Here is a 72,089-nt window from a genome sequence, read left to right on the forward strand (position 1 = left end):
CATTGCTAATAGAGAGACATTACATAAAGATAAAAATTACATAAATATTAAACTTATGAAGTTCTAGCCCTATGTTTTATTTTAATTTAGCAAAATTTCCAAGAAGCTACTAATCTTGGTTAGATAAGGCTTTGTAGAACTCCTCCTTTCGGGTGCGGTTCTCCTCATATGTCGGCAAGCCACTCCTCTACCTCCCTTGGAAGGAGAAAAGAGGGCTCGTTTGCATTGGTTTGAGGAGTTTCAACTTCCGCTGGAACTTCTTGTGGGTTTTCTATAGGAGGTTCTGCGGGAAAGTCTCCCCACCCGGTAGGGTTGTTAACACCGAGTGCCAAGTTCCAGTCTTGTTGTGGAAGGACTGGTTCCATAGGGGGTGCTACCAAAATGTTTAACCTTTGGTGCAAAAGGTAAATCTCTTGGAAGCTGCTTTCAAGTCCCATTGTAAGATCGTTAATACGGTCAATGAGGACCTCCTCTACTGACGTCATTTCGTCGAGAGCTTCCCTTAGCGCTATCACGTAGTGCACAAGTGTAGCTTCAACGGAGGGCCTCCTTCCCCTTCGGCTGTTTGAGGAATGAACGGATGATGTTTCGCTGTTTTCACTCGCCATTCTACGAAAAATAAACCAAAAGCAGTTTATATGACGAAACAGTTTCTGGACACGGCCCCGTGCTCATTGAGCACGGCCCCGTGTTCATCTTTCTGCAGAATTTTGGAGCAAGGAATCTTGGGTTTTTAAGTTATTTTCTGAGTTTATGCAAGCTTTTTGACAGTAAATAACTTTAAACAATGTTACATAACATGTTTTTACCAAGATTCTATGATCAAAACTCATTGTTCCCTACCACAAAGATTGAAAATTCAAACTTTTCATGGTAGTTCTTGAAGAAAGATGAAGAAGAAGGAAATGTCTAGAAGAGGAAAGGACAAGATGGGTTGTTGGAAACTTCTTTTAGACTTACCTAGGATTGTTTGAGAGAAGATTCCTTCAAATCTCTGTCCCCAAGTTGGTCCAAATGTGCAGGATTTTTGGCTGCATTTATAGAAAACGACAGCCTGCTGGACACGGCCCCGTGTCCGCTGGACACGGCCCCGTGTGCAGATGAATTTCTGACACAGTTTGTCCGTATTCTGACGTTCTGATCAGAGGGGAATCTTTTGGTGGACACGGGGGCGTGTTTGCCGGGCACGGCCCCGTGTCGGAAAGCTGTCTTATGAAGTTTTGTCTTTACTAAGGAGCTAATCTATATCGGGTGGCTCTTGACTTGTTGGAACAACCCCAAAGTGCCTAAGATACCTTAATTGTCCTATACTAAGGCGAGAACGTAAGAGGTTGTCGGTGAGGGTAATTCCTATTTTCATTCTAGGTGGACAAGTCCAACCCTTTCCCGGGCTCTCGTTAAAGAAGGTGTATGCCGAATCGCTCAGGTCTATGTATGCATCGAACGAAGTCGATGGGGAGTCCTTCACGGCACAATCGGCACAGGGACGACTATCGTCCGCGTCTTTTCTAGGTAAGAAGGTATTTTCGGGAGCAACGAGGTTGTCGGAATGCGGTTCCAACATTTCCTCATGGTCATCATCTTGGGATGGATCTAAAAAATCCTTCCTAAGTTCTTTTGACCAATTGAGAAGTAGTTCTTCTAGTTGAAATAACTCGTCAAGGAGCATTTCTCCTAGAATATCTGGCTGGGTGCATTCGAGGGAGAAATAGTGCTTATTTTTACTTTCGCCCCTCTTAAGGTTACAAGGAATCGGTGGGTCTATATAGTGGGGCCTATAAGTGAGGAAAAAACATTTTAATTCCTCATGTTCGCCTCCACATATTCGACACCACAAACCATAAGAGTGCCGAAAGTAAAAAGAATTACTATCACTCATGTTTGTGTCAGAAATTACCAACCGCCGGGATCTAACGGTTCTGTTTTCAGCAACTGAATCTTGGGCACGGGGGCGTGTTGAGTAGACACGGCCCCGTGTTCAGCCTACTGTCTGACTTAAAACAGGATTGCCAGTTCCAATGATTGAGCACGGGGCGTGTTCAGCGGGCACGGCCCCGTGTTGAGCTCTGCAGAAGCTAAAAATCTAAAAAAAAATCCTAAAAAATTAAAGAAAAATAAAAATATGATTAGGCCGTTGATTCCTAACTTTCTTAAAATCCTTGTGTCCCCGGCAACGGCGCCAAAAACTTGATGCGTGTGTAGTGTAATATATTTTTGATGTATATTTAAGCCCTTTTTACACTTTTAACCAAGTTTTAAATTTATAAAACACGATATTCACTAACACTAAACACACATATGGGCAAGTGCACCCATCGTGGACGTAGTATAGTGTTGGTAAGATACCGAGGTCGTCTAAGGACACAAGAGCTTTTAATACCGGTTTATCCTCAACGTCTAATCAAATCAAAAAGGTTAGAAAAATGTTTTAAACTAAGAAAATAAAAACTAACTAAATGCTGAAAATAAAAATAAAATAAAAACAGATAGACAAGATGAATCACTTGGATCCGACACGTGTATTAGTATAACCTTTGATTATTTTCGCACTTTTGCACTTGTTTAAGAGATTATCTTAGTTATTGTAGTAGGCCCCTCTTTTGAAGGCGACGTTACCCTCAACCCAGTAGTTTGAGTCAGCAAGGATACAATCCTAAAGGGTCGGATTATTGAAAGATAATGAATTAAGTTATTAATGCAAATTGTGGTAGGCCCCGCTTTTGGTGGTGACGTTACCCTCGGCTAAGTAGTCTGAGTCAGCAGGGATACAGTCCTAAATAGCCGGGTTATAGTATTAATAGTAGTTAACTTATGAGGGGGTCAAAGAGTTTGGATCCCCGCCATCCAATACCTATGGGCATTGAAGGAGATCCTACTAAATTTGACCCAGGTCCCAAGCAGGACCTCTAAACGCTGAACAAGGGCAAGACCCTTACCAAACCGTTCCCTTAACCCCCGACCAGGTAGCCAACATACCTCCATATAGACCGTGGAGATATGAATGGTGAAAATCTTTTATTTTATATAGACAGTAAAATAATGCCAAGACACCACGGACAAACGATAAGGAAAGATCACCTTCAACATAAGTAACTAGTTATTAAAGTCATTAATACAAAACCAAATAAAAAGTGCAAAAGATTAAAAATAAAAAGTATTATACTAAACACTTGTCTTCACCAAGTGATGTAAGAGACTTAGGCAAACATGGCCTTGATTGTCAAGAACTCTTACGATCAATCTTGGATCCCAAGACGACTCACACACTCTACGATGGACAATGGATGATGGTGGTGGATGATGGTGTTATGGTGGTGGTGGGTGGTGGATGAAGTGTGAGAGAGGTGGTGTGCCAAGGGATGAGAGAGAATGAAGCCAAGCTCCTCTATTTATAGGCTGAACAGAAGGCTGGACACGGCCCCGTGTCCGCTGGACACGGCCCCGTGCCCGTCTGACATTCTCTCACTTCATTAATTGTAATTGCGAATTACAATTAATGCGCCTGCTGTACTTTCACCACGCCCCCGTGCTCGCTGGACACGGCCCCGTGGTGGGCAATGGAAGCTTCTACTGGTTTGTCTTTTCTGCTGCTTCCTGGGCACGCCCCCGTGTTCGCTGGACACGGGGCGTGTTCAGACTCTGTTTCTTCTCCTTTGCCTTGGGAGGTGCCGTTGAGGGTCCGGGCAGTCCACTTTTGTTCCTTTTTCTTGTATTTATGGCAGAATTAGTTGTCTTTTTGTTTCTTTTGTGATTTTGAGCTCATTTCATCCTGAAAATACAAAAGGAAGACAAAAACACTCTTTTTCCAACATTAGTACTTAAAAAGGGTTAGTTTTATGCCTTAATTGATGTGATTTATATGTTGCATTTTACACACATCAGACCTCAAATATGGTGAGGTTCCACCTTAATTTGCCATGGCAAACTTGTGAAAACCTCCCTAAAGGTCATCCAATTAGTTTAGAAGAAGAAATCATGAAGAAATAAGATGAAAAGTGAGTGAAAACTCACTTAGAATGCTTGGAACTTTCTGCCAAGACTTGAGAAATAAGAGAAGACTATGGAGCTTGAGAGATATTTAGATGAGTGGAAAGTGTTTAGGAGGTGGTAAGGGGTTGTATTTATAGTTAGTATTCGGGTTGGGGTGTTAAATGAGGTGGTTGGGGGTTGAAAGGAGGGAAATGGAGCCAAAATTCGTGTGTTTTAAAAGATTCTGCCTGACCTGGTCATTTTGTGTGGCACCCAACTGACCTCGCAATACTGTTTTTTTTTTTTTACAATTTGGTTTACGTGATGTCTGTGCAGTTATCTGGATGCTTAGTGATTGTGTGTAATGCTTGATTATTATTTGTGATTATTATTTGTGTAGTATTACATATAGTTTAATTAGAGTCTCTATCGCTTCACTCTTCTGTGGTTACTTGTCAAATTTCGGGATGAAATTTCTTTCAAGTTGGGGATGATGTGACAATCCGGATAATTAAGGTTAACATTGCTTGAAATCCCACAACTTTTAGTGTGTATCTGTATGCTATTTGCCTATCTCGTGCATCACTTTATGATTGCGTATGTTTAACGGATTAACTATACGGGAAATTGTTAAACGTTTTGTGTGTCATTCGTCTGAGTTAGAAAACCGAATGAGTTGGGCCGCGCATATTAGGGCCACCTATTCACACTTCATGATCTCGGCCCAATTCACATTTTATGCATTTTAATCTTGATTTTGGCCCACTTGTTAAATGTCATCTCGGCCCAACTCTTGTGAAGATCCTTGATATCGGCCCACTTGTTGATTGATCTGATTTAAATGATAATGAATGAGTGTGTGATGAGCTGCTAGTTATTGTGACTCGAGCATGCAAATAAAAAAAGATAGTTATTGTGACTTGTTTATGTAAGTAATATCATTTAGAGTCTTAGGGTTAGATGGAATATAGTTTGGGGGTAAAAATTAATGAGCTGGGAGTCTTGGGTGTCGGGTGTCGTTTGGGTGAGGTTGAGACCCAATAAGAACCGGCCCACTTCATAACAGGATTATTGTCGGGCCACATTCAGGTTGGGGCTGAGGGAGTGACATTGGGTCGCTTCACACAGTAAGGGAATTAATTAGTTTAGGTCCGCACACCCCTGATGGGTTGGGCCACGCAACTTAAAATATTTCAGGTTTGGGCCTCGAATGAATAGGTAGTGGGTTAAAAGATTAAGTCTTACAATCTGTGTTGGGCTTAACTGCAACAGGGCCGCACAACGTAGGATTTCCGGTATGGGCTGCCAAGTTATGGCGAGCCTTAAACAGCGTTAATACAAGATTTTGTAATCAAATAAATATTGAGTGATATGAATTGTTGCCATTATAAACATATTCAATTGAATGAGGATTGGACTGTTACTATGTGTGATTGTGATATATGATCCTGTAACGTGAAAATACTTATGGCCCGAATGCTCGTTGTAACTTGTGTGATAATACGTGCCATACCTGCTTACCACTTTTGGAACTTGTACAATGAATAAGTGAATTCTATGTAAACGAATCTGACTGTCATTGGAACTACATTAGGGTGTGGGTGTCCAACGATAAACAAGTAAATTAATCTTACCGAGCAAAACTAAGGTGGGTTCATCTCTCTTGGGCATGCGTCCCGGTGGTTGGGACAGTCTTTGGGTATCCCTAGGAGGGATAGGTTTTGGGTAACTTGTTTGGGTATTCCTGAGAGGAATATATCTTGTTGTAAATCGGTAATGTTGGATAATATACTCATCCTATCACCTTTAAAGTCCCTCCGTGTTGTTTGGTTACCTGAGAGGTATCATGGTACTAGTTAGTAGCGCTACTTAGGTTTGGCAACCTCACCCCGTACCTGGGAGGACGGGTGTTGAACTAATGACCTAGTCATGACCAATGCTTTGATAGGAGCATTGGAGAAAGGGCAATGTAAATCAGAAGCCATCTTGTATTCGGGATATTATCAACATTAAATTCAATGGATTAACTAAACACTCGGTAACCAACGTTTTCGTAAAACTATGAACTCACCAGCGTTGTCTGATACACTTGTTACATGCTCGCAGGTCATTAGATATCTTGGATTTGGGAACTTGCTGTCTGGAGTAGCTGGAGTGGTCATGGGTCGACTAGAGAGATTCATGTGATTGAATACTTGACACTATACATTGGTTTTGAAACAATTTAACTTTGGTTTACTATTTGCTTCCACTGAACGTGTTGGTTTTCATGTAAACTTGTTGATGACATTTTCATAATAATTGGGGATTTTAATTATAAACTTGAATGGGTTCCATGTAATTAGTGGCTCGTTGTTGGTTCATCACACGCCTAACAGGGACATTCCCTAGGTGGTATTTTGGGGGTGTGACAGTTTGGTATCAGAGCCACTGGTTATAGTGAACTTGGTTTTAAAACATTTTTATAAAACCAGACTATAACCAAACAGTTCCGAAATCGACCATGACACTCGGCTCCAGATTGCAAGGTTTATTTCTTGTTTACTATTGCATAGCATATCTAGTGTTTACTTATGAATAACACCACACGTGAATACACACTTGGCACTACAGTATGAGTTTCTATGTTACCAACCCATGTTACGTGTTTTAAGAGTGCGACTCTTCTTGAATTTTCATGATCTATGTTGTGGTGTCATCTGTCTTATTGCTCGAATTCGGGGAACCTTTTAGCGAGAATTAAGAGGCACTGAGATAAGCATGCAAATTGCCTTATTATTATGGGTGCACACATAATAATAACGTGAGGTGCATGTGAGTCCCAGTGAGGCTTAACGAGTGTGAAAAGGGTTCCACTCAGCTAATTGGTGTTATGTTAGAACTCAGTAGTCTATGGAGGTCATATTAATACTTGACTCCTACTTGAACTGGCATTTTAAATCTTTCCCTCTTCTGGTATAGAAACATGAGCGGACGAGGCCATGGACGCGGCCACATTGCTATGACTGAGGCTGAATTAACCAACTTGATCAACACTCGTGTAGCTGAAGCCCTAGCGGCTTACCAGGCTGGTACGATATGTGCCAATTTCTTTCTATCCTTGTGTCGTATACTCGAATCTTACTTTTGTGTTGTACGCTCTTTCGTCTTAGGTCAACCTGCGAATCAAAACAATCCACCTGCCTACACGTTTAAGACCTTCATGGATTGTAAGCCACAAACCCTTAGTGGGACTGAAGGAGCTGTGGGACTCTTGCGTTGGTTTGAGAAGGCCGAATCCGTATTTGCTTTGTGTAATTGTCCCGTGGGGGACCGGGTGAAATATGCTTCAGGCACGCTCGAGGATGGTGCCTTGACTTGGTGGAATGTCCAAGTTCAGATGTTGGGTATTGAGATGGCGAATGCCACTACATGGGATGATTTCAAGGAATTGATGCGAGAGGAGTATTGCCCTCGTGATGAGATACAGAAGCTCGAGAATGAGTATTACAACCTAGAGATGGAGGGGTCTGAGATCGAGGCTTACACGAAAGGATCTCATGAGTTAGCAATTTTGTGCCCTAACCTGTCTCGACCTCCACCACGACGAATTGAGTTGTATCTCAAGGGCCTAGCACCAGCCGTAAAGGGATACGTCACTGCCGCAAACCTCAACAATCTGGCTCAGATCATCCATTTGGCACACAAGATCATCGACCAAGAGGTCGAACGTGGCAATTTGCCACCACGTGTTTCTGTTACTACTGCTACTACAGCTACAGATACTGCTCCCACTACTGACAGCAAGTGTATGTGGAATGATGTGGACAAGACGTTCAATTCGGTGCAGTCACAGAAGAAACCAGACATAGGCAACAATCGCAATTTCAGCCAGTCATCTTCTGTTAATCAAAATCAGAGCGATAATTAAAATCAAGGCTCCTACGCGGGAAAGCTACCAAAGTGTAATAAGTGTACGTTCCACCATCACGGGTCGTGCACTCGGGTATGTCACAGGTGCAACAAGGTGGGTCATATGGCTAAAGATTGTAGGGTCTGGCTCCCAAAGCCTCCACAGCAGCCGCAGAAACAGGAGAGGCAGCAGTCTCAACAGAATCAGGGAAATCATACGGGTTGTTTTCAGTGTGGTGATGAGGGCCATTTTAAGCGGGATTGCCCTCAGCTTAATCAGAATGCTGGCAACAACAACAATACTGGGAACAACAACAATGGGAACAATGGTGGGGACGGGGCACGTGGAAGAGTATTTACTATTGGTGCTGGAGGAAGCTCGCAATGATGGAAATGTTGACACCGGTACGTCTTCTTTGAATGATCTTTTTGCTTCTGTTTTATTCGACTCTAGTGTCGTTTGAAGTTATGTGTCTTTGGGGTTCAGTCGTCAGTTAGGACTGACTCCCACCCCTCTTGTAAATAAGCATGTAGTAGAATTAACTGATAGTAAATCGATAGAAGCTTCTCATGTTCTTTTTGGTTGTAAACTTGATCTCATGGGTCAAGTGTTCGACACTGACCTACTCCCGATACTCTTGTAAGTTTTGACGTGGTCGTTGACATGGATTCGGTTATCTAAGCATCAAGCGGAAATTCTCTGTAAAGAGAAAATCGTGCGTATCCCTCTCCCTAGTGGGGAATCTTTGTCAGTTCAAGGTCATCGTAGTGGTGCCATGGTTGGCATCATCTCAGCCATGAAAGCCCAGAAGTGTCTACGAAAGGGCTACCCTGCTATTCTAGCTCTCGTCACCGATTCACAACCTGAAGAAAGGAAGATCGAGTACCTTCCAGTTGTTCGTGAATTTTCTGACGTGTTTTCTGAAGAGTTACCTGGTGTACCTCCACATCGTCAGGTGGAATTTCAGATTGACCTTAGGCAATTTCAAATTCCTTCTGGGATACAGCAATCCCTTGAGTTCGCTGGACACTATCGCAGATTCATCATGGGATTTTCGAAGATTGCGTAACTTCAACCTCCTTAGCACAGCGGGGAGTTGTGAATTCATGGGAAATAAAACAGGGGAACGTCTTTTCAGCTTTTGAAACCCAACCCTGCAACGCACTGAGCATCTCTTCTATTCAAGGGTACCGATAATCTGGCGGTATACCATGATGGTTCGAATCAGAGTCCCAGTTACACATAAATGCAACATGAGAAGGAGATGGCCCACATGGTGGACTTACAGGAAGAACTGCACGAGTCACGACCTGCGGTGGAAGCCATGGTCTTTGGATTTAAGTTGGAGGCATTACTTAGACGGTACCAAATGCACTACTTATACCGATCACAAGGGCCTCCCGTATACCCTTGTTTCGAAGGAGCTAAACATGTAACGACATCGCTGGATGGAGCTTTTGAATGAATACGGCCATGAAACCTAGACGTGCACGAGCTTTACAGCTTGCCATCGACTCTAACATACCTGATCGGACTCGCCTTGCTCAAACTGGAAACCTGAAGGAAGAAAGTTCTTAAGATTAACCCATGCGGGGCATGCGGGAGCAACCTTTGGCAGGTCGGACGATATTTGCGACTTCATGGAATGAATATGAACCTCACTATACAGCAACCTTAGGAAACAGGTGCAACCGAAGCAGACGGGTCTTGATATCCTATTCATCGGAGTTTTGATAGGATGCATTAAAACCTGAAGACCATGTGCGGGTAACCGGGCCTCAAGGCCCACATAGCCACGCATGGGAACGATGTTTGACATGTGGGAAAGTCAAGGTGGGATTTTAGCAACCAGAAATACATATATGGAAATGAGAACAGACTGCCATGGATTTTGTCACTGGCCTACTTACAACTTGAAACGAAAACATTATCACCTGGGTGATCGTTGATGGACTCACGTTACTAGCACACTTTCTTGCAAGCAATGAAATGACGAGTCTTCACAGCTTGTGAATATTCCTCTGAGAGAGGCGGCTTTAGGGCACGAGGTGCCAACTCCTGTCATCTCTAATTTTGATCTATCCTTGATTCATGTCAGGCAATACACAACATCCTTGGCTCACGTCTAGACATGAGCATTGCTTATCACCATAGGATAAATGGACGGAATAAACGAACCCCCCTGACACTCGAAGACATGCTGTGAGCATGTGTGTGACTAGCTTTGGTGCAAATTTGAAGGACTCTTACCTATGGTTGAGTACTACTGCGGCAGCTATCATTCTGGTAACCAGACAGCTCTATTGAGGCAATACATAGACGATAATGTCAACCTTCTTGCCAGACTGTGATGGTTGACAACTTAACTACTGGTCCAGGACTAGTACTCGAAACTCTTGGGAAGGTTGTTTGGATCGGGAGTCAATTGGCGGCAACGCGTAACCGTCAGGAAAGCTGATAAACTTGGGAAACGTTGGAAGATCGCTGTAGGCGATCGTATCGTGTTGAATGTCTCACCATGGGAGGGTGTGGAATGCTTGGGAAGCATGGCGAGCTTAAATGACATCACGACGGACCATTCAACAGTCTGGGATGAATCGGTAGCGTTACCCGGCGAATCGGGTAACGTACGCGATGTCATTTATGTTTCGGATCTAAGGCAGTGGTTGTCTGATGAAACACGTGCAATACCTTTACGGGAGGAACTTATCGAACACATGGACCATGAAGTCAAGGTTCGTTAACTTAGTCAAATTCCAGTCGTAATGTTCATTGGAACTCAAGACGTGGACCGAAGTTCCTGTGAGAACGCAAAGATCAGGTGAAGCTCTGTTATCCCCGATTGTTCAAAGGGTGGGACCAACTTTCGATATCATTGGCGAATTTCGGGACGAAATTTCTTTCAAGTTGGGGATGATGTGGCACCCAACTGACCTCACAATACTGTTTTTTTTTTTACAATTTGGTTTGTGTGGTGTCTGTGCAGTTATCTGGATGCTTAGTGATTGCGTGTAATGCTTGATTATTATTTGTGATTATTATTTGTGTAGTATTACATATAGTTTAATTAGAGTCTCTATCGCTTCACTCTTCTGTGGTTACTTGTCAAATTTCGGGACGAAATTTCTTTCAAGTTGGGGATGATGTGACAATCCGGATAATTAAGGTTAAAATTGCTTGAAATCCCACAACTTTTAGTGTGTATCTCTATGCTATCTGCCTATCTCGTGCATCACTTTATGATTGCGTATGTTTAACTGATTAACTATGCGGGAAATTGTTAAACGTTTTGTGTGTCGTTTGTCTGAGTTAGAAACGGAATGAGTTGGGCCGCGCATATTAGGGCCACCTATTCACACTTCATGATCTCGGCCCAATTCACATTTTATGCATTTTAATCTTGATCTTGGCCCACTTGTTAAATGTCATCTCGGCCCAACTATTGTGAAGATCCTTGATATCGGCCCACTTGTTTTAATTTGGCACTATAACTTAATATACGTAACTTCCTTTCAGGTTTCTCAATCACAACATAACAAACCCAACTGCTTCCATACATATGTGCGACAGGAGACCCCCCCCCCTTCACACTCGAAACCTTTCAATTCCATACCCTTGATTCTGGATAGTATATTAAACCTTTGTTATTAACTTGTTTGTTGTTCTTATTAATGACATGAATATGATCATATGTGATATTGTATGACTTAGTATTATTCATGAACACATGATAATTACCAATTGATTATTATTGATAAATTGTTAATGTAAACAGAATAGTTAGAATAGGTAAATGATTAATAAACGATGTAACAGTTGTAGTAATGGCCCAATAGATTTGCATATAATGGTTTGATAAAGAGGATAACTTTGAATAAGGAAATTGGCGGCCCATGTGTGTGTGTTTGTAGTCTTGACTATACTGACAACACCATTAAGATATGGACATGGTTTTATTATGAACATATATATGCTGTTGACTTAGTAATTAGTGTTTTGAAGTGATGTCTAGTCGATCATGCATGGTTAGATAGTTAGGGTGGGGTAACCTTGTGAATACAAAACTGAAAACAAAGGGGGGTCATGTGGTTAATAACGATTTGGGGTCTTTTGTATACGGGAGTTTGTCGTTAATCACAGGGTTATACAAGCCTATAGATGGTTACATGAATACTTGAATTTAGAATTATAATTCTGCTGAATCTTTGATGATAAATCGGACCATGTAGTAGGTTTTGAGTTTGTTGATTGATCTGATTTAAATGATAATGAATGAGTGTGTGATGAGCTGCTAGTTATTGTGACTCGAGCATGCAAATAAAAAAAAGATAGTTATTGTGACTTGTTTATGTAATTAATATCATTTAGAGTCTTAGGGTTAGATGGAATATAGTTTGGGGGCAAAAATTAATGAGCTAGGAGTCTTGGGTGGCGGGTGTCGTTTGGGTGAGGTTGAGACCCAATAAGAACCGGCCCACTTCACTTAACAGGATTATTGTCGGGCCACATTCAGGTTGGGGCCGAGGGAGTGACATTGGGTCGCTACACACAGTAAGGGAATTAATTAGTTTAGGGCCGCACATCCCTGATGGGTTGGGCCACACAACTTAAAATATTTCAGGTTTGGGCCTCGAAGTGAATAGGTAGTGGGTTAAAAGATTAAGTCCTACAATCTGTGTTGGGCTTAACTGCAACTGGGTCGCACAACGTAGGATTTCCGGTATGGGCTGCCAAGTTATGGCGAGCCTTAAACAGCATTAATACAAGATTTTGTAATCAAATAAATATTGAGTGATATGAATTATTGCCATTGTACGCATGTTCAATTGAATGAGGATTGGACTGTTACTATGTGTGATTGTGATATATGATCCTGTAACGTGAAAATACTTATGGCACGAATGCTCGTTGTAACTTGTGTGATAATACGTGCCATACCTGCTTACCACTTTTGGAATTTGTACAATGAATAAGTGAATTCTATGTAAACGAAACTGACTGTCATTGGAACTATATTAGGGTGTGGGTGTCCAACGATAAACAAGTAAATTAATCTTACCGAAACTAAGGTGAGTTCATCTCTCTTGAGCATGCGTCCCGGTGGTTGGGACAGTCTTTGGGTATCCCTGGGAGGGATAGGTTTTGGGTAACATGTTTGGGTATTCCTGAGAGGAATATATCTTGTTGTAAATCGGTAATGTTGGATAATATACTCATCCTATCACCTTTAAAGTCCCTCCGTGTTGTTTGGTTACCTGAGAGGTAACATGGTATTAGTTAGTAGCGCTACTAAGGTTTGGCAACCTCACCCCGTATCTGGGAGGACGGGTGTTGAACTAATGACCTAGTCATGACCAATGCTTTTATAGGAGCATTGGAGATAGGGCAATGTAAATCAGAAGCCGTCTTGTATTCGGAATATTATCAACATTAAATTCAATGGATTAACTAAACACTCGGTAATAGGGATGGGATTGGTACAGTACCCGTACCTATACCCGTACCAGTACCGAAAATACCGGTACCGAATTTGAACAAAACTAGGTACCAAATACCGTACCTAATATATAGGTACGGTACGGGTACGAGTACGGGTACTGGTACGGGTATTTTCGGTACAGTACCCGCTTGGTACCATTTTGTTTTTATTTACTTTTTGAGCACTTGTACGAGTACTAAATAGGTAAAATTGACATGAGTACCAATATAATACGAGTACCAAATAGGTAAAATTGGTACGAGTACCAATGCGATACGGGTACCATATAGGTAAAATCAATACGAGTACACTATAAATACCATAATATGAAATAAAACATAATACAAAAAAACTTTTAAAGGTATACATAGAATTCGGTACCAGTACTCGTTTTTACCCGTACCGTACCCGTACCAATACCCAAAGTACCGAATACCAAAATCAATAAAACTGGGTACCGATACATGTACCAAATACCTAAAATCGGTACGGGTACAGGTATGGGTACGGGTACGGTACGGGTACGAGTACGGGTACGAGTACGGGTATTTGGGAAAAAAAGCCCATCCCTACTCGGTAACCAACGTTTTCGTAAAACTATGAACTCACCAGCGTTGTCTGATACACTTGTTACATGCTCGCAGGTCGTTAGATATCTTGGATTTGGGGAACTTGCTGTCTGGAGTAGCTGGAGTGGTCATGGGTCGACTAGAGAGATTCATGTGATTGAATACTTGACACTATACATTGGTTTTGAAACAATTTAACTTTGGTTTACTATTTGCTTCCGTTGAACGTGTTGGTTTTCATGTAAACTTGTTGATGAAATTTTTCATAATAATTGGGGATTTTAATTATAAACTTGAATGGGTTCCATGTAATTAGTGGCTCGTTGTTGGTACGTCACACGCCTAACAGGGACATTCCCTAGGTGGTATTTTGCGGGTGTGACATTTTGGACGGCCGTGCGGATCAAGTGCATGGTAGTTTGCGGATCACGGATCGCAGGGTGGTGCATATCAGGTGCGGTCATGCGGATCGCAGTGTGCATGGTCGTGTGCCTCAGTTGCATGGCCGTGCACCACCTGCAGAATTTACCAAACTTTCTAGAATTTGCAGTTTGACCCCCAGAGTTTGATAATTCTATTATTTTATGCTAGAAACTCATAATTGAGTATGTTTTTAGGTATTCCAAGTGTATCAAAGTAGTGTGTGAATATAATGCACGTATAATTGACAATTTCAAGTATTTTAAGTGTCGGTTTTTGCGTATAAACATGTATTCGAGATTATAGCGTATAACACAAGTATGTAACATGTATAAGTATAAGAGTGAATTCCATTATGATCAAAGTCTCTGATTACAAGATTGGAAAGGAAATACGAGTACGATACGATTACATATTTCCAAAAATAGAAATACGAATACACATTCTAAATAAGGAAAGTATAAAGATGCAAAGCATTACATGGACGGTGGTGGTGGTGGATGGTGGACGTGGACGGTGAGTGGTGGTGGTGGACGGTGGTGGGTGGTGGATGGTGGTGATGGATGATGGTGGTAGACGGTGGTGGGTGGTGGACGGTGGTGGTGGGTAGTGGTGTTTAACCCTCTACAAACCTTAGAAGATCTTAAAAGTGGTTAGACCAAGTCTGCACCAAGAAGAGCTCGCGCAGACGTTTTTTAATAAAACGTATTCAGAAAAACAAACAGTCTGCAAATGACAATGTTTGCATGTGGTCTGCGCGGCGCAAACAGAAGAGCCTGCACAGATCTTTCTTAGAAAAAACAAACACCACCTAAGCAATTCTAAATGAAGCTATACATAGTTTATCGCCAAGTAAGGGTAAACATTAAATCCCTTTCAGTTCATGTATTCACTAAATTATGTAATTTACGCTATTTGAGTGTGTCTTAGTGGTGGATCTAGAAAACCCGCATAGGGCTCACGTTTCAAAAAAAGGGTAACGAAATCGGAAAAATGTCAAAGTTTTTCAAAATTTACACTACCGTCGGAACGTCAAGGGGTAACGGGGATTATCCTTGTAACACTATAGCTCCGCCCTTGCCTGTATGACTAGTTTATGAGGTTACGATATGCGGTTAAGTTTAAATAGCCTCATTGGATGAAGGGAGACCTAATATCGATATTTAGTTACTTTATTGTTTATACACGAATGATTTTAGCCAAAGCAAGGTCTATCATAAATCTTAATCAAGTTTTCTATATTATATTCATACTAGTAGGATTAATGCTAGCCAAATGCTATTATGAGACTAAGTGATTCCGTATTAGTTATGCTACTTTTGGGGCTATAATGAATTAAATTTTATTGTGGTGACCCATTAAGTAAACAGGAAGAGATCACCCAAATCCTTAAGAATGTATTCCCATTGGGGAAGTTGGTTAGGAATTCAAACTCCATTGAAGTCATCCAATAAATAAAAAATGATGATTCACTAGGAAGCAAATTTTGGGTCCAAGAAGTGATGTTGATAAGTGGAACTTGTGTACTGTATTATAATTAAGCTTATTATTTACACAATTGTTTAATTACCTTTTTTTAACGGAAAATTTTTTTAGTCTCTGTCGTTTGTGGGACTTGAACCTAAGACCCCCCCCCCCAAATTCAGGTGTTTAAAGACTCTGTTTTTGCTAAGGGACCACGTTGTACCTTAAATTCACATAAATTGATTTAAATCGAGGTATTTGGTAATGTGGTAAACATTACAATATTATTATCCTTTGTTTACGCATTTTTATAAGTAAATACTTAGTTATGAAAGTATTTTATAAAATTGGACTTAATGGACCAAACTACTTTACAATTCAAATAGCATGACACGACTTTGTGAAAACGTTTACCAAGTCATGTCTTTCTTTATCGTGAAAAATAAAGACATCACACAATCATATAGATGAGATTTAGCTGGCAATGTAGATGTATACTTATCAATATTATATTCATAAAATATCTTTAAGTAGGATTTCGATGTGCAATACATACTTTAAGATAATAAGAAGATGAAAGTTAAATATCTATATATACATATATTCTAAAGTTTAGTTATATGTTCTATTTTAAAACCAAAATTTATGGTTGTTTTAAATGAGTTCATTTACATATATCCCCCTCCTAAGATCATTTATTACATATATACCCAACCCATAAAATCAATTACATATTTCCCCCTTTTAAACCATACATATTACATATTTACCCATTTTATTAAAATCACTCCTATTGAATTACTATTTTACCCTTAATGAACTTATTAAATGATTATTACATTTTTCCCCTTTCTAATACCATTACTTACATATTTTATGATTTAATGTGTAATATAATTGTTTACAAATAAGATATTAACCTAATGATATGAATTCATTTTTTTATAAGCCCTGCCTATTTTTTTATAAGCTTCTGCCTCTGTTATGTGAAAATTGAAAGTTTTGCTTATATATAATACGTCATAGCTCTTAAGCATTATTTTTTTAAAGAAAACAATCATGCGACCATGGTTTAAAAATTTACTTTCGCTGTAAAACAGTTTTTTCAATATTATTTTGAATGTTTAAAACATGACAATTAGATGTCTGAAATAGCATTACACAAAAAAATGGAAATTTAGCTCCTGCTTCAAAACAATTAAAATGTTGATGATCGAACTAAGATTTAGGCTAAAGAAAAATTGATTACGACTTGAAAAAAACAAACGTATATTGTATAACAATATGTTTTTTTATATAAGATATTTTAGATAATCAATATTTTAACGTAAATTGTTAGTGTGGTTAACTAAAATTTAAATGTATAATGGGTCGGTTGTAAAAAATATATAAACTTAAACTTAACCAGTAACTAGATATGTAAAAAGGTCACTTGTTTTATAAAAAGGGTATGACAGTTTTTTTTTTCAAAGAAATATTTTAAAGATTTTATCACAACATATAGAGTATTGACTAGATTGATTTTGAAGTTAAGAGATAAGAAATTAAGAAAAAGGGTAAAAGGGTAATTTCATAAAGAAAGGGGGAAATATGTAATTGATTTTAAAGATCGGACAAATATGTAATAAGGGCTTTTAATAAGAGGATATATGTAAAAATTCCTTTTAAATGCACCAGCCTATAAGAATCCTATTAATTTCATTTAATTTACTTAATAATCACAAGTTACATTACTTTAATCATTTGGGTCAAAAACAATTCCAGTTTAATAATCACAAGTTACATTACTTTAATCATTTGTGTCAAAAATAATTCCACCAAAATAATTCCACAAACCCTAGATCATCTGATAATAACAATAAGAAGAAAGCTTCGGCCGCACACAAATCTCCGGTATTCGACTGCGATTGCTTCGATTATTACACGAACTATTGGTTCCGGTGGGACACGTCTGTTATCCGAGAGCTAATTCATCAAGTAATTGAAGCTATTGAAGAAACTTTACCAGTAGTGAACAGGTTAACTGTCGCGGCCGTAAACCTAACCAGAAGAAAGAGAAGGCGAGTCATCGGAGGTTCGCCGGAAAAGCTTTAAATCCTCCGCCAGAGGTTTCGGTTTCGCCTCCGTACGACATCTCATTAGTTTCGCCTCCGTACGACATCTCATTAGTTGCATCGTTTTGATTTTTCCCAGGAATTGTTTTGTTTCGATCTAAGTTTTTTGAGTTCGTTTCGGTAAGATCTTTTACGTTTTTTGTTTCGTTTTCAGTTTTTTTTAGTTTTGTGTAAATTTAGTTTCCTTTCCGGTTAGATTCGCTTTATTTGTTTTTTGTTCAGGTTCGGTTTTCATTTCAGCAACATTATTTGTCTCAGCTTATTTGTTTCGGTAAAATTATTCAGTTTGTATAGGTTCATTTCGGTCTGGTTTGTTTTTTGGTTCGTTTAGGTTTGGTTTCAGTTTCCTTGGTTTTCGCTTTTAGTTGGGTTCCATTTTTTATTTAGTCCCCGGTTCGCTTTCTATTGGCTCAAAACTATTTATGCGGATCAAGTTAAAAACATATATTCACATACACACACACGCGCGTGGTTAAGGTACGTTGCATAATCTATACATCTTGCTTTAAACAGAAGTAGGTGCAACCCGTAAACGAATTGGAGGTTCAATATTATGTTCGTTTATTTTCGTTCATTTATGTTCGATGATTGACTTTCGTTTATGTCTGTCCTCTCTCTTATTTGCGTTCGTTTGTAACCATTCTTTATTTTCATTTGAATGTTCGTTTAAATTTATACATTACTAATATTCATTTGAAATAGTTTTCATATTATCAAACCATTTGTTTACTTTTAAAAATTTGGATGTAATGATAGTGGTAGAATATTGACTTCCACCATGCTGGTAAAATTAACACAGTTTTACAACCCACCAACCCGATTACTACTCGCCTGCCTATTTAAATAAATGGGTTAAATAAGTAATGAACCGCATTCAGGTTACATGGATTTAAGCGTGACGGAGTTAGACTTGCATGGAGTTTTCCTACATATTTTGATAGGTCTGTTTGAATTTGCATATAAAAAATAATTATCTGAATATGATTTATTTCAACTTCAACTTTCAGTAAACAATTTCTAAGTTTAGCTATATCTTATATTTAAAATCAAAATTTATGGTTGCTTTAAATGCATTACAATTAACTTTAATTAAATAGTACCAGCCTTTATGACCATGTTTAATCAATGAGCCTCTTCCTTTTCTCCATATATTAATGTTTAAGTTAGGGTTTATAGACTTTTCATAACAATTCACCTTAAAGGATTGATTGGTTATTAGATAACTAATACTTAATATTACAATTAACTTTAATGAAATAGTACGAGCCTTTATGACCATGTTTAATCAATGCGGCTCTTCCTTTTCTCCATATATTAATTGAAATAGCTCTAGCACGGGATTTCTGGACTCTGAGATACACTACCAGTTTAGCAAATGGTAGTCTTGAGGTAAGTTTATTGTACCATTGACGGTTCACCATTATCTTTAGAAATTTACTTCTAATGTATATGTTGCTTCTTTAAATAACTGATAAATAGAGGCGAAACGAGTTGGTTAACGGGTATTAAAACAACATCACATGACTATAAGCACAATGACAATTGTCACAAATAGAGGACTACATTGTACCTATGCGTCAACTAAAAATAAAATTTAATTAAATGGACTAAACAACTACATTAAGTTTGAGACCAGGGTAAAAATCTAAAACATCATTTTTGTTTATTTTTTTACTTTTATAACCAGATGTGTTGCAGGCATCTGAAAATGTTACCCTGGAGTCGGTACACAAGATTGGCAAGCTGGAGTGACATACGTGTCCAGATAACACTTTTTAAGTCCTGCATACCCTATTTATTAAGTATTGGGTTAATTGTAATAAATTTTAGTAAATAAATATATAGATTATATAACTAAACACTTGAAGAACTGTTAGGATTTGTTAATTTTATTGGTTTATAAACTGCTTTCTGATCTATAAAAGGGAACAAAACCTGCAATTTGACTTTTAGATGTTAAAACTAAATTTATATGTGTATGTGTATGTAGTATAATATGTATATATATATATATATATATATAACATCTATTTTACACCATTTAAAACACAATGAAAAAGAAAAAATAAAAAAATTGAAAACTGTGACGTCTTTTGAAGAGGATTGAGAAACCACACGTCCATAGATTTGAAGTTTTGTGAGACCACATGTGGTGGGGCGCAAACCTCTCTCAAAGCGTCTTAAAAACGTGGGGGAACACTGTACCCTCGGGTGTTTTGGGCCTTTTTTGACTGGTGGTGCTACCACAAAGCGCCGAATGAGGAGTGGGCTTTGGTCAAAATAACCATGGTCAAACGGCTAACTTTAAAAAAAAACCCGGTTTTTGTTTTAAAAATCTATACTATATTCGCACTTTCGTACCGTGTCACGCACTATTTATATCAGTCGTCGTTCCAGGAAAAAACAATAACTATTATGCATGTCGTGCATCGCACGGGTATTCCCCTTAGTATGAATTAAAAGTGAAGAAAGCTGCAAAAATACAAGAATATAATGACAAAAAATCCTCAAATTATATTTTGTAAACATCATAATGGTATTTAGATCGTATATTAACGATCTTAGCAAAGTGATGTACATTCTGATAGATAGATAGATAGATAAAAAGTGCTTAAATATCATATTTTGAAGCGTTCTATTTTAAATATTAGAAAATTGTGCGTCACATCTTTTAAGTACTCTTTCTTCAAATCTTGTGGTTCTACAACTTCCAAACAAGATTACAGGTTTATCATGTCCTATCTTTTCCAATTGGCAATTTAAGTAACGAGAGTGAGGTTTCCTTTGCAAGAAGATAAGGGTAGATGAGAATTTTGGTGCTATAAATAGCTATTAATCTAATTTTAAGAATGGTAATTTAGATGTTTTATGTGTTTGGGGTTTTATGTTTTATATGATCTATCATCGTATAGGACTATAGGTTTGTTTGTTAATCGGATCTCGATTAAAGCAGTTTTAAACCCGAATCCGTCATAAAAATAATTTAAAAATTAAAAACATATACCGCTAATTTAAAACATGACACAAAATTACTTTATTTTCGTATGGATATGTGTAATGTTAAAAATTAAAAAGCTAGAAATTAATAATTAATAAATTGGTTAACAAAGCTTTGAAAGGAAAAAAAAAGCAAAAATAAACTTGAAAATTTGGTTCATTCACTAATCCTGTATGCCATTTCAACTGGTCCGCAACAAAACCGGCCAACCAAAAAAAGTTGGTTTAAGAGTAAACTTAAAAAATTATTTAGGCTGGGGGATGTGATATAAAGCCCCTAGAGGTTTTATCACGTCATATTAGCGTCATGTTACATAGGGGGCTTTAAAGCCTCTCTTTTTAACTTGCATGTAATGGTTTAAAGCCCACTATTAAACAAAATACAAAAAAAAAATAAAGAGCAAAAAATTTGATTGGTTGAAAAGAATAGGCCCCACCTGCACCCCTCTTTAGCGCTCGTTACTGCAATGAAACCCTCTCCATGCCCCCCCTCCCCTCCCCACCATTGGCGCCCAGGTGGTGGCTATGTGGAGGGAGCTAAAAATTGTGATTTGGCCAGGGGCGCTATACCACACCCTCTGGCCTTATAAAGTTCAATCTTTTTTAGAATCGGATCAAAATGGAATCCGTCTACATGCTATCCACGCTCTTTTCCATTCCAGTCCGATTCTAAGAGCATCATTAATGCAATGGGTCATCGGATGGACCCATGCCACATTAGGCTACCCAAGCTCCTTCTCCAAAAACCATTGATTTCTTTTTCCAAAAGTCAAAATCACTCCACAACCCTCTCCTCCCCTCTCACATTTTTTTTTAAACGACCAACAAAACACATTTTATTACAAATAGACCAACCAGCAAGACACTAAAAGCTTCGGTCCTTGGCCAAGGATCAAACACTCATTCATGTCTTCCACATATTCCCTATACAACATCTTCTTATCTCTCTTTCACATATACGGTTCTTGGCTTTACAAACCTTAGTTACCGATGCTTCAAGAACAATGGGTTTTTTAATGTTTAATTTTAAACAATTTTATATTATTTTCATATTGTTGTGAATATTTATATGTGTTTGCATATAAACCTCGAATAAAACAATTATTTTGTATTAAACCCATAACATAATGTCATGGTCTTTTTTTGTAATATTTAATACTAAGTATTATTACTATTATTAGTATTAGTACTATTGATTAAAAATGAAGTGAAGTAACGATGACTTGCATAATGCAAGTGAATTTGTTGGTCTATCATCACTAGTGTCGGCGGTAAGACTGCGGTAGAACCCACCACCAACGTGAAAGTCCGTTCGGTATTATTGTCATGTTTTTCATTTAAGTTGGTCTTTATTTTCATTTTTTTCTTAATTTTGATTATTAAATAATCAATACTTATCAAACTAAACCAAGTATACTTGCTAAGAAAAACTTTCTCCGACTCATGATACTAAGATTTCAAAAAGTTATGATATGTATTGGCAAAAGTGTTAAGAAAAAGTGAATAACTAAATCACAATCGAAATAACCGAAAAATCAAACCGATATAACCATACTTATTAACAAACTGATGGTTCGGTATGATATTTGATAACTGGTTTCTATTGTTTGGTTTTTATCATACATCCGAAATAATCGAACCGACATTAAAACCATTTAAGGTTTTTCATTTTATTTTTATAAATATATATGTCGAAAATATATCGTTATTATTTTTTTAAACCAACTTACTCTTAAATATATACATAGGGAGAGGTTCAACTAAGAATTTAATCTTCCCTAAGTTTCCTAAGAAGCAATCTTGAGCTTATATGTGGCAATCTCATTAATTTAGATGGAAGGGTAATATTGGAAAATGCAAATTTCAAACAGATCTGTACTTAGTTTTAATCACACGATTTTCATTCCTTCTTTCATATTTTTCATTCATTCATTCATTGAGCTTCATCATCTGACCAATTTCATCGAGATCGTTTTCATCTAAATCAATCGCAAATCTCAATCTCAATCCTGCTGAATCGTTGATCGTTTTCATCGATTTGCCGGTACCTGCGAGATTGAGATCAATCCTGCTGAATCGTTCATCGTTTTCATCGATTTGCTGGAACCCTAGCTCCTCTGTTCATTCATTGATTTGCTGATTTATCCTCCTCTATTTTAATGATGTCTACTACTGTCGATGGTAAAATACCTTCTAGTTTTAATTTCATCTACTTTTTAGGTTTTTAGTTTTGATCTAAGTTGTGCTGGTTTTTATTTAAAAGTGTAGTTCTGAAGTTGTGCTGGTTTTTTGAAGTTGTGCTGGTTTTTATATTACATCATATTTTAAAGTGTAGGTTTGTAAAGTTGTGCTGATATCTTTATTTTGTGCTAGTTTGTCTGGTAAAGTTGTGCTTGTTTTTTGTGCTGGTTTATTGTAAAGTTTGTGCTGATATCTTTTATTTGTTCTGGTTTTTTGATTTGTTCAGGAGTTCGTATCTGTCCAACTAGTGGTAATCAGTATTATACTCCTATTGTTCCAGATTCTTCCAAACCTGTAGTTGGTATGCATTTCCAGTCAATTGATTCTGCCTTTAATTTCTATAAGAAGTATGCTAAGTTATCTGGGTTTGAGGGTCGAAAGCATACTCAATCTTCAAAAAATGGTGTTGTGATTAGAAAGTACTTTGTTGGTGCGAAAGAGGGTTCAGCGACATCCTGTGTTGTTGACACGGTAAATGATAGTGTTGGTGCTGATAAAAAGTTAAATGACCGAAGGAGGAGACCTTCTAAACGTACCGGATGTAAGGCACACATCCGTATGTCTTTAACTCCAAAAAATACTTATAGAATTTCTCATGTATTTGAGGAGCATAATCATTCTTTTGTTGATGAAGAGGATTATCCTCTTTTAGCTTCGTCTAGAAAGTTGACATTCACTGAAGAGCAACTGCTTTCTGATTTTTCTGGGATGAATATTGGTCCAGTTAGGGCATTCAACCTTATGAGAAAGATTCGTGGTGGATTTGATAAGGTTGGAGTGACGTCTACTGATTGTAAAAATTTTAAAAGAGATATTAATTTGTTCATTGGAGAGTTTGATGTGGACATGGCTGTCCAACGTCTTATGAAGAAGAAGCTGTATTTGCCGAATTTTTCTTGTGAATTTTATTGTGATGAAAAAGGTGCTCTTGCTGGATTATTTTGGGCTGATGAAGAAATAAAACTGAATTATGAGGTCTTTTGGGATGTTATGTCTTTTGATGCTACGTTCCGTACGAACAGGTATTTTATTCACTTTTTGTAGATCATTTATTCATATTTTTATTAAACTAGCACAATTCAGCAAGCAGTTGTAATATAATCAATTCAATTTTTAGGTATGACTTGGTATTTGTTCCGTTCACTGGAATCGATAATCATCATCACAATGTCACGTTTGCTGGTTCTTTGTTAGCATCTGAAACTGCTGAATCATATAAATGGCTTCTTCAAAGTTTTTTGAAGGCTTTTGGTGTTGCACCTAAGGTGGTTGTGACTGATCAGGACGCTGCAATGAAAATTGCCATCCGAGATGTTTTCCCAGATACCAGACATCGTTTGTGTATGTGGCATATAATGATCAAAGTTTCTGAAAAGGTAACTTTCTTAAACCAGCACACTTTTAGCATATAAACCAGCACACTTTAAACAATCCATTTAAACCAGCACACTTTAGCATATAAACCAGCACACTTTAAACAATCCATTTGAACCAGCACACTTTAGCATATAAACCAACACACTTTTAAACCAGCACACTTTGGCATATAACTCAGCACACTTTTAAACCAGCACACTTTCTTTAAACCATCACAGTTTAAGCATCATAGTTTAAGTTTATACATCAACTAGCACACTTTAACATATAAACCAGCACATTTTAGGATTTGTTTGCTGTTTTAATATACTAATTATTTTTTTTGTTATAGGTTGGTACTGAGCTATCACAAGATGAGGTTTTTAAAGATGATATATGTGCTGTTGTATGGACTGATGCTCTTGAACCAACACAGTTTGAGACACAATGGTGTGATTTAATGATTAAGTACAACCTTACTAGTAACAGCTGGCTGTCTGATATGTACAACCTCAGATCAGATTGGATTCCTGCATACTATCGTCATGAACATATGTCCGGTCTTATGCGTACAACATCTAGGTCTGAGAGTGAAAATCATTTTTTTGGTCAATTAACCAACACAAAATTGTCATTAGTTGAGTTTTTGAGCCATTTTGATACTGCAATGGAATCTCAGAGGTTTAAGCGCAGCAAACGTGATCATGATACCAGATACACACAACCTGCCATGAAAACCAATTATGAATTGGAACTGGAAGCTGTAAAGATTTATACTCGGGGGATATTTTTTGATGTTCAAGAAGAAATTCGACTTGCTTGCAAGAATTGTATGTGTAGGCGTGAAGAAGAAGTTGGTGATTCAATTAAGTTTTATATTCTACAGGTCAATCTTCCCGGCCTTCATGAGGTATTTATTTATACCTTTTAGTAGCACAAACATGTTCTGCTTTTTACAATACATTTTAAGTAGCACAGTGATTTATATTTACAATTAGAATTTTACATATATAAACCAGCACACTTTGTTATAAACTAGCACAATATAAGCATTTGTTATTTGTGTAGGTTCTTTTTACTCCTAAGGATATGGTAATTAAATGCAGCTGCAACCGATATGAGCAGTATGGTTTGCTATGTAGGCATGCCTTTTGTGTTCTTCGTCTTTGTGGTATAAAGGAGTTCCCTAAAAAATATGTTATGGGGCGTTGGACAAGAGATGTTGTTCCAAAAAAGACAAAAGTTTCGAGTTTTGATCAAAATGCTGCTGGTAATCAAGTTGAACGTGCTTCCAGCATTGTGCGTGAGATAATGACTGCAACTGAACATATTGTTAACCGTCTTGTTACAAATATGGACCTGTTATCGTTGTATAGAGACCAAGTGATCGAGTCGAAGTTGAAGGTTGATTCTGCTGACCTTCCTGCAGAATCACTTGACAAGAATGCAAGATTAGCTAATATTCTTCATGCTGATCAGCCATGTTCATCGTCTTCTGCTACCATTCTTCCACCTAGTGGTATTAGAAACAAGGGGTGTGGTTCAAACAAACGCTTAAAGTCTTTTCGTGAGGTATCATCTTCAAGAATATCAAAGAAAACTAAAACTAGAGGTTGTTTGATATGTGGAGGTCATGGACATAATAGTCGGACTTGTAAGATGAAGACTACTGTTGCTGATTCCCAGAAGAGCAGTTAGTCGTGTGTCTTGGAAATCATGATATTTGGATTTGTTATTTTTTTCATTTCAGTTTGGATTTCTTGTATTCTTATTATGTTTACAACATTCAACCAGCACATTATTAGTTTTTGTTGATTTGTAAATGCAATTGTCAAGAATTTGATTTTTCAACATTCAATATACTGTTTAAAACCAGCACAATTTTAAACTTTGTTCTTTAAAACCAGCACAATTATAAAACCAACACAATTTTAAACTTTCTTCTATGAAACCATCACATATTGTCATAGTGAAACCAGCACAATATTAATTGTATGAAACCAGCACAATTTTAAACTTCTTCTATGAAACCATCACATATTGTCATAGTGAAACCAGCACAATTTTAAACTTCTTCTATGAAACCATCACATATTGTCATAGTGAAACCAGCACAATTATAAAACCAGCACAATTTTAAACTTCTTCTATGAAACCATCACATATTGTCATAGTGAAACCAGCACAATATTAATTGTAAAACCAGCATAAAATTAACTTTCCTAATATAACTGTTAAAGCAGTACAATGTAATTGTTAAACCAGCAGCATATTAATTGTTAAACCAGCACAAAATATTACAGACAACTACCAAACTAATGTTATATTGTTCAACCAACACAATCAATATTTCTTGTTCAATCTGTCATTGATTTTCTTTTCCGCATTTTTCTTGCATTCCTCTTTCTTTTCAGGCTCCATCTTCTCATACTTCTCTAACAGTTCCATCATTTCACCTTTCGCTAAGTTGATGTCGGATAAAAGTATTTTGCTTAAATACTTGTATCTCAGTTCAACCAACTCTTTGTCTTGTTCCGGTGACTCTTTCGACAGCCCACTATCCCATTCCTTCTTGCTCACATGCTTCCCTGTGTATGTCTCCATGTGTCTCATTGCAAAGACACCACAATCTACAAAGTTCTTTTCCGTTTGCCACGACATTTTCATTATTTCTGGTTCCAAGGGCGACATCTTTGGGTGCATTGTTGGGTATTCAACTTCAAGGTAATCACATACAATTTCTTTCTGTAATTTGAAAATTTTCAAAATCAAAATCCCTAAGCATCACAAATATAATTAAAATAAACAGCACAGAATTAATGGGCATCAATATATTACCACTCTTTTAGCACGTGCCATTTTTTGTGCTTTTGCTTTCCCTTTCATGTTGTCTATAATCTTGATGGCTTCTCCCTTGAAATCAAAACATACAATGTAGTAGTGCTTGTTTTGTAGTATTGGAATGAACAACATGTCCACTTTCCTAATAGTTCCAAACTCGGTAGTCATCAATGTCGCGGCAATGTTTTCTCTGAAATTTTGTGTGCAGGTCTTTTTGTCCAGTTTTGGTTTGAAATTGTTTTCTCCCTGCACAGAAACCAGCACAATGTGTTATAAACCAGCACCAGCACGATGTGTTATGAACCAGCACAATAATAGCATTTCATATATTAGACTAACCAGCTATTAATAAAACATTAATATTTCAAAACCAGCACAATGTGTAATAATCCAGCACATTTTGTTAAATGTGCTTTTTCTAATCTGTTATTAAAACCAGCACATATTAGAAAACATACCAGCATGTTGCATGGGCAGAAAACTCTTGCCGGTGAACCTTTGCTTCTGTAGACCTCTTCACTGTTTAGTACCAATGACCAAGCTGTTAGGACTTGGACATGTATGTATAAGTTCGGGTGAAGCGACTCCAGAAATACCCTTGAAAGGTTTGTGCTAAATGCTGTCTCAAATATAAACACCCTGCATTATTGTAATACACATTAGTTTAAATACTTATTTTTATCCAATTAAGATTTTGTTGGTTTTTATACTTACCAGGGGTCGTCAACTGTCGAGAACATCCATTCGGCTATCCTTACTTCAATTTTTTCAGTTTTTGTTTTTATTTGTACAACTCGCTGCATATATGGTGAACATAAAGGTTCGGCAGGGTGAGTTGTACGTTTGCTTTTCTTCTGGTCTCCGGCGTTTAGGTCTTCACCTATGAATTCTTGTTTTTCACTGTCTTTTTTGGTTTCCTTTTCTGGTGTTTTAAAAACCTCTCCTTGCTGTGCTGGTTGACCAGCAGCCTCATTTCCTTCTTTCTTTGCTGGTTGACCAGCAGTGTCACTTTCTCCCTTTGGTGGTTCATTAGCATCTTCACCTCCTTTCTTTGTTGTTTCCCCATCAGGTTTACCATCTTTAGCCTTTTCTCCACCTGCATCCTTTTCTTCTTCACCACCAACTCCATGATCAGCACCATCTTTTTTGCTGCTTGCTACTTGTTCTGCCTTTTCTATTTCTTTTATAACCTCTGGCCACATTGAACTGGTGATTCTGAAAGGAGTTGAATCAAATTGTGAGACCACCATTTTTTTTTTGTGATTGGGTAAGTTTAACTTCATTCCCTTCTTCCTTTTCATTCCCTCCTTCTGTCTTCTCTCCACTTCCTCCTTTTTTCTTTTCTTCATTCCCTGCTTCTGATTCTTGCTTCTCGAAATTGTACTTTTCACCATATACTACCAATCTTTTTCTCCACTCATCCACAGCATCCACAACCTCATCACCTCTGTACTTTGTTAAACATTTTGTAATCATTTCGTGTGTTTCTTTGACATGCATGTCCAGCTCTTTTGTTTTGGATTTTATCAGACAAATCCATTCCTGAAAAGATAACCAGCACATTCTTTTTATAAAGTAGCACAAATTGTAAAAGTAGCACATTTCAAACTAGCACAGTTTTACAATCCATTTAAACCAGCACACTTTAGCATATAAATCAGCACAATTTCACATTCCAAATTCTAACATTAAACTAGCACAATTTAACATTCCAAACACTAAATGTCATAAAAGTAGCACATTTTTCAACAAATGTCATAAAAGTAGCACATTTTTTCAATAACCATCTAAACCAGCACTTTTTTCAGTAATACTACAGATAAACACAATAAAATAGAATTTACCACTCCACTTGTTGGATTTGTAGGTGGAATTTGTGAGAGTTTTTCCTGGGATTGTGGAATGTCCAAACTTTGTGTAATGTCTAGAGATTCTGGGAAGTCAATAAAGTAATGATTTCTAGCTTCATCAGTTTCCTTTGAGATTTTTTGATATGTGGATAGAGGTTGTTCAGCTGGTGCTTTTTTCTTCATCTTCAGTTTTACCTTCAAATTCTTTCGTTTTTCATTTTCTTCTGTTTCACCAGTTGTTGCTGCTTTCAAACTTGTTTTCTTCTTACTCTTCACCACCTTTTGAGTAGGTGTTTGTGTTGTCAAGGTGAGTTTCTGTGCTGGTTTCCCATCTTTTTTACTTCTCTTTCTTTTATTGCTTTCCACCACCGGACCAAGCTTTTTAATTGTATCATTTTTATGATACATTACAGCTGGTATCATCTTCTGTGTTGGATTTGTTCTTTGGTATGTATCATGAGCATAAACCAACTGATTGATTTACAAGTTAGTTTTTGTTATTATGTTTGATAAAAAACAATAAATATAGATCATTTTTAGATAACTACAACATACCACTAGAAATGTTATCGGTCCGATGTAATGTGCTGCTTTAGATTGGAACCAACTTGTTGTCTTTCTGTTCAAGCAGTCGATCACGTAGCTGCACCAGTCAACATCCTTAATATCTACATCAGGTTGCAATGTTGTAAGGAATTTCATGTTGACGCTGCCACCGTGTGTGAGCTCTGCCATTATTGAGTTGAACATTACAAGAAAGTTCAGTTGAAATAGCCTTCCACTCTCCTTCTGTTCTTTCACAACATGAATAATATGATGCATTTTTGGCAGTTCATCATCAATTTCAAATTGATTTCTAAACTCTGCAACAACTGGATCACTCATTGATGGTTTACTCAACTCCTTAACCTTCACTTTACCCATTGGTATGCCAAGAACTTCTTGTACTAGGTTAGGTGTTATCACTACATTATGTGTACCTAGATTCAGTGTGTTGATTGTAGGTTCATAATTGTTAGTGAGCCAGTATCCCAGATCAGTTGGTATATTTGTTATATCAAAGTTCTTCATGCTTTCAAATCCCATGTTATCTACTTCTGCTTTCTGTTCGTCAGATAACACTTGCATGAATTGAGCAAGGTTTTTTGGGCTGTTCCTGATTCTAATTCTTTTTTTCTTATCAAATTCCTTGAAAAGTGTTGATCGTATAGGTTCAACGTTTGTGGCAACAGCTTTTAGTGCTGTTTTTTGTTTCTTTTCCGGTTGTTCGAAGTCACTGTCTGATGAGCCTGCAAGTAATTTCAGAAGAAACATAGTAACCAGCACAAGTTATAAAGTGTACTATATATTAAAAAAACAATAACCAGTACCATTTTGATCATTTAATACATAATAAACCATGATTTTTATAATTCAAAACATCATTGTTACATAAGGTTCAGAAAAACATGATCATAATACATAACAGCATTGATAACATTAGAAAACTAAAACAAACAACATAAACATGATGATCATAGCAGGAGCTGGCTAGATTGCTACTTCCTTCCAAAATTCTTGACTGAGATTATAGGTTTTTCCTCATCTTCTTCATGTTTAGGTTGTAGGATGGGGATCTTTTGTTTTTCATCATCTTCTTCTTTTTTGGGTTGTACAACTGAGATTTCAGGTTTCTCATCAATCTCTTCTTTTATGGGATCTGAAGGTTCACCGCCAGAAGTAGGATGATTGGTATAGCTTGGCGCCCAGATTGCTACTTCATTCCAAAATTTCGGACTCATATAATATTCCTTTTTTGTTGGTCTTACAACTTTTAGTGGAATGGGATGCAAAGGTTCATTATCAAAAGTAGGGATTGGTTCTCCTGGTTGTACAATTTGTAGTGGTTTGGGATTGTACAGCTCTGTTTTCACACACAAAAAAGCAACTGAAACTTATATTACTTATCTCCTGAATTTAAAAGTAGCACAGTCGGTAAACCAGCACAGATTTGGAACCCAAAAAACCACTTGTGCTAGTTTCTTCTAAAACACTAAAGTAGCACAGACGGTAAACCAACTAGAATTTGTGCTAGTTTACTAGAAAACACTAAACCCTTTGTGCTAGTTTCTTCTAAAGCAATAAACTAGCACAGACGGTAAACCAACTAGAACTTTGTGCTAGTTTCTTAAAAAACACTAAACTAGCACGGAAGTTAAACCAGCACCGATTTCAAAACCAGAAAACCAACCACAACTTTGTGCTAGATATTTCTAAAACACTAAACTAGCACATAGGTTAAACCAGCACAAAAAATAAACCAGCACAAAAAATAAACCAGCACTATTTCATTAAAACACAACGATCGATCTGTTTTATAAAATGCAGAACATGAATCAGTTTAGACATATTAAAACCCTAGAAATCTGTTCGTTTACAGATCCTTAACAAACCTTCGAAATCATCATCAGGTTTTGTTTCTTTATGCTTCTGGCTTCTTGTAGATCTCTTAGAACCTGTGTAATCGATTTGATTTCGAAGAAACTTAGAAAAACCGTACAAAATTGAAACGAATACACCAAAATGCAAAAAAAAATGGAACGTACTCTCTGAATCCATCGTTGATGCTGTTTTTGTTGTTGTTTGTTCGATTTTCGTCTCTCTGATTGTCGATTTTAGGGGACGTTTGTTAGCGATTGGGAAGTTTTGAGAGAGAGTGAAGAACTGTTTTTGAATCGTCAATAACTGCTTTCCTTTTTGTCTAGTACTATTTTTTTGTTTATGGCGAAAATACCCCCGCGCGTTTTATTTGTTTACTTATCTAGTTTAATATTAGGGATTTTAATCTGGTCCATTGGTTGTTTAAAAACATGGTGTAGATTGCTTCTTAGGCAACTTAGGCAAAATAGACTTCTTAGGGGAACCGCCCCCTATATACATATAATAAAAGAAACCATGTTAGGAACACATGGCGTTTTATGAGGCAGTCTTAATTATTTGTCTAAATATTTATTATGGAAAGTCAATTATTGATAATATTGAATTTAAAATTTTAGAAGAGATTTTAATGATAAAGACAAAGATAACTGATAATAATATATTAATTATTATAATCACATATTAATTATTAAAATCTAAAAAAATATATTAGCGTTTTAAACATTTATAAAGATAAATATTTTATTTAATTGGTAGTTTTAATTGTTTTTATATTTTGATGATAAGGACAAGAATAACTGATAATCACATATTAAAATAAAAATATTTATTTTAATCAACTGTTTCGTTAAAAGGATTTATTCAATACATGTAGACAATATATATTTTTTATACATGGTATATTTAGAATCCTATTTCTAATAAAGGATCTCATTATCCCGTTTTACACTCCAGTGAAATAATAATACTAAATCATAATATCCAGCTTATTTCTTATATATTTAATATTTTTTACTAAAATATTTCTTTTCTTTTTTTCTGCTGATTATCCAACATCAGGTCTATGTAGGTTTCTAACCTAATAATAAATAAAAAACAAAGTAAAATGTTATAAACCATGTAATACACAACTCTCTAACCTAATAAAAAATAAAGTGAGATGTTACAATAAGTAAATAGTACCTCAAAGTTCCTTTTGTTACAAAACACATCTTGATGACTAAATGTTTTAACTGATTACATTATTCGTGTAAGACATGTGTTTGTTCAAATCGTGCAATACACGAGTTTTTAAAAGATGTAACTATTTTATTACTTAGTATATAAAATTATATTTATTCAACCCGTGTAATACACGGGGTTCTAACCCAGTATTTATATACAAGCAATTTACAGGATTTGAATCTTTTACTTCTAAGGGGCTGTTTGGCAACATCTGAATGGTTAAGTGTTGAACCAGTAAGAGGTGTGAATCATTAAGGTGCTGTTTGTTTTTTCAGAGGTAAAAGGTCTGCAGTCTGCGTACCACATCTGCAGGCATCTGCAGGAGAAGAGCTGGACCAAATGTCTGCAGTCTGCAAAAAGAAGAGGGTTTGTTTTTTTTTTCTACAAAAACCACTTCACACACACAAAACACACAACATGCACAAGAGAGAGAAGCAGCAGAAGCAAATTAAAAAGAGGGAGCTCAAATACTGATATGAAGATTAAAAGGTTTGTGAATTGGGTCTCTCTTTAAGATCTTTAATTAATACTTCATGACTTCAAATCTGAAGCAATTCACAAAACCCAGAAAAAAGCTCTCATCTTTTGGCTCAAAAGGCAAAGATTTCTTGAAACTTGTTCTTCTTATGAAACCCAGAAAATATTATCATGCTGGTGGTGGAGGTGGTGGCTGAGAACAAATCAAATCTATTATAATAGGTCACACATTTATGCTGGTAACTTCAAGAACAAATCAGATCTTGATAATAAATTCAGATCTTGATACCTTTAGATTGGAGGATGAGTGGAGATACAAGGGGAACGACTGCGGTGGTGCTCGGCTCGGTGGTGCTCAGCGGTGGTGCGTGAGGTGGAGGAGCAGGGGAGGAGGTCGGCGTGAGGTGGAGGAGCAGGGGAGGAGGTCGGCGGCGTGAGGTGGAGGAGCAGGGGAGGAGGTCGTGAATGGAGAAGGGATAGGGTTTGAGAGTTGTGTGTTTGGAAGAGGATGAACAGACATGTGAAGAGGTAAATCAACATCTGCCCGAGGAAGAGTTTCTGAAGTGGTTTTTTAATGAATTGTCTTCAGAAAAACAAACAAGCTTCAAAGCCCAATGTCTGCGTGTGGTCTGCTTGGTGAAGACAAAAGAGGTCCTGAAGCTCTTTTGTAAAAAAACAAACAGAACCTAAATGCTGAACCAGTAAGAGGTCTGAATCATTAAGAGCCTATATAATGTTTAACCATTCAGATGCAAATGTCTGAATCATTCAGACATCTGCTTGTGAAACAAACAATCTGAATCATTAAGTGCTGAGCCAGTAAGAGGTCTGAACCATTAAGAGACTCATTAAGAGGTAAACAAACAGGCTGTCACGGCCCCCGACCCGGTTTGACCCGTTTCAGGAGCCGCGGGACAGAAATCCCGTGATATTTATTTAATTGAGTTTAACAGCGGAAGTTTATCATCAGGATCGTTGTAAAGCTAAAAACTTTTCCCGATTATTTTATTTCACAATGCGGGATAAAATCCCGGTAATTTACAATAACATGATTTTACTGATAAATCTTTATTTTTAGAAAACATATTTCTCTATTTTATAATGAGCCACTTTCTTAAGCTTGAAATGCTCCCCAACACTTTTCCTGAATTACAATAGATCACCTGAAACATGTTTGAAAAAGGTTTTGTCAGTGGGAAATACTGAGTGAATCATTCAGTTTACTAAAATGACTCGTTTATTATAATTTACAGTATTAAGAGTTTTTACATATGTTTCTGATATCTACCAACTACCCACAGTATTTGTCACTCGACCGGATCTGTGACTGTGGTCATATCACCATTGGCTGCCCCAATGAATGACGTATATCACTTAATTTTAGGTTCGCCCACCTAATGTGATTAAAACAGTAGTAATGTGCACAATACCCCAGATACTGGCTGTAATTTGGTGATTACATAAACTTAATCACTGTACTTATAACTCTGAAAATAATTTGGAGTATTGTAAAACAGTTGATAAAAAGAGAATGACTCACATTGCAGATTTAACACGGACAGAATATGGATTAGCCTTGTTAACCTAATTTAATAATAATGCACACAAAACCGGGTTAGTGATCAATACAGCAGTTACGATAACTCACGAGATCAAATTCTCACAACGAACGACAAAGTGCAATACTTAAACATCCATCGATTTAACGACGAACGACAAAGTATAACCCTATGTGGGCGGCACTTAAACATCCATTGGATATATTGATTAGTCGGAAAATGAATCGTAATAGCGATCGAGTGATTACCCTGTTTTGCGGCAGCAATTCGATATTAGTGTGTGTTTTGAGACTGTTTCTGCTTATAACGTACTCTACACAACGAATTTCTTCGTCGAATTAACAACAGAAAGCAAGTCCCAATGTCTGCTATTTATACGGATTTTTGGACAGGCTTACGGATCGTATGGCATTTCCCCTTACGGTCCGTAAGGGGTGCAGTCTAATTACATAGGCTAGCTGGGTACGGGACTAGCTTGCATGACTCATCTTAAAATCGAATTTCAATCTGTACAACAAATTTTAAAGATAATTATCACTAGGGTTTGCCCCCCTTGAGTTTTAGGGGCCCTGATCCTAATTCCGATTGTTCTGAAAATTTTAGGGTTAGTGCAGAATTACTTGGGTGTCTCAATTAGGGTTTTCTTATTGACTAATTATCATCCTAATTATGGATTTTAATGAGAGTTGTTACATCCTCCCCACCTTAAGAAAAATCTCGTCCTCGAGATTCACTGAAATAGATGAGGGTATTTCCGCTTCATTTCTGACTCCAGTTCCCAAGTATATTCTGGTCCCCTCTTTGAATTCCATTTGACTTTTACGAGTACTAGTCGCTTGTGTTTGAGAAACTTGACCTTTCGGTCTTCTATTTGTAAAGGTTTTTCTATGAATTTCAGCTTTTCATTTACCTCCACATCTTGAAGAGGTACTACCAGGGATTCGTCTGATAGACATTTCTTGAGATTGGATACATGAAATACATCATGTACTCCAGCTAGTTCTTCTGGTAGTTGTAAGCGATAGGCTACTGGTCCTATTCGTTGGATCACTGGGAATGGTCCAACATATCTTGGACTCAGTTTTCCTTTCTTACCAAATCGTACTACTCCTTTCCAAGGAGATACTTTCAAAAGTACTTTATCTCCTATCTGGAATTCTAGTGGCTTGCGGCGATTATCTGCATAGCTTTTCTGACGATCTCTGGTTGTCTTCAATCTTTCCTTGATTTGAGTTATCTTGTCAGTGGTTTCTTGTACGATTTCTGGACCTGATAATTGACTTTCTCCTATTTCTGCCCAACATACGGGAGTTCTGCACTTGCGTCCATATAGTGCTTCGAATGGAGCTGCTTCGATGCTTGAGTGATAACTATTGTTATAGGAGAATTCGATTAATGGTAAATGGTTATCCCAATTACCACCAAAGTCAATTACACATGCTCGGAGCATGTCTTCTAGAGTTTGGACCGTCCTTTCACTTTGTCCGTCTGTTTGTGGATGATATGCAGTGCTTAGATTGAGTCGGGTTCCCATTGCTTCTCGGAAGCTTGTCCAGAAACGGGAAGTGAAACGACTATCTCTATCCGATACGATGGAGAGTGGGACTCCATGTAAGGATACTACTTCATCCACATACAACTTGGCTAACCTTTCCATGCTAAAGGTTTCTTTCATAGGTAGAAAATGAGCAGATTTGGTTAATCGATCCACAATTACCCAAATAGCATCATTACCTTTTCTGGTTTTGGGTAACTTAGTAACAAAGTCCATTGTTATGAGTTCCCATTTCCATACAGGCATTTCTAACTGTTGTAGTAGTCCTGAAGGTTTCTGATGTTCGGCTTTAACTTGTGAACAAGTTAGACACTTAGATACGTATTCGGCTATATCCTTTTTCATTCCTATCCACCAGAAATTCTTTCTTAAATCTTGGTACATCTTATTGTTTCCTGGATGTACAGTATACCTAGATTTATGAGCTTCTTCTAAAATCTTCGATCTTAAATTTCCCTGTTCAGGTACCCAAATTCTGTTTTTGTGGAATTTCCAAATTCCATCATTTCCTTGTCCTAATTCTTTTAGGTAACCTTTCATTCCTTCACCATCATCCTTGATTGTTGTTTCCTGAATTTCCTTCAATTGTTCCATTAAATCTACTTGTAGATTTATTCTAAGAGCACGGACTCGCCTTTGCTTCTCATGATACTTACGACTTAAGGTATCTGCGACTACGTTTGCCTTTCCTTCGTGATATTGAATATCACAGTCGTAATCACTCAGGATTTCCATCCATCTTCTTTGCCTCATATTTAACTCTTTTTGCCCAAATATATACCTTAAACTTTTATGGTCTGTATAAACAGTAAACTTACTTCCATACAGATAATGTCTCCATATCTTAAGGGCAAAAACTATAGCTACTAATTCTAAATCATGAGTCGTATAGTTTTCCTCGTGCTTTTTCAATTGTCTGGAAGCATACGCAATTACCTTCTTGCGTTGCATTAACACACATCCAAATCCTAATTTTGAAGCATCACAATATACTTCAAAATCTTCTGTTCCTTCTGGTAAGGCTAAGATTGGAGCATTGGTTAATTTCTGCTTCAAGATTTTAAAGGCTTCTTCTTGTTTAGGTCCCCATTCAAACTTAATGGCTTTACAGGTTAGCTTAGTTAATGGTACAGCTATCTTGGAAAAATCCTTAATAAACCGTCTATAATATCCGGCTAAACCTATAAAACTTCTAATTTCCATTGCGGTTTGTGGAACCTTCCAATTGGTAATTGCTTCTATCTTAGCAGGATCTACGTGAATACCTTCATAATTCACCATGTGTCCTAAGAATTGCACTTCTTGTAGCCAAAATTCACACTTCGAAAATTTGGCGTACAATTTTTCTTTTCTTAACAAAGTTAAGAGTGTATGCAAGTGCTGACAATGTTCGTCCTGACTTTTTGAATAAATAAGTATATCGTCTATGAAAACAATTACAAATTTATCCAAATATGGTTTACAGATTCTGTTCATCATGTCCATGAATGCTGCAGGTGCATTAGTTAACCCAAAGGGCATGACTGTAAACTCATAATGTCCATACCTAGTTCTAAAAGCAGTTTTAGGTATGTCTTTTTCTTGAACCTTTAATTGATGATATCCGGAGCGCAAGTCTATCTTAGAAAAGTACCTAGCGCCTTGTAATTGATCGAAAAGATCATCAATCCTAGGTAATGGGTATCGATTCTTAATTGTAACCTTATTTAGCTCTCTATAATCGATACACATTCTCATTGATCCATCTTTCTTTTTCACAAACAACACTGGTGCACCCCAAGGGGATGAACTAGGTTGTATAAATCCTTTGCTTAGTAATTCATCTAATTGCTTCTTTAATTCTAGCATTTCGGTAGGAGCTAATCGATAGGGTGCCTTGGCTATCGGTGTAGTTCCTGGAATTAGATGAATCCTAAATTCTACCTCCCTATCTGGTGGTAACCCAGGTAGATCTTCCGGGAATATATCTGGGTATTCTGAGACTACAGGAATTTCCTTAAGTTCTTTACCTTTAGTACTAATGATTACTGAAATCATATATACTATTCCTTGTTTTCGTTCATAATTAGCAACTTTCATTACTGATATGAACTTCAGTGGCTTTCGAGGTTTATCTCCTGTAATCATGATTACTTCTCCAGTAGGTGCTTGAATTTCTATGGAGTTTTTATCACAAATGATTTGAGCATGGTTGGCTATTAACCAATCCATTCCTAACACAACATCAAATTCAGCTAATTTCATAGGTAATAGGTTTGCATCAAATTTATGACCTGAAAGTTCTAATTCTACTTTTTGCAAAAACCTGATTAATTTTTACTGAATTCCCATCTGCGGTTTCGACTGTAAAAATCTGCCTAATGGTAGTTAAGGGTAACTTAAGAGCTTGGAAGAATGAAGTATTTATAAAACTTTGGTTTGCTCCAGAGTCAAACAATACTTTTGCATAAACATCGTGAACTAAAAACGTACCGGCTATCACATCCGGGATGAGCTCTGCTTCTTAAGTGGTTAACTGGAATGCTCTGGCATTCTTCTTAGTAGCTCCTTCGGTCGCCTTGGTTTTGTTGTCTACTGGTTTGACTAACTTAGGACATTCTGTTTTGAAATGTCCGGCTTCTCCACAATTGTAACAAATTATGGATTTCTTTCTGCAGTTTTCTTCACCATGTCCTATCGTTTTGCAAAAATTGCAAATTTTATTACATTTTCCAAAATGTTTCTTTTTGCAAATTTTGCAGAATGGCAAAGTTGAAGATTGCCCTGCACCTCTTTTCTTGAAACTACTATTATAACCCACCCTAAATCCTTGGGTAATTTTCTGAGCTAGTTCCTTCTTCCTGTCTTCATCTCTTGTGCGTATCAATTCATCAGTCAGAGTGTTAGCTAATTCTACAGCATCGTCAATAGTGCGAGGTCTTGCAGCCTTAACGATATTGCGAATTTCACTAATTAATCCCCAAATATAGCGAGAAATGAGTACCGGTTCTGGCGAAGCCAGTGTTGGTACCACTCTAGCATATTCAAAGAATGTCGAAGTATAACCACGACAATCCACACCTATCATCCGATGATTTAGGAACTTATTTGCCATTTGTTCCTTTTCATACTCAGGACAGAATTTTCTTTCTACAAGATTCTTAAATTCTTCCCAAGTCATAGCATAAGCCCTATTTCTTCCTTTAGCTTGTAACACAGTGTTCCACCATTCGAGTGCTCCTTCTTTAAATAGATTTGATGCGTACATGACCTGATCATCTTTGGCACACTTACTTATTGCAATTACTGCTTCGGTTTTCTCTAACCAACGCAGTGATGCAGTTGCCCCTTCATTGCCTGCAAATTCAGTGGGTTTACAAGCAAGGAATTCTTTGAAAGTGCAACCAGGTGTTGCAGCTTTCAGTTTCTTAGGGAGTGGCGTGTGTTGGGATTCATTATCATGATTAACATGATTATTGCCCCCGTTTATACTGTTACTGAAGTTATCTTCAGAAGTACGTTTACTAGGAACGATATGTTGCGGTTTGATTGGACTTTTTACAGCAGCAACGAATGCTGGAATAGCATTGGCTATCCCTTGAGCAACAATATTTTCAATATCTTGTCTAGTCATATATTGATCCCCTGGATGTTGCTCCGACTGATTAACCTCATTTACCGGTTCATTACCACTATTTGCCATCTGATAATATATATATAATTTTTATTAGTATCTGATAAATAGCAATTACACACAAACAATCAAACAATAATACATGTATAGTCAAAACTATCGATTTCTCGATTTCATTTTATATCGGTTATAGTATGCATCAATACACACCAATATTTTACAAAGTTTTATTCGTAGTTATGTTACAGACTGATTTCACTATTTCTTTTACTATTACACAACTATAGTTTTACCACCCTCCTATCTCTCGCCACTTGTCGTTCTAAAAACGCAGTTCCCTTTCATCATATTTCCAGGCAATTTGTCCCCCTATCTCCCTGATTCTATTTCCTGCATCCATCAATTCTTCACCGTAATGGCGAAGTTCAGCCATATTTTCGTTACTCATTGGTGGATTAGGTAGGGGTTCTGGATCGAATTGTGGAAGAAAGGAACAAGGGTCGTTGACAATATTTTGAAATTGCCAATCGTTCGTCCACCATTCGTCCATTTCTACAAGTTGAGAGTGGACTATTGGTTCTGGGATTGCTGGTTCAAAATTCATAGGGAGTGGATTTTCAATAGGATAGGTAAAAACATTAGTATTGACAGGCTGAATAGTCTCACAGCTTGCCAATAGGAAATCTATTTCCTCCTGAAAAGTTATTCCCTGGTTTTGGTTTGAGCTCTCTCCAATTTCTATCTGAGTTGGTCTAGAACCTTGTCCTACTTCCATTTCTATATCTTTAGAATATTCCTCAAACTGTTTTTCCATTTGCCTAGAATCTTTCTTGACTTCAGTTTCCATCTCTTGCTGTTTAGTACTTTCTTTGATTACAATTTCTTTTCCTTTTTCTAAAGGGTTGTTTATTTTAGGAAGTTTTGTGGCTGGCTTTTTCCTACGGATACGACTACCCCATACATAATTCTTTCTTTTCTTTCGTTTTGGCTTTGTCAAAGGTGGAGCATTGAATTCTACAGGTTGTTCCACATCAGCAAAGTATCCAGTGAAATCTTTGGAAACTTCTACATTCACCGGGTAAAGATCGAGGTTCTGAAAGGCTTCAGATATCTCATTCATGCTGTGTAGCATATATGCAAAATGCACAAAAATACTAAGTTAAAACTTTGGAACAAAGTTTAACAAATAAACATTGAAGTTTTATTGCACACTATTTGTACAAAATAGCAGGAAAGAACACACTCGGATTTATTTATTTATTTACTGGGAAGTGCTATTATTAGACTTAGGGTTTTTAAAGATCTGCATGTTCTGCTACTGTAGCTAGCATATACAAATTTGCCCATTTCTCATCTAGCTTGTCTTCCCAAGGTGATTTATTGATTAATTCCTGGGTTTCCCTTTTTATCCTCTTTTCTCGGATTTGCTCTTTACTTTTCTTAATAATCATACTCCTTTTTCTAGGAGAAAGCGGTTTCTCATATTGTGCTTTTCGCACAAATATTCCTTCTTTAGGAATTGTAGGGAGTTTTGAAGATTTGGTTTGGGATGAACTTCCCTCTTCGTAGACTGGCCTATCTAATTTAAGATAGATATCTTGCAGCTTTTGCTTACCCATACTGTAACTAACAAATAATCAGTTTATAAAACACATAATCACATAATAGTAATCAGGAAAAATTAAGTATCTCTAAATACTTAATTAGCTTAACTCAGTGGCTCTGATACCACCTCATTTCTTTCACGGCCCCCGACCCGGTTTGACCCATTTCAGGAGCCGCGGGACAGAAATCCCGTGATATTTATTTAATTGAGTTTAACAGCAGAAGTTTATCATCAGGATCGTTGTAAAGCTAAAAACTTTTCCCGATTATTTTATTTCACAATGCGGGATAAAATCCCGGTAATTTACAATAACATGATTTTACTGATAAATCTTTATTTTTAGAAAACATATTTCTCTATTTTATAATGAGCCACTTTCTTAAGCTTGAAATGCTCCCCAACACTTTTCCTGAATTACAATAGATCACCTGAAACATGTTTGAAAAAAGTTTTGTCAGCGGGAAATACTGAGTGAATCATTCAGTTTACTAAAATGACTCGTTTATTATAATTTACAGTATTAAGAGTTTTTACATATGTTTCTGATATCTACCAACTACCCACAGTATTTGTCACTCGACCGGATCTGTGACTGTGGTCATATCACCATTGGCTGCCCCAATGAATGACGTATATCACTTAATTTTAGGTTCGCCCACCTAATGTGATTAAAACAGTAGTAATGTGCACAATACCCCAGATACTGGCTGTAATTTGGTGATTACATAAACTTAATCACTGTACTTATAACTCTGAAAATAATTTGGAGTATTGTAAAACAGTTGATAAAAAGAGAATGACTCACATTGCAGATTTAACACGGACAGAATATGGATTAGCCTTGTTAACCTAATTTAATAATAATGCACACAAAACCGGGTTAGTGATCAATACAGCAGTTACGATAACTCACGAGATCAAATTCTCACAACGAACGACAAAGTGCAATACTTAAACATCCATCGATTTAACGACGAACGACAAAGTATAACCCTATGTGGGCGGCACTTAAACATCCATTGGATATATTGATCAGTCGGAAAATGAATCGTAATAGCGATCGAGTGATTACCCTGTTTTGCGGCAGCAATTCGATATTAGTGTGTGTTTTGAGACTGTTTCTGCTTATAACGTACTCTACACAACGAATTTCTTCGTCGAATTAACAACAGAAAGCAAGTCCCAATGTCTGCTATTTATAAGGATTTTTGGACAGGCTTACGAACCGTATGGCATTTCCCCTTACGGTCCGTAAGGGGTGCAGTCTAATTACATAGGCTAGCTGGGTACGGGACTAGCTTGCATGACTCATCTTAAAATCGAATTTCAATCTGTACAACAAATTTTAAAGATAATTATCACTAGGGTTTGCCCCCCTTGAGTTTTAGGGGCCCTGATCCTAATTCCGAGTGTTCTGAAAATTTTAGGGTTAGTGCAGAATTACTTGGGTGTCTCAATTAGGGTTTTCTTATGACTAATTATCATCCTAATTATGGATTTTAATGAGAGTTGTTACACAGACCCTAAGATATAAAGAATACACACCTTATATTTATCACAACACAATAACATGTTTTTCAGATTACAAATGGTAATAAATGTTTATCAACATGGTGAGATTGTCCAATGATAAGGATGCGTGGATATAGAATGATGACAGTCAGGAAGGTTTCTCGGTGAATAAAGTGAAAAAGGCGTTAATCAAGGACAGGAGAAATAGCCATCTCCCTAACTTCGATTGGTGCAAATGAGTGCCTCGCAAATGTAATATAATGGCGTGGAGAGGTAACTTGGATAGGCTTGCTACTAGAGATAATTTGAGAAGAAGGAATGTGGATATTACTTCGGTCATGTGCCATTTCTGTGATGAGTACGAGGAAACGGTGGATCATTTATTAACTGCATGTTCGGTGGCTATTAGGGTGTGGGAGACTGTTAGTGCGTGGTGCAACATTCCTCCGATCTTCGCTTTCGAGTTCAAAGATTTAATGGATTCTCATAACTCTATACAGGTTGGGAAGAAAGCGAAAAAGATTATCCTGTGGCTGGCTATAATTTCGTGTTGGTATATTTGGAAAGGTAGGAACGAGTTGGTCTTCAATCAGATGAGGAGAAGTCCGCAAGAAATTATGGTAGAGATTAAGTTGAGAGGTTTTGGGTGGGTTAAAAATAGACCATCATGTAAATATATTAGTTGGAAGGATTGGTGTAAATATCCTATGTATATGTTGTAAGTTTTGGTCCTTTGCCCGTTTGAGTCAGGGGTGTTATTTTGTTTGGCCTTTTTACCCGTTTGGATTGGAGGTTGTTTTCATGAAGTTTTATTTAAAAAAAAAGTTATGTTTATTGCACTGAAAATTGAATTAGATTTATTACTTCATATTGACTTGAATCTATCAAGATCGAAAACCGACGATTAACCAATAGTCAAACTAAAAGTCTTTTTACATTAAATCAAATCATTTATCACAGACTATGAATCATTTATCACCGTATATAAATCTAATATGTGAGAAACATATTTCTTTTTAACGGTAACTTTTTTGTATTTTGGTAACTGCACTTCTTAAATTGGAGTCTCGTTGACCACTCTGGCCAGACTATGTTGTTTTAATCGGGCTCACGCTGACTTCAGAGTTTGGTTTGGCCGTTTCCTCGGGAAACTATACCGCCGACTGCCACTTGACGGTCGTTGTGCCACCACAAGAGCAGAACTCTCTGGCGTAACATACGATGGGACGAAAATCCAGGTGGGCTCGGGATTCGAACTGCAACCTCGCACAAACTTAAGTCAAATCCTTAATTGCTTTAGTTCACCAAAAGTGACACAAATAAGGATCGAATTTGGGTCTCCAGTGAAGACTCGAAACCTCCTGTGATTAGGCCACAAGGGGTGAATTGTTCGGTGAAACGTATAATCGAAAGAGCACGCTCACCATATATAGGTGGCCAAACCTATTGAAAGATTTAAAGGGCGTTGCTAAGTTTCCAACATGTGGTTACCGCGAGCAAAGTATTTTATTGTCATTGATTGATGTGAAAGTGGCTGTCACATGCCCATTGGTTTTGTACAACAAATGTTTTGTCACATTGCATTTATTACAACTTCTATTGTATAAAGCGAGTTTTGTTTTAAAAATATGATTTTACTATACTATATGCCGTATACATCCGGGAACGTCTACGGGGTGATGAGTGGATGAACGAGAAACACCATGTCGCCTCCCTTATTCCGCTACTTCCAACGAAGAAAGGCATGAGATAAAATAGTGATTGCGAGGCTCTAACCTTATACCAACTTAAAGTGGTCATAAACAACCAGAATAACGGACGTCATAATATTTCTCGATTCTGAAATAACCTCCGCAAGATGTACTTGAAAACATTCTAGAGGTCGAATCAAACAACGCATCAGTGGTCGAAAAGGACAATGCTCCGGCAGTCGAACCACACAACGCTTCAGTTGTAGAACCAGGCAATGCTCCATATGATGATCAAGTCTATGAAAACGAGATACATGATTCTGAGTTACCAGATATAGATTGTTTCGTAAGATATCATAGTGAAGCTGATATAGATGGTATAATTAGAAAATGAGACCATCTGCGCTTTTAAACGAGTATGATGCAGATTCAAATTGGTCTAACGGCGATTGCCGCTAAAAGTCATCAACCCGTTTATTTTTTTATTTTCTATGTTAGTTTATGTACTTTTTCAAGTATTAGTAAGCTATTTTATTAATGAAAAATTTTATTTAAATTAAATATATCCATTTATAAACTGCCATTTTGGTCCCTGTGGTTTGGTCAATTTTGCCACTTTAGTCCAAAACTCAAACTTTTTGCATCTGGGTCCCTGTGGTTTCAGTTTTATTGCCATTTTGGTCCAAAAATGAAATCAGGTCATATTTGTCTTATAAAATCCTGTTATTTTGTCATTTTCCGCAGGGGCAAAATGATCATTTCGTTTTTATAAATAAATACCATATTTCATAAGACAAATATGACCTGATTTGCCCCTGAGGAAAATGACAAAATTGTAGGATTTTATAAGACAAGTATGAACTGATTTCATTTTTGGACCAAAATGGCAATAAAACTGAAACCACAGGGACCCAGATGCAAAAGGTTTGAAGTGGCAAAAGTAACCAAACCTCAGGGACCAAAATGGCAGTTTACTCATTTGTTTATTAAGAAAGTTTAAAGTAATATAAAAAAGAGAGGACTAATGATAAGTATAACATAGGTCCAGAGATTGAGGTGAGAGACACGAAAGATTTAAAAAGAGGATAACACGTAGCTTTAGTTTAAGAACTAAAATGGAAGAAGCTAGAAACATTATGCAAACAAAATTCATTACAAGACTACACATTTCACTCGAAAGACCATATTACTTCTGAGATATGGGTGACGGTTGTCCATCTCTTATCAAACCAGTCGGACATTCAAACCCTCGACGGTTAAATCGCCGACGCTCAAAACCACCACCTTCATACCCTTAAGTGGCAAAACATTTTCCTCCAGCAGTCTGTCGTGCTCCACCTTCAAATCCTCATTCGGTGGCAATCCCTCTAGGTGATACTCAAACTCCTTTGACGGATGAATAGTTGAACTGAGTGTATGATTATACCTTAATCAACAACAAACTGATGGACTTGGGAGGAGCAACATGCTCCACTAGCAAACCCTCCTATAGTGCTAAACCACACTCATATAGCAAACCTTCATCCTACACAATAAGTCTCATGTTGGACTGATGGGTACGAAACCGACCCTAGGCAGAATACGTACCACACTCAGATTAAAAAATGGTTTGTGAATTTGGACGCAACTTTGACGATGACTGGTTGAATCGCAATGATAGTGACGGTGACTGCTCCTTTTATAATTCCCTCTAGGATTATTAAAAATGTTTTACGTGGTTGAGGTGATGTTTCAATTTTAATTTATGTAATGTTTTATTACAGGTTGTTTATGTGGTATATGTAAGATAATGTACACGTACATCATGTCTCTTTATTTTTTCTTGTCTTGTATATGAGTCGATTGGGAAATGATAGTCCATCTTTTCTTTAACACTCAAATACAGACATTCATCGTCATCATGGCATGAAAGATTTTTCATCGGCGTGGCCCACTCCAGATAAGTACCGTCATCAAGACAATACATGTACTTGTAATAGACACCATTTGCATAAAATGACAAGCCTATCTATGACGTCGTCAAACAGATTCGATGATTGTAAAACAACGATATCATTGTTTGATACCAAACAAGACATGCCAAATCCAGAGATCTTGTGGCGTGACAACTTGAAGTATTATGCTTGGACCTTCGTGATCACCTTGATGGTGTTGGCCTTTCCAAGCAGTTAGATAGGTTGCCATACCCAATGCGTGCAATTAAATCTACTGAGCATCCTAAGAAAACCGTGTATTCCTTACGGGCCTCGTATATTTTTTTGGATGTCACTTAAGGTCAGACTCCTCAAATCTTTTCATAGAGATCAACAACATCTAATAATGATGATAATGATGATGATGATGATGATGATGACGACGATGGCAATGAAGATAATACACTGGCAGAAAATTTCAAAACTTTCTCGACACACTCTTTCTAACATTCTTAAATACTCATTCCATGCTTCGGATGACATGTCATATGCTAGTTGAGAATTGCGGCCCTACACTTTTGCAAAGTAGAGTATCCAAGTTTACGTCTTGCATCCTCTTTTTGTTTCAAATACCTAAACTCGTGTTCTAAATTGCTGACAATTCCCAAAAAAAAAAAAAAAAGTCGGCGACTCATGTCACACCCTCAATTTCCATATGCGGAGTTTTACCGCAAGGTGTGTGACTGACTAGAATCTAGTCACTAATCATGTTGAACCAAACATTTGAAATTTTTAAAGTATCACTAACAACATGATAAGTGATAACGTTTTAGTTTTTCCAAATCACAGTTTATGTTGCAGCAGAAAGTAAAGTTAAAACCCAACAAGAACTTAAAGAAAAACCATAAGTTTAATAAGTGTTTCAAAACATAAAGTTTTAACGAACCACACCACTCCAGCAGCTTGCAACGCCTGTCCACAGCTGTACCTACTGACCTGCAAAGCATGCAATGACGCGTCAACAATAAAGTTGGCAAATTCACAAATTTGAGTTTAGCAAAAGTAAATTTCATAATGTTTTTGATTTATGTATGACTCAGGTAGCTAACCCTCATCACACGACTAAACTGTGTACGGAATGCTGACGTTTCGTTTTTGCCCTCATTAATTTCTATCAACATTATATAAGAGTGAAGGTTAGAAGTTCACGCCCGGCCTCCAGCACAGTGTGAGGTTTGTCAAACCTAATAGCGCTATCAACTAATACCCCACGTATGCCCACCCGGCAATCTAATCGGTAAAATATAGGGACTTTTAAGATAGAGTTTTATTTTAGTCCCAGTGTACTATTCCACCTCCAGTGGATAGTATGTTTCAGTGGCTCACACAAGGAATGCGCGTGTAGCCTCAAAAAGGGCTACCATAAAAAGAGTTGTTCCAACTAGGAACGTGTGCTTTTGGAAAATGACTGTGAACTCACCTTAATTTGCTCGGTAGTAAACTTGAAAATTCATCAAGATTGTCAATCTCGTCCAAGTTATACGATTGCGAGGAGTCGCTAGGAACTTGAAACTGATGAGTTAGCGTTCTTGGGTTGCTTTACATCCACAAAGAAAGAGGGAGAGGGATCGCAGGTTTCAAGATAGGGTTTGTGTGGAGTTGGAATTTGTTAACAAAATAACATGCAGATACGTAATATATATTTAGGATTAAGTTGGGGGCGGTTTGGGATAAAAAAAAGAGGTTGTCAAATGGCTTGTTGGGCCCTAAAAAAAACTAAATAATACAGCCCAAGCTGCTAGGCCTTAGGGAGTTAGGGTTGGCTTCAAGTGGGCCAAAAAGTTGTTGACCGACGGCCCTAAAGTTAGAGCCTGTGGAGTTATTACGTTATCATCACATTTTCCATGTATATAAATTCAATTAAATATAACATAATAAATAAACGTAGGATGGTAAAATTATATTAGGATTTGAAATATAAAAGGTGTAAAAATATTTATATACATGAGATAAAAGGTGTGAAACCTAAAGGGTTCAGGATGTATTTGGCCAAGGAAAATTAATGAGGGGGGGAGTGGATCGTAACATTTATAAAAATATGCACCACAATATACCTATATATACATTATTCGGATGTTTATTAAATCTATAATGGGTTACCATATCGCGTGATATAAAGAACATAAGTAAAAACGAGCAACAAAAGATTAGCGGTTTAACCTCAAAAATGCAGATTGTCACAACTCATCTGAAAACGACATCGAAAATGAGCATCATCATACAACATGATCTCAGAAAAATAATCATTCACCAAGCACTCATGAGCATCCTCCCAACCCCGTTTAAATGCAGGTTGTCTAGTACTTTGTTGTAAGGTTTCAGCTTCATAGACTAAAAGTTGGATCGTTGTCTGAACTGCAATAATTGTCATCTCTCATCAATCAAGCCCGAATTAGATGAAGAGTCAGTGTCCAGTTTTTTTTTTTAAATATAGAGAGAATTTTTGAGAATTGGAAATGAATTAAAGTTTTATTTGATGAAATGTGTGTGTATTGATTTTGGACCGTTGTATAACGGCTAATCAAGCGCCCCCCTCCATTTTCTCCTTTCACTCCTGTTAAGAGCTTAATAATAATAATAAAAACAACAACAACAACAACAACAAGGGTTGTTGGATTTTATCACTCCCAACTTTGGGGTATTGGCCGTTGCCACTCCCAACAATCACTTTGACTCCCATCATTCCCATCTTAACATTTTATGTGTTGTGTCACTCCGGAGTTAACCAACCACTAACTACGCTAGTTTTTTTTATTATCCTACATGGCTATTTTATCCAACGTGGCAAGATAGTGTGGATTTGGAGCAATTATAACCCATTTAAGTTCGGATATAACCCCTTTATTTTCCCACCAAACCAATTATAAACCCTAAATCTTCCCCAAATCATTCAATTGAATCCTCTGAGCAAAAGTGTTTAAAACCCTTTCTGGACCCATATTACCCGCTAATCCACCCCCATCTCAGAGTGAACCAAAACCCCTAAAATAGCCCCTGCTGTGGCGCAATCATTCTGCACGGGAATGGGAACCTGTTGCTGCTCACTCGCTACAACTTCCACCATGTTTGGATCAGAGTCATCTCCAAAACACCCCTATGATAGAACATCAGCAGGGTTTTAGGGTTGTCAGTCGAAAAAACACCATAATTATCACAAGAGGAGCGACGATTTTGACATCAAGCATGATTTTTTTAACGAACTTTTTAACACAAATAGAGCTAGCGAGAGCAATAACATCAGCACCAGAGCTTTGACCCGGGTTGTAAAGTTCCGTATTTTCCAATTCTTTTTCTAATATTGTAATTCATATTTCAATTCTAGTCCTTGTAATTCCTAGACTTGATCATAACGAAATCATATTTTGTATTATTTTTGTTTAATAATACTTGCACAATATGTATAAACAATAACGAAATACGCGTTTTTAATTAAAAACTAAGCCATACATCGAGATTATATTTTTCTTTGGATTGTTATTCATATGTGTTACATTATTATACATGCTTGCATACAGCTAAATGCCCAAAAACATGCTTAATTACGAGTTTCTAGCTTAAAATAATGAAATTATCAAACTCTAGGGGTCAAATTGCAAATTCTGGAAAGTCTGGTAAATTCTGCAGGTGTCGCATGGCCATGCAACTGATGTGCATGACCATGTGTGTCATGATCCGCACAACCGTGCACCTGATGTGCATGACCATGTGTGCCGTGATCCGCACGACCATGCACCTGATCCGCACGACCGTGCAAAATCACCAGGTTTGGCAGAATGTTTCAAAATTCGTGAATTTTGGTTCCATTTCCCTCATTTGAACCCCCAACCACCTCATTTAACACCCAAACCCTAATCCCATACAACCCCTTACCAACTCGTAAACACATTCCACACTCTCTAATCACTCTCAAACACTCCAAATCTTCAAGGTTTTGCAAATTTGGGCAAAAAAGTTCTAAGTGCAAAAGTGAGTTTTTAACTCACTTACTTCATCTTTTCTTCATGTTTTCTTGTTTATCCTTCCTTGGATAAGCTCTAGAAGTGTTACCACATATTTTTCAAGGTAAACAAAGATGGTATATCACCATTTTGAGGTCCAATTGGGTGTCTTTCTTAAAACTTTCATACTTGTTCATCTTGTACTTTGTTTCTTGGATTTCTTTGCACCAAACCAAGTTACCAACAAGTTCTATTGTTGGAAGACTTGTCTTGAAGTATGAATTCAGAAACTTTAAGGTCATATACCTCCATTTTAATACAATCTATGTCACCAAGTAACTTTCAAGTGAACAAACTACACAAAGTCTCCAACCAAAATCATGTTTAAAATGCACTCGTCTGCTTGAACTCACTTGGTCACATGGTGAATTAGAAGAGTTTTCTTATGTTGTTCATATTATTCATGACCATCTGAATCATCCTTATGGTGATTTTGTGCAATGGTGAACATCATGAGGTTAGTGGATTACCCTACCTCTAATACATGACCTATACATGACTATAATATACTTATTAATACCCTTTATATAGCTTAAACAACAAGTTAGAGGGGTTGAAAATGCCAAAAAGTTGATAATACAAGTCCAGTGGCCAAAACTATCAAAAAGTAAAATTATTTTTGTCTCAAGGCCTTGTGGACCGTAAGACATAAATCCTTGCGGTCTGTAAGACATGCCCAGAAGCAAAATTTTTGCTTGATCACCAAGTATGCCGCCACCTTTCTTCATCTTTTGACACCTTGCACAAATTTTTGCCACCTTAATTCTGGTTAAGACACGTGTTGGGGCACTAATCAACATCTAAACACATTTGATAACACTTGGCATCACCTCCCTGATCTCCAATTAGTATAAATAGGTCCATGTTCTGGAGATTTCATTCACATCTTTCATTCTTCACTTTTTAAATCTCTCTTGGAGCTTGCTCTAGCCATTGGAGCCTCCTCTTCTAAGTTCAAGCATTCTTCCCTTCACTAGTAAGTGTTCTTTCATGTCTATTTCAATTTCGTTGTTAGTATTCACCCGAAAGTCAAGCAAATTAACTTTTGATTTGACTTTCAGTTCCAACCATTTCGGTCAAGTCAAAGTTCAAAATGAACTTTGTTACGTGATCATAATAACGAAGGTGTTAATCCCTTGCAATTACACCCTCTGAACATCATGTATAGTAGGTGAAATGACGAGTCAAACTTTTACGAAATAAAAGTAAAAAATATAAAAATATGCATTTTACTACAAATGAGCTTTTAAGTATTAAAATTAAACATTTTGACACCAAATCAGTTTTAATAATATTAACTCATCATTTCTAGTTTAGTGCTCTATTCTTAGTCGAAAATCAAGCAGTTTGATTTCTGCTTTGACTTTCGAATCTGACCCGTTTGGTCAATCTTAGGACCCAACAAAGCCCAATAATATTACCATAGTAATATATGGAATAACCCCCTGAGGTTATACCTTATGGTCATATCATTTGATAGGTCAAATGACGAGTCAACTATTATACTTTTAAAATGTCAAAAATACTTTTTTCAAATAAAATGGTTTAAAACTTATATAAGCTATATTTTTACACCAAGACTGATCATATAACACAAATAAACTTGTTTTGACATTTTGGACTCATCATAAGACCCATTCGACCATTCGGACCCGTGTTCACGCATACGGCTAGTTAATTAGCGTAAACTAGCCGTAACGGGTCAAAACACTTCAAAACACTTTCCAATCATAATGTTAGGTTTAACCAACCATGTTACATGAGATCCCTGCTCATATGGTTGTAAACCACATTCTATTCATTCTTCCGTCAAATCCGTATTATACGCATTCAAATCCTTGTTTGGACAGATTCTGTGTTGTTATTTTAACCAAGCATAATTTGCTCAAAACTTAACCAAACAAAGTAAAACCTTACATTTTGATTGATTTTATTGAAACACATTTTTAACGATGTATGGTACATCAACAAACACCTGTGTTTTGACCCTCAAATGTCTAAAATCAAACAGAATGTCAAAATTGGACAGTTTGTAAAGATCAATAGTTTTGACCACTTTCGGGGTTCCAAACAGAAAAACTTTCTAAACAAAAGTTGTAGAACACACTTTGAAGTAATAAGCTGGAAACTTTTATTATTTTTCGACAACGTTTGCTATTTTTAAAGTATTTTACAAAAACGATACAAAAGGCTGCCAGAACTCCTATCTTCTAAAACATCTAAACTTTTTAAAAGTTATGATGTTTCCATAACCTAAATTCATCCATAAACATTACCACAACAAAAATTTGACGAACGAATCCTTATTTTCAGGAAAACACTTGAGCTTTGTGAGCACATGTAGGAACATCGTCTAAGCAACCAGTGAGTACATAGTTCTCCACTTTTCCGTTTTCAAAATGTTTTGGGGTAATTCATATGTGCTAAGCATTTTCTCAAATAACAGGTATGGCATATGTGTATACTAAGTGCTCTTTGTGTGTACAACTTATGTGACGAAACAAAGTACAAGCGGTTATGTGTTAAGTTGTGTGGTGTTATAACATGGAATCTAGAGTGATTTAGATAACGAGACGAGTGTAATGCAATAAGGGAATGGTGGATACACCGCTGGTACTTCCTATATATGAGTGCTCTTATCGAATTACCCATCGTAACGTTATTCAAATCAGTTTATGATTCTATGTTATGATAAAACAAGGTGTAGTGTGTTTATGTGCAACATATGTAGTGAAACAAAGTATAAATCTCAAATCCTCATTGATCTATCTATGCAATAGTTAGATCCTTGTTGGGTACTCAAAGTACTATTCTAAATCCTTGATTGGATTTCTAAGAGTACTTTCACAAGTTTTTGGTCGGTTTCTATGCAATGTGTTTATGTGCAATATATGTGGTGAAACAAAGTTCAAGTGGTTATATGTTGTGTGGTGTTATAACATAGAATCTAGAGTGAACTACGATAATGAGGCGAGCATAATACGATAAGGGCATGGTGGATATGCCACTGGTACTTCCTACATATAAGTGCTCTTATCGTATTACCCATCGTAGCGTTATCCAAAATCACTTGATGATTATATGTTATAATTAGACAGAGTACAAGTGAAACAAAGATAATGTACAATTTTTGTTAACATAAAATTACTTGGTTTTATACATATTGTCATTTACAAAACATTTTTGACACAAACTTTTACTATAAAGAACGACGTGTTGCAATACTAAAATTTTTGCCATATATTGGTTACGAAAATCTATTTTCACTCATCAACTCGCGTAGTTGAACAATGTGTTGCAACAACAAAACTTTTGCCAATAATTTGGCCAACAAAACCTATGACACTCACCAACGTTATTGTTGACCGTCTATTTTCACATATGTTTCAGGTATCGACATTCAAGCTTGCTACACATAGGCACACACTCGGGCCTTAGATTGCCTTCAAATTTAAAAATAAATGCTTGTACTCCTTTGTGCTTGTAAAACAATGTAAGCAATATAATGAAACTTTAGTACCATGTGTTGTGAACAATTTGTAACATGACTTCCCAACGATTCCGCCGCGAGTTGTTATACGCGGTCATGGTGTTACAATCGGTTGGGGTGTGACACGGGTTCCCACGTTGAGCCTTCATATTCGGGTATTGAACCCGTATTTGCATTAGGGGAGGCTGAATCACTGATGTTCTTCCTTGAAGAAGAAACTGAGCCATCTTGAGGCAGCGATACAGTAGCCGAATGCTCTAAATTGGGAGGCGATATATGTCCATTCTCTTCACTCGATTTTTGTAAAAGTGAAGTTAGGTTAGGATTTGGTGGGATAGGTGGATTTGGAAGAGAAAAGTGAGGGATTTCACCCTCAATTGAATAAATTTCGAACATAAAGGAGGATAGTTGCTAGAGAATGTTTGATTTTGCTCAGAGGATTCAATTGAATGACTTGGGGATGATTTAGGGTTTATAATTTGGTGGGTGGATAAAGAACGGGTTATATTCGGACTAAAATGGGTTATAAGTGCTCCAGATCCACGTCATCTTGCCATGTTGGATAAAATAGCCACGTAGAATAAAAAACTAACGTAGTTATTGGCTGGTTAACTTCGGAGTTACACAACACACAAAGTGTTAAGTTGGGAGTGGTGAGAGTCAAAATGATTGTTGGGAGTGGCAACGGCCAATACCCAATAGTTGGGAAATACAAAGGAACTTTCGACGCGGCATTTTGGTTGATAATGCATAGGAGATTACGTTTTTGGTCGAAAATGCACAGGCTCATGTAGCTACTCCTTAGAAAATTGCCTAAGAAAAAGTTTTCTATGAGGTATTTTTCCACCAATTTTATCATCTCAAATGTGTTGGAAAGTGTTCTACGTATTTCTGATAAAAATATGTGTGTTTTTTAAATCTTTATTTTTTCTAGTAGTGACTTTGACAAAAATGATTAAGCCAGTGAGCTCCCTAAAAAAACTTGCTTTTGTTCACACCTATTAATGAACTGCTAGTTTTAACTTTTAAGTTACATGAATAATATATATTTTTATAACTTGCGAAACATATAATTTGAATCACTGCTAAAAGCTTAGTTACACGATTTCATGACTTACTCCTACAAAATCTGTAATCACCTATCTTAGAAAATCTGTAATCACCTAACCTGAAGTTGTTCTGTTATCACCTAACCTAAAGTTGCTCTTTTATAGATTGTTTTTTTTTTCCTTTTATTTTCTCCGCAATAAGTGAAATAATGTCCCGTCGACAAGCAACAGAAGAAACTCAACTAGCCGTACCATATTCAGAAATAGATTGATTAATGAGTAATATCAAATTAACTCATTATTAAATAATTGTATAAAACATAAAGGTAAAACGCAAGAAGACAACTTGATACTCTTGCACACTTATCATTGAGCTTAGTTAGTATGCACAATTATTCGCCTTAGCTAATAGTTGATTGATTGCTTATAATAAATGTTGATAAATAATTCCTTGTAAATTATTTCACATAATTAATCTAGAGCCAAAAAGAGCTTTTCTTAAAAATATATATTATTTATATTACAAGTTCTTTCCATGTAGTTTTATAAAATACAAAATTTTATACATGTTAAGTCATTTTAGTACAACTAGATTTACTTAAGACTAACGTGAAAGTGTAATATATCGTTACAAGTTAGTATGTATGCACTACACATTTATTCGAGAGGTCTTAGGTTCGATTCATACTAAGTACAAATTATGTAATATGGGTGAGCACCACTCGGAGGGATTCGAACTTGGGGTGAGGATTTAAACAGCATATGTTGAGCCTTTTAAGTAAGCTGAAAATCCAGTTGAGTTGCCATTAAAAAAAATTTATTCCAGACTATAATAATTCTAGGCACCAACGAGCCTACGGGTTCATGAGGGAATTACCCCATTGGCGGGAGTTAGGGGTAGCACCCTTTGTAGGGTCCAAGGGGAGTCTCTTGTAGAAAAAAAAAAAAAAACTTTTGACACATAGTTGAGAAGGTTTTTTTTTTTTTTGAACGACAACAACACTTTATATATATATAGGGAGCCGCTAGAATGAGAACCACCTCGAGTTGTAAGAACCGCGAGAACTACACCCCACGGAGGGGCGTTCGCCGCGATTTTTTTTTTACAAGTAGATGTGTGCATTATAAACACGACCGTAAAAAATCACGGCGAACGCCCCTCCGTGGGGTGTAGTTTTTTACACCTCAAGTTTGGTGAAAAAAAAAAGAAAAAAGAAAAAAAAATTAAAAAACACCAAACTTGAGGTGTAAAAAACTACACCCCACGGAGGGGCGTTCGCCGTGATTTTTTACGGCCGTGTTTATAATGCACACATCTACTTGTAAAAAAAAATCGCGGCGAACGCCCCTCCGTGGGGTGTAGTTCTCGCGGTTCTTACAACTCGAGGTGGTTCTCATTCTAGCGGTCCCCTATATATATATATATATATATATATATATATAAGGAGCCAGCAAGAGCCAGCAAGAGACTGGAAAACATACAAAAATCCGCAAAAAGGAAAACAATCAGCAGAAAAGCAACATTACAACAGATTAACAATGTTGAAATCAGCCCACTCAACCATGACAGATTCTTAAGCTTGGTCCGATTGTTAATCCAAAAGAAAGTGTCCTCTTTGATCAACTCTACCGTCTCTCTAACCGGAACAAAAGAGTCTTCAAAAATTTTCAAATTTCTCGCACTCCATATTCTCCAAACAGTCGCCAAGCTGACCGTATACACCAATCGTTTCCACGTCTTGCTGCCCGGACAATCCTTGAGAAAGTCAATAAAATCCTTCAATCTACTACAGTTTGAAGGGAAGCTTATTCGCATCCAAGTAACCACTTGCCACCAAATACTTTTGGCCCACAAACAACCAAGGAATATGTGATCCAGGTTCTCGGACTGAAACCCACACCGAGGACAAAGCGAGTCCGACAAAGGCACTCCCCGCCTGATCAGACCCTCTTTTGAAGCGATATTCCCCCCGATAGCTCTCCACAGAAGAAAGTTACATTTGGGAGGGGCCCATGAATTCCAAAAAAAGTCCCTGAACTCTCCTGTAACATCGATTTGGGCCTTCTGAATATCAAGACGCACCTGTTTTGTAGAAAAACCATCACCGGAACCGGTTTTCCACCTCCACTCGTCCCTGACGTTGGTCAACTTAACATTACCCAACCTGCTCATAAGGCCGCCGATTTGCTGCCATTCATCCAGGGAAATCAGATCTCTCAGCCAATCCCACCTCCATTGAACGGTGTTCTCGCCAAGAGACGCATACTCCGCAACCCGAGCATTCTTATACTTGGCTAAACTAAAGATATCCGGAAAGACATCTTTAATCGGTTGCGAAAACAGCCAAACATCCTTCCAAAATCGGATAGAAGACCCATTCCCAACATTAGCGACCAAATTATCTTGAATCCGAATACCACTCTTCAAAAGCTTCACCTCCATGTTTCCAATATCTTTCCAAACTCCCGAAGTAGATCTTTTCAAAGGAATCAAACTACTCTCAATTTTGGACTTATGAATAGCGGTAATTACCTTAGCCCAAAGGTGATTAGGCTCCGATTTGAGACGCCGCCACCACTTGCACAACATAGCTTGATTAAACTCCTCAATACCCCCCAAACCCAATCCGCCATCTTTCCTAGGGAAAACTAACAAACCCCATTTCACCCATCTAATTTTGTGACCCGTACTAGTTTTACCCCAAAGAAAATCTTTACGAATCTTCTCAAGCTTGTTAATAATCACCTTAGGGTCTGAAAAAATGGAGAGAAAGTATGAAGGGAGGCTACCCAAAACCGACTTAGCCAATGTCATCCTCCCCGCGAACGACAAATGATTCGCTTTCCATCTCGACAACTTCCTATTAAATTTATCAACAATTGGTTGCCAAAAACGGGCCTTCTTCATATTAACACCAATCGGGATACCCAAATAGTTGAAAGGGAACGAACCATTCTCACAATTTAGGACCCGAGCAAGCCGAGTCACTTCCGCGTCATTTACACCAACACCGAATAACTTGCTTTTACTAGGATTAACTTTTAAGCCCGTTACTAAATTTAGCCATCTTAAAAGGCGGTTTAGACTTAGCACATTAAGATCCGACCACTCCCCGATAAATATAACGTCATCCGCATAACAAAGGTGTGATAAAAACGGACCCTCGTTCGGAAGTTTAATCCCCTTGAATAAACCCAGTTCACACATTCTCTTCATAAACATATTGATAATTTCCAACGCGATTATAAAAAGAAAGGGAGAAATGGGATCACCTTGTCTAAGGCCACGTTTAAATTTGAATTCTTTTGTCGGGGATCCATTGACAAGAATCGAGCCCTTGCCTGACACAAGGCAACCTTTAACCCAGGAAATCCATTTATCCAGGAAAGGTATGTCGTGCATAATTTGAAGCAAAAACTTCCAATTAATTGAATCATACGCCTTCTCGAAGTCAACTTTGAAGATCAACATCTTGGTCTTACTCTTTTTTGCCCAGGCAACCGTCTCACTAACTATTAAAGGGCTATCAAGAATATTTCTTCCTCCAACAAACGCCGACTGACTCGGCGAAATCACATCACTTAAAACAGACTTCAATCTGTTAGCGAGAACTTTGGTGATGATCTTGTAAATTGACCCCACCAACGAGATTGGCCGAAAATTAGACAGAACCTGCGGGTCTTTGATTTTTGGAATAAGAGCCACGAAAGAGGAATTACAACCATCACTAATAATCCCTCTGCAATGGAATTCTCCCATAACATCCATAATAAGCGGGCTCAAACGGTCCCAAAAAACTTTAAAAAATTTCAAAGAAAACCCGTCTGGGCCCGGGGCTTTACTTCCACCACAACCTTTAATAGCTTATTTAACCTCGTTCACCGTAAAAGGGGCATACAAAAGCTATCCATTCTGCTCAGAGATCCTAGGCAGCCCGGTATCCGCGAACTTCGGACGTCTACGAATAGGCTCCGAGAATTGTTTTTTGAACCAAATTCTGATTTCCGATTTCAAATCCACGAGTCCCGAAAACAAAGCCCATTGATTCTGTTATTAGCAATGTTAACATTAATCACCCTATGGAAGAAAGAGGAATTCTCATTCCCAAACCGGATCCAGTTGACTCGAGCTTTTTGTTGCAGGTTCCTCCCTTTAATATTCTCTAATTTTTTTAACTTCAATCTAAGCTCAACCCTTGTACTTTTTTCGGACTGAGATAACGAAGACGACTCCGCTTTTTTCTCAATTTCACCTATCAAATCAACCATATCCTGAACTTCTTTTTTTCAGCCGCTAAAACTTCTTGTCTCCATTTTTTTATTTCCTTTTTTATATTTCTCAAAGAGTTCGCAAGAAAAACATCACTCGATAACCCATCATTAGCAACCGCTAGATTTGACTCGACAATTTTAGCCAATCTTTCTTCTCCAATCCAGGAGTTGAAAAATTTAAACGGAATGGGTCCGAAATCTTGAGGAATGCAAGAAAGGACTAAAGGGCAATGATCAGACAAACCCCGAGAAAGGACCTCCAAATTGGCACACGGTCACAGATGCATAAACTCCGCATTCACCAAGAATTTGTCTAACTTGCTCATTTTGACCTCAAAATTATCGGAAACGAAAGTAAAATTACCTCCAGACATATGATATTCACGTTCTCCGACATGCGACCCTTCGATCTCAAACAACTGAAATCCGGTGACTTGCCAAACTCCGATGAAGCTTCAGGGGCTGAGACTTCCGATACATCGTCGCTGAGAAAACCCGGGCACCACTGGCCGGCAATCTCCTCAACCCAAACCTTGATCAGCTGGTCTTTCCAGGTTAGCTTCATCTCCAAAGAAATTCTTTTGCCTGAGTTTACGAGGATAGCCATCCTCTCTTCCCCCATATTTCCATCCTCCGCAGAAGCTTCGGACTTAACGAGCAATCTACCACACCTTTCCCTGATCCGATTGAAGACGTGCCGATCCCACAGGGAGATCGGGACCCCAATAACTTTAATCCACGCCACTCGTTCAAACACCGGGGGGAGGCCATCCCAAACATATAGCCTAGAAAACCAGTTGGACCATTCTTCACCCCTAATCCTCAGAAATTCGTCTGCTTCTTCAACATTTGAAAATGACACTAAAACCTTTAAACCTCCTAGATATTTCAACAACAAACCGTCTTCCACAAGACCCTCCAGATGAAATTTCAGATTATTCAAAGTTTCCATGTCCTTAACTTCTCCCACCAAGTATTTGAATTCCCACATCTTCTTAGTTTCTGTGTTCATTGGAGGTAATTCGATAGTCACCCTTGGGTCTTTAACATTCTGGCCAGAAACAACATTCCTATATGACCGACCATCCACGTTGCTAGAAATCTTGTCTACCACGTTCTGATTCTAATTAACTGGAATCCCATAATTGAGCCTTGAGAACACCGACACCATATCCCCGGACAACGGCATCTCCGACTTTGAACCATCCTTATTAAACTTGGCCAGGTTTACTCCAATAACAGCACCATCAATCTTGACATCCTTCAGTTTACTCAACCAACTTTCTACATCCTTAACATGAGCTAATTTGATAAAGCCAAATCTGTTGCCAGCTCTATCCGATTTCCGTGGAACATAAACATCTTCCAGATTTTCCAAAAAGCCAAAAGCCTGCCATAATGAATCCCTAGTGCATCCTTCGGGCAGATTGGAGATGAAAAAGGATGTTGTATTACGGAGCCGATGTTCCCTTTGCAGAAAACTTTTCTCCTTCCTAGCTTCTTTTTTGCTGAGAACCGTGTTCCACCCATCATCCTTAGAACCGTGTTCCACCCATCATCCTTAGAATGCCTCCTGTTCCCCCCCCCCCCCACCAAAAAAAAAACCTAAAAAAACCTAACACCCCCCCCCCCAAAAAAAAAAAAAAACCTAAAAAAAATCTAAAAAAAAAAACTAAACACCCACCCCCACCACCACCCAAAAACCTAAACCCCCACCCCCTCGGCAAAAAAAAAATTTTTTTTTTTTTTGGGTGGGTGATGTGGGGGGGGGGGGGTTAGGTTTTTGGTGGTGGTGTATGTTTAAGGTTTTTTTTTGTAGTGGGGTTTTTTTGTGTAGTGGGTTTTTTTAGGTTATTGGACACTTGTCACTCTATAAATCCTTCTTACACTTCTTACAATATCCTTTGTATTTGATCCTAATCCCATAATCAATAACTAGTTACCAATGATGAGTTATCATTAATAACAAGAAGTAACTGATTAGCAACAACTTGATCCATCACGAGCAATAGTTTATTAGTAGTAAATTATAGATGATCAGTAGCAACTTGGTCGTCAGTGGTGTGGTATCAGACGTTTGTAGCATCTTGGTCTAGAACGGTAAAAGGTCACCACTAGCAAGTTGTGTGCACTTGTTGGTTTAATAGAGTGTTCATGTGTTATGCATTGTCAAGTCTAGTAAGAGAAACGAGTCATTATATCCCATTCATGAACCGATAATTACCCACTTTTTTTCTATTTATTTTCTTCTCGAATTTGAGTTATACTTGTATCATAACCATTGTAGCTATTCTCTCCCTTGACACATACAACATTTTAACTTTGCATTTTAATTCAAGTAATGATTAATATCTTTAAACAAACCTCATACTTCAAAGAACTACAAACCATAAACTACAGAGATCCATCAAAGTGATGACTCAGAAACAAACAAATAACTAAAATCCCTAACTCACGTTTAAATGAATTTCAACACACACTTCACCTATGTATATAACTAGTCGATGCCCCGCCCGCGTTGTGGGTGAGGGCCGAATAATTCTCAATTAATCTAAAACGATGATAAGACCATATTTTTCGGCGCAGGGCAAAAGTGTAATTTTTCAGAACTAATGAGCAAGTGTTAGGCATCTCCTTCACACGGGAAAAAATTAAATCGAGTCAACCAATTAAAAAAACTTTTATACTTTTGCCCGTAAATTAAATGGACCAGTGAGGGAGTGCCAGGAATCTGCCGGCATGACTGTAATTTTACACTGGGGGCAAAATTGTAATTTACACAAGGAAAGAAAAAAGAACAATAGAGAAAATGTAAATATAAGTTGAGGGCAAAATCGCAACTTGGCTGTGAGGAAAAAAAACTAATGGCAAAACTATAAATTTATACCGGGCAAAATCTTAATTTTGAACCAAGGGCAAAATCAAAATTTTTAGCTGGGAGCAAAGGCATAAATTTAGTTTTAAGTGGGGGAGAAAACATAATTTTGATCTGATGGCAAAATCCTAATTGTAATGGGAAAAAAACTAATGGCAAAACTGTAAATTGAAACGGGGCAAAGACGTAATTTTGAACCGGGGGTAAAATCGAAATATTTAGCTGGGAGCAAAAGCGCAAATTTATTTTTAAGTGGGGGTAAAAATATAATTTTGAACTGATGGCAAAATCGTAGTTTTAAAGCGGGATAAAATCGTAAATTTGTTGGGCCAATAAGAGAGTGTCAGGCAGCTGCCTGGCACTATTGAAGTTGCCGCCCATTTAATCCAATAAAAGGCAGGCACTATTGCCGCCGACACTAAAGATTGTAGTAGTTGAAGATGAAGCTATAGGCCTGGTCGTTAAGCCCGTCGAACAAAGCCCACAACAAGCTTCCAGCCCAAGTTCAAGTTCAGCCTTCTGCTAAGCCCGTGTCCTCAGTTTTAATACCAAAAAGATTTACTAATCCATTCATCCTAAAAATAAAACAAAATATAAAAGAAAAACTGATTAATATGATACTTCAACATACCAAAAAGATTTACTAATCCATTCATCCTAAAAATAAAACAAAATATACAAAAAACTGATTAATATGATAACTTCAACACACCCCTCAGTTTTAATAATAAAAAAGATTAACGAATCCTAAAAACTAAGTATTGGACCTTTTGAGAGTCCTTGACATGTTGCAAGTTTATTAGTCATTTTCAGGAGGAACTAGGACAAAGGGTGATCCAAGACATACAACCTCTTTTCTAATTCGAGAACTTTTTTTCAAATTCCTGAACCATACAGGAAAGTTATTATCATTGAGTTTGTTTTGATAGATTATGGAAAGGGGGGGGGGGGGGATATATTGCAAAATAGTTGTGAAACATCTATAAAATAAAGAAAAACATATTTAGTATTTTATTGTTTTAAAATCCTAATTAAAATTATGACCCAATTGCAAAATTGTTACTAGGATATGAGATCGCATATTCCCATTTCCACTTGCAGAGGTTATTGGTGGCTAGGGGGTTTCCCGACCCCACCAATTGTTTACTCGTAATGTCAGATTTACCGAAAATTTCTGAAAAATATTTGCAGTGTAAAATATTAGATTTCTTTAAGAGTCTGGCCCCCACTAGTATGAATTTTGAGAGTCCGGCCTCCACTGATTTTTTGTTCAAGCTCTACCACTGTCCATTTCATAAAAACAAAGTGAGTGGTTGAGCTCTGTTTACTCGGTATCTATTACGTGGGTAGGTAACAATTACCAATTGTGTCATACACAATTCTCGGGCTTAGGGTTGCATGACACGACGTGTCAAAACATGGTACGTTTAACCCCAACTATGCCCACTTGAAACTGTTTCAAGTGATGTTGGTCCTCTAATGAAAATGTGTGAAAACAGCCTAAGTGACTTAGGAATCGCGAATCAACATCTCCTAAAACCGCAAGCCCAATGCAAGGTACATGCTAACAGAGTGGTTTAGATAAATTGGTTCGAATATTTCTACTTTAGGATGGCATAGCAATATAGATTTATTTTCATATTTTAATTACCAAATAGGGTTGAAATATAATGGACGACTTGTAGCATAAGGCAAATCGTGCAATTTAGTAAAAGTCCAATTTTACCCTATATTCGTGATTACTTGAAACTCATTTCAACTCTCGACATGATTCAATTGTAAATATCTTATTTAAAACTATGTTGGTCGTTAATCACGAACTTGATTTTAAATTAATAAACACTTATTAATTTACGGTTCTATCAAATTAACAACTTTAATTGAAAAATCCTTTTATTATTTACCTTTCTAAGTTGAATTAAAACGCCTTTTAATTTGTCTACTCATTTTATGATTGTGAAAACAGTTTAGTCGGTTAAAAGATTATCTATACTAAACAATCTATCACATCTTCACAAAACAATAAATATAGAATTAAGCCACTAGTGGTAATTTTTTTCAGTTTTGTTCGAGCTAGTAAACGACAAACTAAACTAGTCTAAAAGGGACAAATAACCACAAGTCTAGCCTTGTTCCCACTTAGTCCAAGATCTCCATCTTTATGGTGTTGTTTTTTTTCCATCCTCGATCTTCAATATCTAGTCTCGTGCGGTTATAAAATTTTAGTAAAACTACTTTTGAAAAAATAAAAATATAAGCTAACTATTACAATGGGTTCCAAATAACCCGAAAAATACAAATATTAAAAATAACCAAAAACTACAAACAAACAAAAAAAACACGAGTCTCCAGGGCTCGATTCATGAACAATCACAATCACATCCAAAATGATAAAGGCTTGAACTTTTTGTCAAACAAAAGTTTTGAAAAGTAAAACGAACGATCAATTTAAAACAATAATATCTGAATAACTGTAAAAGTGGCTCTGATACCACTTAGGGAATCCTTGGAATTTGTTTTAATTTATAAAATCCAATTTTATAATAATAATAATAATAACCCTTTAATAATAATTCAGATGAGAAAACATGATAAAATACAAACACGGATAACACTCCAACCAACTCTAGTTACAGTCTATTCAAATAATTGTATATATTCACAAACATAGCGCGCTTAGGGTTATATCTTGACAAAAACCAAAGACTCATACGATATGATATACGATGGATGCAACAAACAGCTCCGCTAGTCAACCGAATCATAAAATCTCCAAGACAACACGAAAATCCATGCGTGAGACGTGAATCACCAAGACACGGTGGCGGCGGACGTCTGATGACTAGCGGTGGTGGCGACGTCGTGAGGTGGGGCCGGTCACAATTAATGGGAGAGAAAAGATAGAGGATTTTGTGGCTAGGGTTTTTGGCCTAATCTATTATGTCTCTTAGACCATATGTAATGGGGCTTTATAAGGGCATGAAAGATTTTGATAATGGTCTTACACCATTACTCATGGGCATTATAGGGGCATGAAGAGTGAGGGGCATTTCTATAATAATGCCCAAAGAGAAGAAAAATAATGGAAAGTAATAAATGAAATGGGCATTAACCATTATACCTTTTTTAAAAAGGCATTATGATGATGATGTGGTGAAAAATGTCTCTTAGTGGGCATTAACCATTACCTATGGTCTTAGGGTTGGTGAGTAAGGATCTATTTATAGATCCACTAATTACGTGTTAACCCATTGACTATTAGCTTCATCTCCAAATAGTTAATCCTAGATTAACTATTAACTACCGGTCAACACTTTGACTTTTATTTTATTATATCTAGTAATAAAACGACTTTCTTTAATTATTGTTTAATAATAAACATTCATCGTTTCCATCTAATAACAATTATTTTATGCTAATATTAAACCACTAGTCTGCCTTTCAAAAAAAAAACCACTAGTCAAAACCATTTTGAATTTATTTAATAATTCAGAAAATTACTTTTTGAGTCCTTGTGTTTTAGGAGTGTTAACCACTTGAGTCCAAAATGAAAATGTTTAACGCCCCGAGTCTCTAAACGCTCTTTTTGTAACCCTTTGAGACCAAATTTTTAACATCGTTAGAATTTTTTTGTCAACTATTGTTAAATGACCAAATTACCCCTATAGTTAAAAATATAATGTATTATTAGATTTTTCTCTCTCTCACTCAGGTGTGTGGGTTTAGGCTACGATTTGCAGGCCTGCAGGGCTTCGGTGGACTGGCTGCGGGGATAATGGAGGTGACATGGTGGTGATGGGTGTTCAGAGGTGGCGGTAATGGGATGGTGATGGCAGTGGGGCGGCAATCAAGATTCACAAAGGTAACCGATTGGGATAAAATTCAAGAACTTATCAATCAAGATTCACAAAGGTAACCAAACCAAAACAAAATTGTGTATAGTCAATTTCGTGTCTTTCATTTATGGGTAAACCGATTCCATCTTAAGCAAAGCGTCAAGGTTTTGCCAGTCCGACAGGACCCAACAATCAAAACGAATTCTTAAATCTGTTTCCAACAAGACCCGAGTAGTTGGGTTGTTTGGCGCTGCAGATCCATCGTGTCTAGATTTGAGGATTGTAGGGATGTTGGGTTGGTTGTTTGGCGCTGGTTGTTGGGTTGTTGGCAGATCCACAGTTGATGCAAGGAAAAATCGTTCTACTGGAGTGTACAGAGGACTCGGGTGATGGTGGTGGTTTATTGTAGTGATGGTTGAAACTTGTGAGGTTTCTCGTGGTTTTAGGATGGAGAGAGAGAGAGAGAGAGAGAGAGAGAGAGAGAGAGAGAGAGAGAGAGAGAGAGAGAGAGTGTGTGTGTGTAAGTGTGTTTGAGTGTATGTGAGAGATAATGTTTATATGTTTTTTTAAGACATAAGCATTTTGGTCTTTTTATGAAAAACAAACGGAAAATTTTAACGGAGTTAAAATTTTGGACTCAAAAGGTTACAAAATAAGCATTTAGGGACTCAGGGCATTAAACATTTTGATCTTGGACTCAAGTGGTTAACACCACTAAAACACAGGGACCCAAAAAGTAAATTTCTCTTTATAATTCAATAAAATAACCTTTTAATTTATTATTTAAATAATAAATTATTACTCATTTAACTCTTTAAACGACACCAATTATTTCCACTAAATTAATATCTGCTTTTGTGATTTATAATATTTAACAATTAAATATTATTCTCTGTTACTCGTTCAAAGTGTAACTCTTTAGGTTGTACCTTAATTCCAACTTTAAGTAATCAATATGTGGACACCTAAATCCAATACTTTTAAAATTTTATCTTATTGAGGAGTATAAGTACAAGATGTTTGATTAACAGTACCATGATTCTTAATAAAGTTAGACATCTGATAATTAACAAACTCAGAACCATTGTCACTTTTAAACACTTTGACACTAATTTCAAACTGAGTTTTAATAAGATTATAAAAGCTTTTAATATTATAAAAAAAAAAACTTCTGACTTTGTTTTTATCAAATAAATCCAAGTTGATCTTGTAAAATCATCTACAATTGTAAGAAAATACGTATACATTTCTATCCTTAAAACCTTGTAAGGACCCCACACATCAAATTGAACCGAATCCCCCACTCTAGTTGATTTATGTTCATTTAAGGGGAAAGGGTTCTCTTTATATGCTATTTGGCCTTGTAACACACATCATCACAATGATCATTGTTATTGTTATCTGAATTTATTTTTAAAATATTTAAAACTTGATCAGAAGGGTGACCAAGTCAAGAGTGCTAGAGCTCTATGTTTTAAGCCTTGTTGAAACAAGAAATCAAAACATTGTAAGAATTACCACAAAAATATAGACCATCAATTTGTCTACCAATTCACATAATTAGACAACTTACAACAAAAAATAACATTAGCATCAGTTCCATTAAGGTGTTTTACCTGTAGGTAAAGGATCTTTGGTTAACAAATTTGTCCAGGTTGATAGATGTCATTTAATCCCATTAAAAATTGCTTGAGGTTTATTAAATGACTAAAATCATTGAACTTAGTTGAAGAACTGCAAGTACAAGAAGGTATTTAAAACATAGCACCAAATTGGTTCCACGTAGTGCTAATCCTATAATAGTAATTAGACACAATAGATTCATTTTGACTCACATAATTATTTATTTAATACAAACTAAACACAACAGAACCATCAACTTTGTGATAAGTTTCTTTTAAGTCTTTCCAAACTTCTAAAGCAAGTTTAGAGTAAACTTGAGCCATATATAAATCCTCAAAAACAGAATTAAGGATCCATATTAAAACGACAGAGCTACATCTTTCCCATTGATTGGCTAATCGGTCATAAATTTTATTGTTTCTTAGATGGTTTTTCAGGTTACTTTCAAATACCGATAGCACCAGAAGACCAAGAGAAAACAACTTTCACATGCCCCTACGGAACTTTCGCATATCGACGCATGCCATTCGGTCTATGTAATGCACCTGCAACATTCCAACGTTGTATGGTAGCCATTTTCCATGATATGATAGAAAAGACAATGGAAGTCTTCATGGACGACTTTTCCATCTTTGGAGACTCATATGACCAATGCCTCGATAATCTGGAACGAATGCTATCCCGATGTGAGGAAACTAACCTCGCCCTTAACTGGGAAAAATGCCATTTCATGGTAACAGAGGGAATAGTACTCGGTCACAAAATCTCAAGCGAAGGAATGGAAGTTGATCGAGCAAAAATAGAAACTATTTCTCGATTACCTCCACCATCCTCCGTAAGAGCAATCAGAAGTTTCTTAGGGCATGCCGGATTTTATAGAAGGTTTATCAAGGACTTTTCAAAAATTTCAAGACCTCTAACAAAATTACTTGAAAAAGATGCACCTTTCATCTTTGACAAGGAATGCAATCAAGCATTTCTAACCCTCAAAGAAATGCTAGTCAATGCACCTATCATGATAGCGCCCGATTGGAAATTTCCTTTCGAAATCATGTGTGATGCAAGTGACTTTGCCGTTGGAGCAGTCTTGGGACAAAGAAAAGAAAAGCATTTCCACCCAATCTATTATGCTAGTAAAACGCTTAATGATGCACAAGAAAATTATACAACTACAGAAAAAGAATTACTAGCAGTGGTGTTTGCTTTTGATAAATTCCGTTCTTATCTTGTTCTTTCTAAAACTATAGTCTATACAGACCATGCAGCTATCAGGTACCTCTTCAAAAAACAAGACGCAAAACCCCGTTTGATCAGATGGATTCTACTCCTCCAAGAATTCGACATCGAAATCAAGGATAAAAGAGGAGCAGAAAACACTGCTGCAGATCATCTCTCACGCCTAGAAGACCCAGCTTTGGAAGCGACCAGGGACGAGCAAATCAACGAGAAATTTCCCACCGAGTCCTTGGAGATGATGGAGAGTAGACAAGAGCCATGGTATGCCGACTATGCTAATTATCTAGCTAGCGGTATAGTCACCAAAGGATGGCCGCATCATCAAAGAAAGAAATTCTTTGCTGATGTAAAGCATTACTTTTGGGAAGACCCTTATCTTTTCAAAATGTGTGCCGACCAGCTCATTCAAAGGTGTGTCCATGGTAATGAAGCACGAAGAATTCTTCATCACTGTCATGAAGGTCCATACGGAGGACATCATGGTGCCGCGAGTACCGCACGAAAGGTATTTGATTCAGGGTTTTATTGGCCAAAAATTTACAAGGATGCACAAAACCTTGTAAAGACATGTGATGCTTGCCAAAGATCAGGTAATATTTCTTCCAAAAATGAAATGCCTCAAAATGGCATTCTCGTTTGTGAAATCTTTGATGTGTGGGGACTTGATTTCATGGGACCTTTCCCACCGTCAAAAGGAAACAAATATATACTTGTGGCAGTCGATTATTTATCTAAATGGGCGGAGGCCGAAGCTCTTCCAACAAATGATGGAAGAGTAGTGGTAAAATTTCTGAAAAAATTATTTTCTCGTTTCGGGACACCAAAAGCTTTGATAAGTGATAGAGGTACTCATTTTTGCAATCATCAACTCGAAAAAATATTAACAAGGTATGGGGTCTATCACCGGGTCTCAACAGCATATCACCCTCAAACAAATGGGCAAGCCGAAGTGACTAATCGAGGTTTAAAACGAATACTTGAAAAAACCGTAGGACTAAATAAAAAGGAATGGGCCGACAAATTAGACGATGCGTTATGGGCCTTTCGAACTGCTTATAAAACCACTATAGGCACGACCCCATATAAGCTCGTCTATGGAAAAAGTTGTCACTTGCCAGTAGAAATAGCTCACAGAGCCTACTGGGCAATAAAAAATGTAAACTTAGACTTAGAAACTGCCGGTAAAAATCGATTTTGTCAAATGAATGAATTAGACGAACTAAGGAATTATGCATATTCTAACTCCGAAATTTATAAGGAAAGAATGAAAAATTTACATGATAAATATATTAAGTCTAATGAATTTCGGGTAGGAGATCAAGTTCTATTGTTTAATTCACGACTTCGATTATTTCCTGGTAAACTAAAATCTAGGTGGTCAGGACCTTTTTCCGTCACCCATGTTTTTCCTCACGGTGCAGTAGAAATTAAAGCTCGAAATGGGATACCATTTAAAGTCAATGGCCAACGGCTAAAACTCTACCGAGGATCCATTGAGGATGAGGAAGAGGAGATCTCGCTTCAAACGGTTAACGAATAAACTCAACATCATACCCGACATGTTACGAACAGGCAAGTGTACGTAAAAAAAAACCGGTAAGTCTTCTAACCATTTTCGGAAAAAGGGGCATGCACACGAGCACAAAAAAAAATTAAACTTTGCTCGGCACGAGGCCGTGTCCGCTGGACACGGGGCCGTGTCGAGATGACTGTCGGGATAAAACCCTCTTTTCATAACAATTACCTCATTCCACACGCCCCATTTCGCCGAAAACTCTCTGGTTCCAGGCGATTTTCCACAGATTTCCGACGTCACTACCACGTTTAACAACATCAAGGTATGATTCTATCATCTTTAGTAGTTAGATTAGTTACTTGCATGTAGTTAAAACATCAAAAATTGGGGAAAAATCTAGGGTTCTTCATGTTCTTCCGGATCGAACTTCAAATTTTTGATGCAATCTGTTAGTAGTAGTTTAGATTAGTGTAGTAGAAAGTAAATAAACATGTATTGTTGATAGATTCGTTCGATTTCCTACTGAAACCCCAAACCCTTGTTTTGAACCGAAAAAGACGAAATTGGAAGGGTAAATGGTTTGTTTTGGGAAAAACGACACTTAGGGTTTCATTTTCGGGGGAAACCGCAACTATTGGGCTAAAAATATTCAGGTTTTCGGAACCGGGACGAAAAATGAAGTTTTTAGGTTACAGACGCCTGGACACGGGGCCGTGTCCACTGAACATGGGGCCGTGTCCAGCCAACTGTTTGCAGTTTCTTTAAAAATTTCTTTGTTTCGTACTAACTTTTGGTGTATTCTTTCAGATGTCAAAGTTCACAAGGTTCAATGCAAGCGAACTCGATGCTAGGGCGCGATATGAGATACTTCAACAAGACCCGAGGAGTACCCTAGGCGAGCATGTACGGACTTGTTAACCATGGTGAACCAACTAGACCGATTCAACAACATCGTGACAGGGCCACTAGCAGTTGCATTGAACACTCGGCTTCGGTCGGTGCATCAATGCACAATGGAGTTTTACAGTACTTTCGCTTTCAATTCGAGGTGTGACCCGTTTGACAATGAAGGGGTCGCATTTCGGTGTGGCGGGATAAAGTACTCAATCTCCATGGCACAGTTTGGATCTATAATAGGACTATACGGTGAAGAGGAATCGGGAAATGAGGAAAACACTGGGGGATTACGAGACTTGGACGAGACCGAACGTCAAGCCGCATGGGCTCAAATCGGTGAAGGAATCTACAACCCTAGCAGCACTAAGAGTACCAAACTGAGGAACCCGCTATATCGCTACATTCACAGGCTCCTCACCTACTCGCTGAACCAGCGTCACGACAGTAGTGGCGTTGTGGGGTTGAAAGATTTGGTTG

General features: G+C 37.3%; 2 protein-coding genes and 2 long non-coding RNA genes across 4 annotated transcripts; 3 read left to right on the forward strand and 1 right to left on the reverse strand.

The window, feature by feature from the left end:
* Nucleotides 1–22,851: 22,851 nt before the first annotated feature.
* LOC110882615 lies at nt 22,852–23,513 on the forward strand. The gene is made up of 2 exons (XR_002560148.1): nt 22,852–23,085; nt 23,372–23,513. It is a non-coding gene; the product is annotated as an uncharacterized LOC110882615 (long non-coding RNA).
* Nucleotides 23,514–24,133: 620 nt separating this feature from the next.
* LOC110885740 (protein FAR1-RELATED SEQUENCE 5-like) lies at nt 24,134–26,318 on the forward strand. The gene is made up of 4 exons (XM_022133447.1): nt 24,134–24,167; nt 24,263–24,521; nt 24,854–25,411; nt 25,570–26,318. The coding sequence occupies exons 1-4, from the start codon at nt 24,136–24,138 to the stop codon at nt 26,197–26,199; spliced, it is 1,479 nt and encodes a 492-aa protein (XP_021989139.1). The 5' UTR covers nt 24,134–24,135; the 3' UTR covers nt 26,200–26,318.
* Nucleotides 26,319–43,416: 17,098 nt separating this feature from the next.
* Nucleotides 43,417–43,878, forward strand: LOC110882582. Its single transcript, XM_022130567.1, has one exon. It carries the CDS (start codon nt 43,417–43,419, stop codon nt 43,876–43,878), a length of 462 nt encoding a protein of 153 aa, XP_021986259.1.
* A 3,650-nt stretch (nt 43,879–47,528) lies between these two features.
* Nucleotides 47,529–48,421, reverse strand: LOC110882617. Its single transcript, XR_002560150.2, has 2 exons — nt 48,241–48,421; nt 47,529–47,756 (listed from the first exon to the last, which is right to left on the reverse strand). It is a non-coding gene; the product is annotated as an uncharacterized LOC110882617 (long non-coding RNA).
* Nucleotides 48,422–72,089: the final 23,668 nt, after the last annotated feature.

This window comes from Helianthus annuus, chromosome 10, assembly GCF_002127325.2.
Source record: "Helianthus annuus cultivar XRQ/B chromosome 10, HanXRQr2.0-SUNRISE, whole genome shotgun sequence".
Taxonomy (NCBI): domain Eukaryota; kingdom Viridiplantae; phylum Streptophyta; class Magnoliopsida; order Asterales; family Asteraceae; genus Helianthus; species Helianthus annuus.

What these genes read in the sequence shown, in the direction of transcription:
- LOC110882582 (XM_022130567.1), top strand. Translation starts at nt 43,417, where the DNA reads ATGGCGTGGAGAGGTAACTTGGATAGGCTTGCTACTAGAGATAATTTG.
- LOC110885740 (XM_022133447.1), top strand. Translation starts at nt 24,136, where the DNA reads ATGTCTTTTGATGCTACGTTCCGTACGAACAG. An exon ending in GCTACGTTCCGTACGAACAG is followed by an intron (nt 24,168 to 24,262) that starts GTATTTTATTCA and finishes TTCAATTTTTAG; the next exon opens with GTATGACTTGGTATTTGTTC. An exon ending in TGATCAAAGTTTCTGAAAAG is followed by an intron (nt 24,522 to 24,853) that starts GTAACTTTCTTA and finishes TTTTTGTTATAG; the next exon opens with GTTGGTACTGAGCTATCACA.